Source organism: Clytia hemisphaerica, unplaced genomic scaffold (genome assembly GCF_902728285.1).
Source record: "Clytia hemisphaerica strain Z4C2 unplaced genomic scaffold, Clytia hemisphaerica genome assembly, whole genome shotgun sequence".
Taxonomy (NCBI): domain Eukaryota; kingdom Metazoa; phylum Cnidaria; class Hydrozoa; order Leptothecata; family Clytiidae; genus Clytia; species Clytia hemisphaerica.
The window spans coordinates 2,998,246-3,070,334 of record NW_027103286.1 but is presented as its reverse complement, the minus strand read 5'-3'; the positions used below and the strand labels follow the sequence as shown (position 1 = coordinate 3,070,334).

The 72,089-nt window shown below is 35.9% G+C and overlaps 1 protein-coding gene and 1 long non-coding RNA gene across 2 annotated transcripts; one reads left to right on the top strand and one right to left on the bottom strand.

Annotated features, from left to right (window-relative positions):
- Nucleotides 1-14,718: 14,718 nt before the first annotated feature.
- On the bottom strand, nt 14,719-15,490 carry LOC136805783 (uncharacterized). Its single transcript, XR_010846449.1, has 3 exons — nt 15,372-15,490; nt 15,063-15,181; nt 14,719-14,921 (listed from the first exon to the last, which is right to left on the bottom strand). It is a non-coding gene; the product is annotated as an uncharacterized lncRNA (long non-coding RNA).
- A 23,061-nt stretch (nt 15,491-38,551) lies between these two features.
- LOC136807347 (uncharacterized) lies at nt 38,552-46,768 on the top strand. Its single transcript, XM_067063931.1, has 3 exons — nt 38,552-38,653; nt 38,990-39,358; nt 46,574-46,768. Exons 1-3 carry the CDS (start codon nt 38,578-38,580, stop codon nt 46,702-46,704), a joined length of 576 nt encoding a protein of 191 aa, XP_066920032.1. The 5' UTR covers nt 38,552-38,577; the 3' UTR covers nt 46,705-46,768.
- Nucleotides 46,769-72,089: the final 25,321 nt, after the last annotated feature.

The following is a 72,089-nucleotide window of genomic DNA, read 5'->3' as shown; positions in this document are numbered from 1 at the left end:
TGTGCAATTTAAAGCTCGATTTATTGATACAGTCCCTTGTCTTTTCTTTGTGATCTGCTTTTGATACTTTGAATCCCAACGCCTCCAAAAAGATTTGCTAAGCTTTTTTGTTGTGAGTGCTCGTAGTGCATTTGGGGATAGTTTCTTGATGTTACGTCCGCGAAGGTTTTTGTAGGCATGCTTTCTTACTTCCAGAACATTGAGCATTGTCCTTGTCAACTCTGTTTTGTTCAGTCCTTGGAGGCATCTAAAATATATGAAGTTTAATTATAGAGGATTTCAATGTTTCTTGGAACAAGAAGAGGAACTACAGGAACTTAGGAAAGATTTTCCTTAATTCAGCAGAAATGAAGAGAAAAAGGGATAACTTTCCAAGTCCAGTGTATGTTGACGTTTTCGTTTTACATTTAATTATTTCCAAGCTTTAAGAAATATTGCCAATATTGAATCTTACCTATTTTTGTTCTTTATATATTGAACTAGCGACTCTTCTTCCTCTGTGGTGAATATTGAGCAATACTCCTTCTCTTTTCCAGTCTCAATGATACCATCAAGCCGTGCATTTATTGTTCTTAGATCTTTGACTAGTGGAAATTTTCCTGAATTAACTGCAGCCCAGCCACGTTTTTTGTTAACTCTACACCATTCAACTGCCTCCTCAATCTGCTTACTTTTCATGTTTATGTTATCTCTTAAAACACTGCATCTTGATTTGCTGGTGGGTTTCACTCTCAGATTGAAAGGCTTACCCATTTCTTATCTATATTTTCTCAATTCTTTACTCTAGAGGAAGATCAAAACTGCAGTAAGTTAATATATTAAGCTAGATATCCATCTGTCATGCATATTTCTTTACTAAATAGCTAAAAGCAAAGAGAAGAAGGAGAACTCTGATTTCTATTATTCTATTTCAAAGAACTTTCTTAATTTCTATAAACCAAAGTTGGGCAAACATAACCCATAAAACAAAATATAGAAGAAATAATTCATAAAAACACCTGAATTAAACAGCCTATTAAAAAGGCTGAAATAAATTGAAAGAGGGAAATTGATAGTTGAATTGTGACAAGAATATCCATGTCATTATGTGAAAAAGAAATTGAAAAAAAGATATTCTTATAAAAAAATGTATATTTAGTTTTATTTACCTAGCATTCTGAGGTTCCTTGACCTAGCATTTTGTGGTGAAATAGAGAAAATTTTTAGGCATAAAAGAACCAAACATTTAAAATATACTCAACATTGAAAAAAAAGGTGTTATGCAAAAAATTGTCATTATCTAAGCAAAATTGGCAACATTATTGACTAATATGTGACCTAGCGTTTTGAGGTCCCTAAAGAAAAAAGTATATATTAGAATATTAATTCAAAATGTATGAAAACTGTATCCAAAAAGTTTTCAACCTTTTTGGCATTCAAGCAGGTATATTTTCCAAACACTTTAAAGTGAAAACCAAGTGTCTGGCTAAATTTATCAACTTTGATGGGATCTCAAAAAACACCTAGCATTCTGAGGTCCCTTCACCTGTACTAAAATACTTTTCCGCACTTTCCCTTTTAATAAAAAAATACTAGGAAGAAATTTTGGCGGGAATTTAATTTGGCGATTGCTGGAAAATTTAACCTTTAAGGTATGTGTTCACCTTTCTTGACACATTCTTTTTAAATGATCATATCTTTAGAACAACAAATTTTTATACATCAAAAGTATATATTTTCTTAAAGCCAATAATATTCTCATTCTAATGGTAAAAGTTTCAGCTGAATTTAAAATACTGGGCAGGATATAATTAAATTCTTAAGAATTTTAACCTTACCTACTTCAAAGAAGTTAAAGTCACCCATAGCTTTTGAATTTTGAAAAAATAATTGCGATACTATGTTCCCAATAGATTGAACTAAAAAAGTGTCTTAGGATTTTTTTGGGGATTGATTCTAACTCTTTAAATCCTAAATTCTGTAAAAATATCGATAAAAAAGTAAATTTAAATGTGATTTTTTCAGTTATCTGTAAATTAAGGAAAAACGACTCAGTTAGAAATAAAATCCTATGACACTTTTTAAGTTTGATCTTTTGGGAATCTCATAAAAAAAGAATGAAGTCGATATCTAAATGCTATGGGTGACTTTAACTTCGTTAAAAGTAGTATGGTGTGGTAAAATTTCGTTTTTTTCTACATCAATTTGAAATTTTTAACGAGATAATTGCTGTTTATTTGAGTAATCACTGAAATGTGTCAAAACTATTACTATTCAATAGAGGTGAGAATAAACATCAGCTAAATTCTCTCTTTTGTCTTTATTGTTTCCGAAAGAGACAATTATTTGAGTAAATAATCCATCATAAGACGAACTTTGTTTTGATATTTAAATGGTTATAACTCTGGATCAAAAAAAGATTTTAAGATCGCCATTTTACCAAAATGAAATCCGGTAACTTTTCTTCCACTTTGACTGAAACAAAAAATTGGAAAAAAGGTGTACACATACCTTAAATGGCGTAAATTGTCGTTTTATTTTAACATTTTTAGTTTGAAAATTGTGAATGTCTCGTTTGAACTTATTAGAAAGTCTATCGGTTGGTAGCGCTCCACTTGTTTGCAGGATATATATGAATCTCTTTTATCACCAGTAGAATGGTATATAAACAAAAATATGTACAGGTTAAAAAGAAGAAAATAAAAACAAGACTACGTTAAATAGAATATATGAACAGTCAACATGCGAGAACAGGGATTTGAACAGGATAAAAGAAAGAAATATGTAATATGTAAATTAGCGACTCACATTAGTAAAAAAATTGGTTAAAGAAGTTCATGCGTATTGATATAAATTTGTGTGTTTTTTGTCCTCATTTCCTTCTTCTTTTTCTATCGAACGGCCACTCGGATACGGCACGCCGAACCGGGCTCTGGGCCAACTTTTCAAACTTCGATTATGCGTCTTTCTTTCTAAATCTTTTCTTTTCTAGATTGTGCTTGATCAACACTTTCTTACCTTTGGTTAGATGACGGGTGACTCTAGAGTAGCAGAGCAAGCTTATTCATGGCCACACGCTTTGGTTTTCATCTATCCGCAATGCATTTATATCTCAACTTTCTTTAAATTCACTTACCGGTTTCTCTACGCTAAATTTGTACATTTATATTTATTGTTTGTCTATTGTAAGATTGTTTATTTGTGGGTTGTTACTTTTTGGTTCTTTGCTTTTATTTTGTTATTGTTGTTGTTGTTGTTTTTAATGTTTGTTGCTGTTTTGTTTTGTTGGTTTTCAACTTTTGTCCTTGTTGCGTTTTAAGTTGTGAAAATGATTTCTCGCTCAGTTTGAATGTTTTTGATTTTTAGTTTGACATGCGTTTTCTCAATTTTAATTAGCTTTTTCAGATAAAAACAGCTAAAAAATAACAAAAACCACCTTTAAAGGGAATACATTTTCAAAAAGTTTAATTTGGCGGATGGCATGAAATTGAAATTTTGGCGGCAACTTAATTTGGCAGATTTCGGCCAAATCCGCAAAAAAAATTTGCTTTAAGGTACGTTTTTTTGGTAAATCCACTATCTGCATTTCTCTGGGGGCCATTCCTCTCCGCCCCTCTCAACGACGAACGTACTTTTTGAATGCCTCCTAATAAGCTACACTACTTTAATCCGATCAAATTTTGCGTACTAAGAGAGTCGCTATTTTTATAGATTAAATCTACACCGTTGATTTAATCACGGACTTGTGAATTTAAATGAACGTTCAATGTATTTTGCTTCTTTAGAAGCCATCCGCATTGCCTCAAAAGAGTAAGAATAACTACGACATAGTTACAAAAGATCCGTCCAAATTCCGTCAAATGATATTTCAATGGGTTTTGAATGCCAAAAAAGTGGAAAAAGGTAGTGCTGAGGAAGGAAATTATCTTAAAAACTTCTAAATACTTTTTGGCCTGCAAAATCCGATATAATAGCAGTTGGAAAACAAAAAATTGCACTTTATTAACATTTTCAAATCGTCTTCCTGACCTGAAATGAATTTTTTGTTGCTTAGAAAAATATACTTGTTGGAGTTCAAAGATTGGATAATAAAGCAATGAAACTTAGAATTCTGCACTCTCAGAAAACGATCTGCACGTTCAGGTTAAACTTTTAAACTTTTCAGTCGGATTTTCTTCTTAATTTCGGAAAAATTGTCTCAGTAAATAACCTCATATAGTATTGCAGCCATCTATTAAATATAGAACAGTTGAGACTTTTGACGTTAGTTTTGTAGTCCTGAACAAATTAATCCCAAGTGACATCTCGCTTAATTTCATTGTTTCTTTATATGACCCATACATACTTAATACCAATACGATTGGTTGAAAGAAACACACATTCAACAAAAGACATTGAACGTCCATTTAAATTCACAAGTACGTGATTTAATTGAAAGAGGCAGTCGTTTGAAAGATTTAAGAATTTTTACCAATTTTTTGAAAAATGGGGAAACAGATCCGATTTTTCTTTTCCTTAAAGCTATCTGTTTCCCCGCTCCAGCTGATGACGTCATCAGAGAGAAACAGATCAATATTTCTAGATGACATAATGAATTGGTAAACAGATCTCTGTTTCCAAAAAGATGATATTGCATTTGAAACAGATGAAAATTTCCAGGAGAGGGTAAACAGATATCCTATTCCTTATAAGTTTGGGAGAACATATCAAAATTTTAATTCTGAAAATTGTGAAAACGAATTTTCTAGGGAAGATACTTTGTGATCAAAAGTTTAGGTTTTGAGGAGAAACTAGACTAGAGTCTACTTCTGGCTGAACTTTGCTTTTTGATAATTTTGGATGACGCGGTATCCAGTGTATACTAGGAGCGTTTGGCAAGGTCGCCATTTTGAAAAAGAATGTTTAAAATCCAAATAACAAAGAAACTACTTGGAGTTGAAAGATATAATCAAAAATCAGAAACAAACATCAATAACAGATTTGCAATCCCTTATTCTCAAATAAAAACATTGCTTCGTACTGTTTTTACCTTCCAAAAACAACAAAAATCTGCCGGACTGTTTTACAGTCCGCCTAAGCAAAAGCATATTACCATATACTACCTACACTCAATCACGCCATCCAGTCTAAGGAGAAACAGATATTCATTTCTAGGAATAAGATTTTTGAAACTTTTGGCCAACAGATCAAAATTTCCAGGAGGGCTATGTCTGGGAAACAGATGTTTAAAAAAGGAACTCGCTGGATGCTTTCGAGGGTTAGAGTCATACTTGGAAGATATATTTTTATTCATTTGATCGTTTATTTAAACCAGCTTCAACATCCAAAGGACTTTTAGTACGTTCAGCTACAGCTTAACCGGCGTGCGACGCCGGATACCGGCTAGTCATTACTATTTCTAAGTTCTTGTTTGATCTGTCTGTTTAATTCTGCTTTTCTGTTTCTCAAAAATATGTTATTTTTATTTTTTCTTAACAAGTTGATTATACTTCTTCTTCCTTTTATCAATTTTCTGGTTTTAATAGACATACCCTGGTTTTTACTTGGTATCAACTTAGTTGGTACATGTTTATCTCTTTCTTGGAGAATGGAGATTAGTTTATTTGTTTTTTCTTCGACATTTTTTATTCCAAAGGTTTTGTCACAAGAAAATTGATTTATAATCCTAGCAGCAGTCTCAAGGTTAAGTTTAACAAACTTTGATTTTTTGGGTGATGTAGGATCAAAGAAAGAATAAGAGACAGGTAGATGGTCAGAACCAATGGATTTAAGTGAAGTTATGTGCTCATTTTGAAAAAATCTAATAGGAGATGTTATAACTTGTGGTATAACTTCTTTAAATTCACCTTTTTTGCTTTTAAAATTTGGTGGCATCACATATATTTCGAAGTTGTTATCATCGTACAATTTCCTAAAAGTAGTACCTCTATGATTGTCTTTTATGCTGCCCCAAGAATGGTGTTTAGAATTTAGGTCTCTAACTATGATTGCATTTGGAAGAAAAAAGTAGTTTTAAAACTTCAGTATCTGCTGTAAAAGTAGGTGGCAAATAGCAAAAATATAGATGAAAAGATTTAAACATATTTAGGAAAGATTTTGATTAAAAGCATTTTGTGTCCCTATTTGATATTTCCTTATCTCATCATGCGCAATATCCTCTCTAATTAAGATAGCTGTCCCTCCTCCACAAGATTTTAGAGTTTTTCTATTCATTCTATTGTTCATGTTAGCTGTATAGTGTTTAATTTTGAATGTCTCTTCGTTGATTAACTTCGTTTCATTTAAACAAACTATGTCAGGCTTTTCTTCAGCTAAGAGAGTTTGTAGATCTTGTTTTTCAGATTTAAATCCATTAAGGTTTAATTGGATTATTTTTAAACTCATCATTTTGAAGAAGAGGGGGACGCCGGTGGTTCTTCAAGAATTAAAGAGGTATTTCTGAGTTCATCTAAGGAGTTCAAAAAGTTTTCTTTATCAAATTTATTATAATGTCTTTTCAAAATGGATTGGAGATGGAAGCAGATATCAAGATGTGTTGTCATTTTCTGCTGTTCAATAGCATAGCAAGCTTCAAAAAGGATTAAAGATAAAGTTTCGAAGTCAACAGATCTTTCAGAGAGTGAAAGAATTTCTGATGAAAGTTCAGGAGAGAGATGTTCTTTAGTTACATAGTTTTCTTTGACATCAGACAAAGTATGACAAATGATTTTATTTTGTTGTTCTAGTTTGTCGATTTTAGATGTGATGGAAGAGATGCTTTTGCTCATTTTTCTCCAAAATGCTGACATTTGTAAAAAGGGTTTTGGTGTTGTCAGAGATTGTTCCTAGCAGTGTAGAAATTTCAGTAACTTGTGATTTTATTGAGTCCATGACAGATCCTTGACTAAAGTTTGCAACTTGTGCATATGTTTTTTCAAGAGTTTTTTACTTCTTTTACAGAGTTATTGATGGCAGATATCTTGGAAGACTTTTGTCTGTCACTACGTGTGACAGTAGCCTTTTCAACTAAACTTTTATATTACTATATCCTCTATAAACATTTTTGATTACATTTTCTTCTACAATTTTCTTTACCACACCAACTACACAGAGGATTCTTGGTCTTACAGATGGATTGAACATGACCAAATTTCAAACGTTTTTTAAATTGGATAATGTAGTTTTCAATAGTTTTCGTATTTCCTAACAAAGTGTTTACTAACAGAGTTGTTAGCTTTTATGGTAAGAGGAAAGTCGTCTTCTATATCACCTTTTAACACTTCAAAAACAACAAGATTTCTGTTTTTTTTTTTAAAAAGGAGTCTTTGACTCTAGGAGAGCAATCTCTTAAGAAAGTATTCACGAAGCAGTGTCCGCATCGTAATACAGTTGATCTTTTGTCATTTTGTAGATATATGTTTTTCCGTGTTAAATAAATTGACAGGGTGTCTACGGGACCTTGAAAACCTTGAAAACCTTGAAAATGAACCACCCAACCTTGAAAGCCTTGAAAACTATCAATTTTCTGGGAAAAACATTGAAAACTTTTCAAATAAAAAACAAGGCGTTTTTTAGCCATTTGAAAGAGTTAAAATCAAAATTTTCTCTCGTCGGCACAAACCATGGTTGCGCCTCCTTGGTCACTGTAAACAATTGTTTTTGCTTCTAATTCTTTATTTCTACAGTTGGAAGACTAGGGAGCTGGAGTATTTCTTTTTGTGGTATTGTTCTCGAGAGGGAGATAGGAGTTTAACTGTGGAAGTAATTCCCCGGGCACCAAAAGCGAATAAATTTTATTTGGTGTCCTCTATTTTTCTTCCCCCTACCACTCAGAAAAAAAATTCCTGTAAAGAGCCATATCAAGTGAGTATCAAAAAACCTTGAAAAATGCCAAAGTTTTTGCCAAAAAACCTTGAAAAAACCACTCTAAATGACCAAAAAAACCTTGAAAACCTTGAAAATCCCGAAAAAAAATCCGTAGACACTCTGATTGAAGATTGATGGAATAATTGATTAATGGGAGGTATTCTTGAGGTCATCATTGAGTGTTGAATGATGTCACTCGAACGAAGCACTCGGACCTTATTCAATAACTTCATCGCGACAGTGGGCCAAATTGTACAACCGGGTTGAACAAAGTCCTCAACTTCTCATTTTTGTAGTATGTATGTTATTCAGTAATTGTTTTGTTATAAGTGTTTGTGGTTTGTGTTAAAAGTAGTGGTGTATGTTGAGATATGAAATAAGGATGCTTAGGTAAAAAAAATAGAATAAGCATGGAAGAAAATTAGAAGATGTAAAAGGTAGATGTGATAAGAATGATAATAATCGAGAAAGTAAAAGTGGAACATGAAAATCAAAATTACCTTCGATAATTGGAGAGTTAGAGTAAATGTTGTTTGCCATGTTATCTCGAGTCGTGTTAGAGTTATAAAAGGTAACTTTCACTCACGTTTTTGATTTTGAAGGTGTAGGGCCGTCGGGAAAACGGCCGTAGTTTCTCATCTATTGTTATTTCTTTTCCTATGTTATTGAGTTTGATTGACGTTTTTTAGTGCGGGGCGAATTAATAGGTGCATGGCGTGCAGGTGTTAGAAGGGAGGGCGTAGTATATATTCCGTTTGATTGACGTATTATGTGAGGGTGGTGGTGTTCTGAAAGGCGTGCTAAATTGGTTTGGCGCATTCTAGATGTTAGTTAGAATATGGTTAACTTTTGAAATAGGGTGTTTTTGAAATGAGTTTGTTCGAAATAGGGTGTTGTTGAAATGATAGGTCATAGTTTGGTTCCTTTTTCTCCGTTCTGTTATTTTATTTTTTAAGTAGAATGTTTACAGTCTATTACAAAGCTAATTACAAAGGTAATATAAAGGTAGTATTAATATAAAACTAGAAGGTCTAAAATAATCAAAATAATCTAAAATAAAGTGAAAAAACGGTAAATTTTAAATTTATGCTCGTTTGTGTTCTGAATTTTGTTTATGATCTGAATTTTGCTCTCACTAAATGCTCTTTGATATTTTTGTGTCTTTTGTATATAACAAATGGTGTTCCTGGTAATATGTGTTTCAGTTCCGGATCCTCCTGTAGTACTCCACAATGCTTCCTTAATATGTTGTGCAATGGTATTACGTGTTCGTAATATTCCACAACGTATGGAAGTATGTTCTTTTTATGTAATGTTCGGGAACCAAATGTTTGTCTTTTGTACAGACATTTCTTTTGGGTTAATTCTCTGGTCTTTTTTATATTTTTATCGATGATTTTGCTTGAGTAACCTCGGGAGAGGAGGATCCTCTTCAAAAATTGTAATTCTTTCTTTAAGATAGTGTTGTCCGTTGTAAGTAGTCTGTATCTTAATACCTGGGTATATATAATGTTGGCATTGGTGTGGGGTGGGTGGTATGAAGAGTAGTGGAGGAGCATTTTTGCATCAGTTGGTTTTGTGTAAAGTTTACTTTTAAAGCCCCCCTCTTTGTCAATGTATATCGTAGTATCAAGGAAGTTTGCCTTTTGTTTTGAGCCAAGTGCCGTGGGATGAATCAACAATATCTTGAGTTATTCCAGTATTATACATTTATTTAAAAAGGAGAACATGGTCTAGTTCAAATATAACGACAAGTACTGTAAGTTTTATTGTTGAATGTATATTATTTAAATGATTAAGAAAGTATTTTAGGTGTTTTAAAGTGCCTTTCCACAAAAAGAAAATGTCGTCTAGGAATCTCTTGTAAAACATATGTTGTCATTGAAGAACCTCGTAAGTATATTTTCTTTTTCGAACTTACCCAGAAAGAGAGTTGCATATATCGGTGCTACCCTCGTTCCCATCGAAGTCCCGTGATTTTGTTTGTATAATTCCTCATGAACTCAAAATAATTGTTTTCGAGTACAAAGTGGAATAGTGTACGAAGTATTCTGTTGTTAGGTGTAAATGTTGGGAGTGTATCCCGGTGTTTATCAATATAGGATAAGCAAGCTTCTATGCCTTCTGCTTTGGGTATATTTGTATAAAGGGATTTTATGTCTACAGTTACTAAATAGTCAATGTTAGACGAGTCTTGTAAAAGGACAGTTTTCAAAAAATCCTTTGCATCTTTTATATAGGATTACAGTTGTTTAGTAAGAGGCTGTATACATTTTATGAGGAATTAAGATAAGTGTTCAGTGACCGAATTAACCGAGGAGACGATCGGTCTGCCAGGTATAAGGGGTTTGTGTATTTTTGGAAGAATGTAAAAAATTCTTGTTCGTGTTTTCTCAGGTGGTAGGAGAAAGTTAAAAGTATTCGTATCAATATGGGGGTGGTTGTGTATAGTTCCCAGGAATCCTATGATGTTTGTTTTTAAATTTTTAATTTCGTTGCGGTCTTCTATTTTTTCATATGATTTAGTGTCTGTCAGGTGGTCAAATATTTATTTCATATATTCTTCCGTATTTTTATTTTTAATTCAAAAACAACAAGATTTCCTTAACTCTTCTGAGATTGTAGACTTTATTAACATAGTATTCCAAGTGGTCCAAAACAAGTTGGAGGCTGACAGGTGGACCAGACTCTGGTTCTTTTGCTAGTTTATTTATGCAATAACTATCCAGAAGATTTGATTTTTTGTCAATGGAAAGTGATTTAACTTTTTCACTCCAATTGTCCTTGTCCAAAAGGAATTTTATTTCACTAATTTCTATTTCACAAATAAGAGTAGAAGATTTTTTGTGAGCTTCATTAGCAGAAAGAAAAGAAAAATTGTTGACGTGGGAGTTTAATTCCACTAGATTGTATGGTTTTTCAAAAGTGTGTTCGTGGAGAATGAATTTGATCTTTTTCTTCTTTGAAGAATAAGTGGATTGGACTTAGAAGGTCTGTTTGTTTCAAAGCCAGATTCCAGAAGATTCTTCTTTGGTGTTTTTAGAAGAAGAACTTTTTTCAGAGGTGGAAGATGATTGTGAATTTGAACGTGGTTTTTAAATTCTTGAAATACCAAAGTGCACTTTTTTTTCTGAGTAATGAAGTCAGTTCTTAGATTTTCAATACTCTGACTTACATCTTCAAGAGGTGGTTTGACAAATTTTTTAAGAGTACCGTAACCATAGCTCGGGCTGGAGGCCCCCAAAAGTACTGTAAGCCTTCCTTAACGTTGAAAACGGTCTGAGAGCAAAGAAGAAGGGTGCCTACGATCATTCCAGCCCGGATGGGCCTCCCGAAGGCCCGACGAAAGTCCGGTACGAATACGGAAAACTTTCTAAATCCCTGGTTTTAAGGCAATCTCTAAGCAGCTCTTCGTGCTCCACGCATTCCACGCACGCGCTCTAAAAGGAATGGTTCTGCAAGAAGACCTGCAAAGGTTCTCGGGTTTTCTTTGCTGGCCGACACTCTGAAATTTCAGAGTACTTTTCACGATTCAATCGCGGCCATTCGCATAAATTTTATCGATTTTCTCAGGCCGTCTTTGGATGCTCGGGCTAAAGAAAACCGATTCTACTGCGACCGTGGTTTTTTTGCTCCTAACCAAATCCAAGATGGCGCCTGAAATTCACGTTTTGGCTCTTTGTCAATGTTTTGATTTTTTTATGGATTTTGAGACTTATAAAGGAAAGTTCAATGTTTCAAATGATGTTTATTTAGTTTAGTGTAGCTTTGACATACACCCACAGAAGTGGCTGCTCATACTTATTGACCTAAAATCTTTGAAAGACTGTTTTGAAAGTTGTATTTTCTACACTGATTTTGCTTGGATGTTTTCTCATTTTTGTTCAAGATGAAGGCTCAAACACCAACCAAATTATTACAGGCATGTTCTCTTATGTAATGATTACTTCTCTCCTGCTATCTGCTTGATTATTAGGAGGAATGAAGCATTTTATCAGAATAATTATAACTTGACATGAGAAATGTCTGTCAGGCATTCAACCGACAAAAAAATTGATTCAAACACCAAGAGGTTGACTAGTTTAGGCTCTAATTGTATTGTTGGATATTTGGATACTCTTCTTGGATAAATTTTTGGTGAAAATTTCTGTTTGTTGAGCTTTTTTAAGCGGTTTTGATGATCAGTTTTTTGGGTTGCATACTTTTTGCAATCAGACTTCAAAAACCTTTCATGAGAACTATTTAATAGATTTGGAAGATAAACAAATACCAACTCTAAGTTCTGGAAAATATTTTTGTCTAAGGTTACTTTTTGGTTCTTTGGTTTCATTTTGTTATTGTTGTTGGTTTTAAGGTTTGTTGCTGTTTTGTTTTTTTGGTTTTCAACTTTTTTCCTTGTCGCGTTACGTTGTGAAAATGATTTCTCGCTCAGTTTGAATGTTTTTGATTTTTAGTTTGACACGCGTTTTCTGAATTTTAATTAGCTTTTTCAGATAAAAACTCCAAATTAAATGAAACTGTTTCCGTTTTGTAGCCATGATATTTTCAGGTGCTCAAAGGGCATTCCAGCAGCAAAAAAATTAGTACTTTTGGCAGGTGAAGATTCAGATTGTTCCATGTACAATTACCTTATATCATCTGAAAAAAATTCTTTGAAAATTTTCAATACTTCAAAAGATATAGAGGTTTTTGCTACTTTAGTTCTTACAAAAAGTTGTTTCCTATACAATAATAAATAAATTTTGAAAACTGCGGGCCAATCGGATACCGGTATCTGGTCACGTGTCATAGTTTTTCCCAGACCCCCAGCCGGTTTTGTAAAATTCCGCTGGATAAACTTTTCAGATCATCATATGCCTTAGCAATGGTGATCAGTTATGAGATTAGTTTTAAGGGCGCTCTTGAAGCTGGACGGCCTTCCTTAATGTCCTGATGGGCTGGGATGGACGCAGGGCATCGGTCCCGACCCGTACGACCCAGACAGGAGCGAGTCAAAATAGCGATTTTTGGGCATGCGAAAATCCCTTTAAAGTGAGACCCCCAGGACCCCACCCAGGTTCAGGAAGCCCAGTTCGCAGTCCGGGAGGCCCGAAATCGGTCCACGGAGCGAGTTAGAAAGATTTTTGCTGGCTTTTGACGATACTTTGAGGAATTTTGAGGGAACCACACCGGTGCAGGCGTGTACCCTCTTTTCACCCCTAACCAGTAGGCACCGGTTGGACCCCTTAGAACTCTGGCCGGGACCCCCAGGGGCCGTCCGCTGTAGTACCCAAAGAAAGTCATTTTTTTTCCAATTTTTACGAATTTTCAAATTTTTGCCTTGTTTTGACGACGCTTTGAGGAACTTTGAAGGACCCCCAACGGTGCAGGCGTGTACCCTCACATCCCCCTGACCAGTAGGCACCGATCAAACTCCCTGGAACCCCGGCCGGGACCTCCAGGGGCCCTCCACGGTGGTACCCAAAGGAGGTCATATTTTCTAATTTTGACCTATTTTACCCACCTGCTATATCTAGGCGGTCGAACAAAAACAACTTGACTTTGTTAGGGTTTAAATGTTAAAAAAAAAAGACAAATTAAATATGGTTTATAATGAATTTCACATTTTTCTTTTTATTTCAGGTGGTTGAAAATTCTTACAACCCGCGCAATAATATGCCGGTAAAGCAGCAACGTTATATTTTTGCACATTTGCACGCCAGATATTCAGCCCACTACATTCACGGTGTAAATGAAAAGGCTGTCCACAGACCTCGCACTCGATCCATTGATCTTCATCTTTCCAGGAACCACCACAAGCACCACACGGTTAGGAAGATTGTATTTCTTCGCCTTTCTCACCTTCGTTTAAAATGTTATCGTCGTCGGCGCTCTCAATCTCATCATCAACATCACTGAAATTTGTGGTGGAGATATTTAATGTCGAACTTGATGCTGGCGATGACGGGGTTAATGATGAACTTGATGAGGATGAGTTTAATGTCGAACTTGATGCCGACGATGACGGGGTTAATGAATGATGATCTTGACAGTGATGGTGACCGTGACGGGGTTAATGTCGAACTTGATGATGACAATAACAAATCCTTTGGTGAAATTGGTCTCCCAGGCACAATGTCCTTCTTGGAGGGTCTTTTTGGCCGTTCTTTTTCTGCCGCTCTCTTCGTTACTTCTTGCATACCAGCCAGATGCTGCACAGTGACTTCGTTTAAACAAGACGTTTGTTTCTTTTGATATTGTCTCTTCCTGGAAAAGAATTAATTAGTAACATTAACAAAACAAGGTAACATTAATTCGAAAGAAGTTCGGCTTTAAATAATTGATCTTTTTCAAACCACGGCGGTTTTATGATTTAGAGTTAAACATCTTTACTCATAATTCCAGAGGCAATTAATGCAGTAAACTCCAGGGAGAAATGTGAGGGGTGAGCATATAACATAAGACAATAATTTTTTGCTAAAGAAAATTTTAAAGTTAAAATTCCAAATTACCGCTGTTGGGATTTTCTTCAATAATGGTTCTGGATCTAGTGGATAGATGCCGAAAGTCTTGAAACCACTGACGAGTGAATCTGACTGGAGCGTCTCGTGCAGCTTGAATACCAACGGTGGAAACTCTGCCTTTGGAATCGTGCTACCAAAAACGATATAATAACTAGTGTCATCCAAACATACTTCAAGAACTAATTTTCACCAGCACTAATTTTGGTGGTCAAAATAAATTGGAGAAAACCGCGATTACTGGTCATTAACGCGGGTTTGAGCTCACAGATATTATTTGTGGGTAGAAAAAAGCGACAATTAATCACATATTAAAGAACACTTAATTTAGCATTTTCTAAATTCCATGAAACTAACTTTGTCCTTATTCAATCTTACCTCCATTCGCCAGTCGGTCAAAATTTTTCTCCATTTTGCCTTCAGCCCAAGGAACACGGCAACGTCTAGTGAATGTGTAAGGTGAGTTGCGTTTGGAGGAAGAATGAACCAAATTCTGTTCCTTCTGGAGCACATAACGTCCATTGAAATACATGTTCCGCCTTGTATACAATCATTGGTGGAAGATACGTGCCGGCTGCATTACCGACGTACATAATGCTAAAATCAGATAAAAAGGTAAGCATTCTTAAGTGATGAGGCGTAGGAAATAGAAGTAATTCCCCGTTACATAATAATTACAAAACAATAGAAAAACCGAAAAGAAATACTTGAAAGCTTCAGGAATGAACTCTCACACACCTGTAAGCTTGTTTTGAATGCTCCAATTTTTCTACTCTCTTTTGTTTCCCAGGATCGTCCTGTAAATTAGTTTCGTCATAATCGTCCTTTACAGCCGTTGACAATTCTTCGTGGTACTTCTGTGTAATAAAAAGTAGCCTTATTTCATTCAAACCCTATCGGCCTCTCTATATTTTACCCTTGTTATCAATTATGGTCGCTTATAACAAAGTTGATGACCTCAGCAAAAAGCAGTTCAAAAAATTTCCAAACCCGCTACAAGTTCCATCCGACCTTAGGCTCAAAACACAAAATTACACGTGCACTTACTTTCAGGTCGTTTCTTGTGACGTTGAAGCGTTTTCTGCTGACTGTGTCCGCACATCGCACAGTCACGTTATTTCTTTTTCTGAACCCACGCAACCATTTGTCTCCCGGTAAATTGTTTCTAAAACATTTCACATTTCTTCCCAATTTGTTAAAGTATTTTTGCACCATTTCACGTAGGGTCGTCCCATCAATTGGAAATTTCCATTGTGCAAACACGTTTAAAACCTGTTGGGAAAGAGAGGTGAAGTTATTTTCCAGAGGCAGAGGTTTTTATAAGCCTGCTTTTTGAAATTAAAATACCCCACAAATAATACCCAATAGTGATTATCACTGCTCTGATATTTTAAAACTGAACATTTATTCCGCCTTTAAGAAAGTTACTCACTACAACAAAGCGTTTTGCTTCATCTATTGCTAATGTGATGGGTGCGCCTGCATTCCTGATTTAGTTTTCCCATTGGTCCGACCCAACAAGGTGACTCTCGGAAGGTCGAACCTGATTGCAGCTTGCCTAACGGATTCGCCATCGCCAACTAACTGCCTTGATCGCCTTCTGAAATCTTTCCTCTCTTTCCAGCTTTGATGTATTGCCTTTAGGAGCCATATTCACTAAATATTACGAAAGAGATGAAACTTTGATAAAAGAATGGCAAAAGGAATCCTCAGAAAATTGGAGCATACAGTTCAGATATCACAGATAACTTAGAAAAGCTACCAAAAAACTCCAGTCGCAAATTAAGATTGTAAAAGAGTAATAGAGTGAAGTCTCTCTATGCAAAAAAGTTAACTAAAACAAATTTAAACAGCACTCACCTTTCTATTATTTTCTTTGTGTACGACACCCTCGCTGTCCTAATGAAGAGGACTTTGATGGCTGTGTGAGCTCTCTGATGCAGAATACCATTTTATACACTACAATATCCCAAGATGATCGTTCTCCTGGGAAATATTTGCTCCTTTAATTATGATGTTTCTATAAGTCTTTAGTTGAAAAAACCTCTCTATTTTATGAAAAATAGAGAGTGGTATGAGCGGATGTGCGGATGGAAGTTATCCCCCAGAGATTTATGCTTGATTACAATTTATTTATTAATAAAAGATAAAAAGAGCATTTCTCTACTCCGTTAAATCTTTTTATTTTTGTTAGTTTTCTTCTTCCCCACCCTGGCGGAGAGCACATAATAAATAACTTAAAAAGGGACCGGGTGTGCTAGGTGCGGCGCCTAGAAGTTTAACGCGCCCTCTTAGCGCCTTGAGCGTGTGCTTGCAATAAATAATAAGGTCGGGGAAACCAGGTCGACTAAGCGCGCGAATTGTTTTTATCACGTTACTTGAAGCTTAATAAAGTTGTAAAATTTTAATGATGGACACGAGAAAGTTACGAGGAAGCTTGCATGCGTTTCGTGTGTTGTGTGAAACTGCTTATAATTTGGCTGTTTTTTTATTGAAAGGATTGCAATGTTTACTGAACTTCTAGTTTGATGGATGAACTTGTTCGATAAGAATGATACCAAGAATTTCATTCAAGGTTTGTTTTGATTATTTTACAGATCCGGTGTCGACTTTAGAAGACGCATGTTGATATTAGACGATTCTACGGTAATGTATACTTGATTGTCAGCTTGTCTATATTGTTTGCATCTTTGCGTTCTTATTTGGTGATGAATACTATTTCATTGGGAATTGACGTTTACTTAAGATAGCATACATTTTAACAGTCTTGTGTTCTTTGATGGTGTCTTCGAAGTAAATAAGTCCAATTCTTCTTCGCCCTCGAAGGAAGCGAGGCTGTTGATATCTAGAAATAATAGGAGTTTGTTTACGATCAACATTTTGCTTACAAAAACATTTTTTCAAGCATGCTCAATGCGAAATTAGCATGCTAAAAATTTGGGTATGTTAGTAAGATCGACTGAATGACATAATTAATTGAGTCCATACAAGGTAATATTATACCATACGTAAAATCATCGTATTGTCTTATACAGTACCATCTATCATTATTGTTGCATGGTAAAGAATTATGATGCTGAAAAAGGGGTGTCAGAATTAAAAACATTATGTTGTACCTCGTCTGAAGAAATTCGCTTTTCTAAATGTGGACCGGATAAAGTCAATTTCTACAGTTTGGATTGTCTGCTTTTTGCCTGTGTTTTCATCACCACAAGACAAAATAAAAGTCTTGCGTAGCTAAAAGAGAAAATTTTTTGTTTTCAAATTAAATTTGTTTGTGCAAAGTTCTGTATTCAATACGAGCTCAAGCTACGGTTCAAGGATGAATAAGAGAAATGTTATGGTAGAATTATGGTAATGTATACATTTTTCATTTATTTAACGACGTAGGCGGTTGCATAAACAAGGCGAAAAGGGTGTATTTTATCAAGCTGATCAAAACTAGTTTGAGGAAGGAATAGGATATCAGCATCAGCTTATGCTTCCTTTTAATTTACTAGGAAAAGTTACAAACTGAAACTCAAGTGACGAGTGACAGCAACAACAACGCAAATGATCTAAGTAGTAGTATACCACCAATAAATATGGTAAAGGTACTTTATTAATTGTTTTAGTTACACGTCAAAAACTTCTTCTTTAGCACGGCCTACACAAAAAATAGATTGAACTACATTCAAACATTGATCAATACCTCATCACAGTTTCAGGTCCCAGAAAATCGAGGGCCGGTCAAGTGGCCAAAGAAGCTTTCGGTCAAAAATCCATCCAACTCAATGCCTCCAATACTGAAACTACCGAAGAAACGGGAAAGCAAAAAGCAACAGTTGTCAGTAGGTGAGCCACGCCCTCTTCAGAGCGGATGTGCCGTTTGTGAACTGGTCGCACACTCACCTGTGGATAACAGCAAAACTGTTGAATTTAAGATCAACAATAGGTTTATGGGATGCGAGAAGTGAATGAGTGTGACCATTGGGTCCACGTTCGGTGTGCGGGCCAACCATAACCTCAAAAGACGATATTTGACAAATCGAATACACTTGCATTGTACACGGTGGCAAAAATGTATGGAACAAAGGGGAAGGGCCAAAAAACTAACGCAGAACGAGCCACACATCAAAAACAGCTGACCCAAATACGGAAGAAAAAATAGGCCATTGAACTTGAATTTATATCTGGTCTTTATATTATTTCCATTTATTTTGATAACTGCCTTTTTATTGTGTTTCATCTTTTAAATATTTGTTTACCCGAGTTTTATGTGGTAAATATTGGTTTTGTTATCAAGTAAATAAACTTCATTTCGTTACCTCTTTTTTTCTAACAAACGAATAGCTTTCAACCATTCCTTCATGTCTGGCACCCCGTGTCTGGCAGCCAATACTTTAGTTTCTTGTTGATCTCTTCCAAACAGGCATCGCCTACAAAATGAAAGAGTGGTTCATTTGTGAATAATGGGACTCCTTTTTGCCCTTGATAACTTTTGTCTGAAAGTATTAATACCAATTAACGAAATTAGCACTACCCAATATGCAGTAAAAATTTGAAATTATAAATAGGTAGACCTCCTTGACAGCTGTCTTCATTACCAGTCATCAATGTTGCCACTGAGGGAAGCCAAATGGTTTTCACTCGTTGTGGGAGAACGTAGTTCAATTTGACGAAATTTGTATAAACTTATGATAGTAAATAAAACATGGTCCATATGAATGAAACAGTACAGTCAACCAAGTTACTCTTAGGAAATATAAAAGATGGTGCCAGCTTGTGGCCATGTGTTTAACCAATGTCAATTGAATTCTCTACCTGGTCAGGAAGTGGATGTTGTTGCTGTTGGAAGGATGGTAAGCTTTGACAGATAGTTGGAGGTTGAAGGATGGTCGGAGGTTGAAGGTTGAAGGTGGAAGGTTGATTGGTTGGAAAACTATTTACAAGGGTACGTCGGGCTGGGTAATGGCGGTGTAACGATTCTTTGTTCTGCTTTGCTGCTGTAAGGGTTTTGTAACGTTTTTGGTTTTGCTTGAAATTTTACCAGCTTTTTCCAGCTTTTACAATTTTTGTTTGTTTTAGTGTTCTTTGTTTCTGTGTCCTTCTTTTTGTCCTTGTCCGTTGTTTTGTTCTTTGTTTTGTCAGTGTCTTTATTCTCCTCGATGTCCATACTCACTTCTTTTTCCTTTAGGTTTGACGGGCTCAATTTTTCTAGTAAATCCTGGTTTGTTTGTTTTAAAAGTGCAATTTCTTGTTCATAAAGTTTTTTTTGTTTGTTCTGTCGTTGTCTTCGTTGCCGGTTTTTGCCTCTCTTTTTCCGTCCAATCTAAGACGGGCATCATTTTCTGCCAACTCAAGGTCAAAAGCACAATCTTTGTAATACAATTCGAGCATTTTATTTTTTTGCTGTAAAAAGAAAGTAACAGTATAGATACAGAAATTAAAGTAATTTAAAAGGTCAGAACATAGATATGAATTTGAAGATATCACTTGAGGAAGTCCATCCTGCTTTGTCACCACTCACCCTCTACCACCCCTACCAACTTTCGTAAAATCTAACTTAATTTGAAACTCCCCTTTTCTTGGCTACCATTGTTGGTTTTTGACTAGACTGAGTGACACTCCTAGACTTTGGACTAGGCAATGGTGAGTTATATCTATCAGGAGGTACACAAATAGTACTTTTAGGGAATACTCCCACTAAACTACACATTGTGATTTTTTTGTTGCAGACCCAAACACAGTCCATAAAAATTATTTCAAAACATTCAATATAAAATAACAATCAACTAGAAACGATATAATAGCAAACGTTCAAACTTGTACATCACAACAGTATATTTATATGAAGAACTTAATAAAACTAAACTGGGAGCTTTTAAACTGGCCATAAAAACTATGTTCAACTATCCTCTATTCAAATCTATTCCTCATTTGCATCTTCTCCATTTGCACCAATCTGGTTTGTTCGCCTTTTTTTCAGTGGTCGGCTGTCAACAACTGTCCAAGACGGCATCCTTTTTCCTCTGTGAACACCTTTGGTATTGCCAGTTCGAGTGGGTGTTATGAATCTTTGAACACGGAGAGCATTTGCATTGTACCCAAACTGAAAAACGCTAGGTGTTGTATTGAAGCCAGAAATGCATCTTTGACGACCAAAATATTCTTCTAAAACATCTTGACAAAACCTCTCTGTCAGTACAAATTCAGCACCACTTTTTAAGAGGAATTTAACTCATTCAACAAGTGAGCTAACATTTATACATATACCTTCATCGGTTTGATAGGGAATAAACATTCTCTCCTTTTCCTTATCAGTCTTATCTGTTATCGAGTAGACCTTTCTCTTCCAACTATCAAAATAACCCAAAAAAACGTTTTGGAGCCAATCAAGTCTCCAGTCATTTTGATCTCGGAATGGTTCTAAAAAGATTTTTCTTTTCAATTTTCCTTCCTCCTGAGACCTGACGTTAAAACAATCGAAAAAACAATCCATGTATTGACAGAGGTCGGCTGGGGTTTTGTACTCAGGGTAGTAGCGATAGATGACACTTGACATTTTTGAGCTCAAAACCTGTGTTGCAAGACTGACAGTCATTGAAGAGTATGAAGTTAGGTTGATGTGTGCCAGAGATAATTTTGGCAGCAACTTCAAACTGCGATACATGTCATCTTGAACCACATGTACAATTTGATTCCATAAAATTGGATTTCCGTTCCACAAATCTCTTGTCCCTATGCCATCCCTGCGAGAGTGATAGATAGCATTTCGCATAGTTTTCATAAGATGTGGAGCATCTGAGAAAAAGAAAATGAACCTTCTTTCTTGGGGAAACATATTTATTGTCCTATAAATTACACTGGAGAAAGACTGGGATAACTCTTTGTGGTATTTAAAAAAAGCCCTGTTAAATGAAGCCCCATATCAAACACAGTGACAATTACTCTTAACTTGCAAGTCAGCTCTAGTACGGAGACAGCTCTCCAAAAAAGTAACATCACTGAGAGCCCGTGGCACCCACAGTGGCAAAGTAAGCGAAGCTGAACTTAAGATCTGTTGATATACCGTAGTTGCAACAGTATCTGATTCTTTAAAAGTAGAAATCTAAAAGTTTTAAAAGAACCATTCCTATTTCATTGGAAAGAAGAAAGATAAACTTAAATTTTGGTGGGTCATTTATTGAATTCGATTCATTAGATCAAAAGTTATACTCAATTGAATAAAAAAGTTACTTTCAGAAAATGCTCAAAAACGTTAAAAATCGACCTATCAAATTAAACAGAAGCATAGTTTTATGATATATCAGTATTTCCGTTTCAGTCATTAAAAATGATAATTAGCTGTCTAAATGACCTTTTGTTATTTAAAGGAAGGTTGAAGTTTTTTAAAATAAGGTTGAATTTCAATGAAAGGAAGAAAATTCGTCGAAAAAGGCCAAACAATCTGGTAAAATTCATAAATCGAGGTAGATCCAGCCTTACATAGACTTTATCCAGTCTAAAACCAAAAATCTAAGAAAAATTCCAGTAAAACCAAATTAGATTAATGTTGATGAGGATTTTAAACCCTTTCGACCCTTTCGTTTCAAAATTTATGTGTTTTGTTACAGAAAAATGCTCTTAATTATGTAAAGGCTATTGCAATTGCCAAATTTAAAGTAAAACTTTGATAGGTCGATTTTTGACGTTTTCGAGCACTTTCTGAAAGTAACTTTTTTATTCAATTGAGCATAACTTTTGATCTAATGAATCGAATTAAATAAATGACCCATCAAAATCTAAGTCTATCTTTCTTCTTTCCAATGAAATAGGAGTGGTTCTTTTAAAAAATTTAGATTTTGAGAAAATTAGTTTCAAAGAGAGAAACCTTTTTGTGGCGCACCCGGTATAATAATTGAAATAATTACAAGTTTCAGTCCTAAAGTAGCACCTTCGTCTCCTCCTTCTCCGCCGACTTCTACCCATGCGTTTTGATCACGTGACCAAAATAGAAAAAATCTCAACCTCGGGCCTCGCGCGAACCCGATTTCCTGACCATCTATTTCTTCAATTGACATTGGTTTAACTGAAGTATACCAGGGCTTGTAAAAATATATACACGGTGATATAGTACACTTAATAGCAAAATAGATTTAGTATTTTAAGAAAAAAATAACATTTCTATGTACTTTTTGATATATTCTATGGTCTCTTCCAAAGAATAGCGTTGACACTTCTTCCATTGCACTTCCGATACCTGTAGGGATTTTACCAAAATGAAATCCAGTAACTTTTTTTCCACTTTGACTGAAACAATTTTTTTTGACAAAAAATCGGAAAAAAGGTGTACACATACCTTAAGTTTTTTATGAACGTACAAGGAAGGGAAAGACTTATTGACCACATCGGTTTTTTTAGTTTGGTGTTAGAGATTACATAAAGGTCGTTGGAAATCTGTATGTCCTAGATTTCTTGTATAACATTTTAGAGAAATAATTTGGGACAAATTACCTGCTCTGTGACCAAGATTGCAAAGGGTATCTGCAATGGTCTCATAACTGTTAGGGTTGGTCGTGTCAGGCTCACCACATACACATTCACATATTTTTGTTTGTATCTTTGGAATTGTCTTCACGTGCTCATACAAAGATTTTGTTCTATCCTTAGCACCCGGTTCTGGGAGTGAGTATTTCTTTGCAAGAGAGATGACCAACACAATTTTTGCACACGATCAGGTTTTTCGTTGATACACGGTTGCATTGGTCGCAAATCTTTTTCTCCTCGAATAGCTTCCTCTCCTCGAACATTGTGGTAACCTCTTGTCATCTTTAGATTTTAGCACAGTAATCCGCTGTTGAATAAACTCGTTACGGAACTGTGTTAAAATTTTCGCGTCTGCAGTTTCTTCAATCATGACCGGTACATCCTTCGAAAACTAGAAATGTTTCTGCTTACATTCTTTCTCCCACTGTAACATATCCTGTCCTACTGCAATTTGGGCGTGTACTGTAATTACACTCGAAGGCATTGTGGATAGGGGAGACAATTTCCAATTCTTGCCAATAACCTGACCATTATCGAAAACTGCTTTGAGGTCAACATTTGGGATATTTTTAGGGAATGCGGCCTCACGCATAACCCATTCTGTGATGGTTGGGTATGAGCCTGCTGGGGAAAGTTTGTAGGCCACTTCAACGGACTGTTTGGACCGTGTAACACGATGGAGCATCAGATTTTTCAAGAACGATATCGGAAGCACCATATTGGGACTCCAGCACCCATAAATTAGCTCGATTACCAGGGTCAGCTTGACAAAGCCATTGCCGCTCGAAACATCGGTTATGTTGCATAACTGTCTCATCATATTGACAAGTAACTTCGGTCGCCTCTGTAGCCATTCTTCAGCCTGATAGTGATGGAGATGCTCGAAGTCAAGACTTTCCTCTCGTGCACGTGGTAGGTCCCTTTTGATGTCTTCAAGTAAGAATCCAGTCTTACAACCGTCGGTGTATCATCTATGCCCACGCGTTCCTCCCTGACAAAAATGTCACTTAGCCCAGCCTCACAGCAACGCTTGCAAATGTTTGTTGTTTGTTCTGTTATCACATTTCGTTCTTTAAATTGCTTCCTCTGTTGAGCATTTAGATTTGGCCCATAAACCTTAAGAAGTTGCTCCTCACATGTATTTGAGCCTTCACTTGCCCCACAATATTAAACTGTTAAGTTAGTTATTATACGGATTAATTTTCACGAGATACTAATAAATGAAATAGAAATAGGAAAATTAAATTCCCGTCGAAATTACTTCCTTTAAGGGTACCGTATTACTTTGAATAAACACCCCCTTCTTTTAAACGCCCCCCTCGAATAAACGCCCTTCCTAAAATCCGAAAAATTAAAAAGACGCCCGTGGTAATACGGTATTCTGTTTTGATAGAACGAGATTGAAACAGCCAAAACAATCCTGAAAAAGTCTTTACCAAAAACGAAGGAAATTTCAGAGTGGTTTTAGAGACGCGTATATGACTTTGACAATTTTTAATATACCAAAAGTAAAGTTTGTCTCAATATACTTTGCACTAGGGATGAAAAGGGCTGCAACTTTCATAGTATTGGATTCAATAGCAGTTTCAGGCTCGTTGCAAAGATAATAAGTAGTGGAAGATTGCAAAATAGAAAAAAATTAAACAGATTGAAAAAAGAAGAAGATGAAAAATGAAAAATATTGATTTCGTGAATTAATTCGTAACTGCCATTTTCCCAACAGTGATTCTTTGATCTTAGAATATCATCACTGGTAAAAAACTATTCTGCTGACAAGTATTATAGTGCACAGTTTATCATTGACCGACTTTAAGTGTCAACCAGAAACAAACTAAAAAGACCCCGTTTTAGAGTCAACCAGACAGAAATATCGTTGACTAAATAAATGTTTCTTTCAAACTTTTTCACAGCGACATCGCTTTTAAGTTTCTAATCAGGGGGGGGTCAGTGTACTAGAAGGCGGCATGTATGTGTACTACAAGGTATTTTTCAAAACTTGACACCCACCCACCCCTGAAGTACACCATACTACATGGAAAAATCCCAAAACCACCCCATACCCCCTATTTACTACCGGGTAGTACCTGGATAAAAACCAAAACCACCCCATACCCCCCATTTTCTAACCGGTTACTACCTGTAAAAATCCGGAAAATAGAGAAACTTTTTTCCAAAAATCGGAAAATCGGGTAAACATTTTTCCAAAAATCGGAAAAACAGGAAAAATTTTCTCAAAAATTCAAAATGCGTGAGAAATCAAACTTTTCAAAAATTACGTGAGACCATGTGGAAATGTATGAGTCTCACAGCCAATGCGTGAGAGTTGGCACCTCTAATGTACGAATGTTGAATGTTTGAATTCAAATGTTCGAATGTTTACTTTGACTCGATCAGGAGAAGGTCAGTGTACTAGAAGGCGGCATGTATGTGTACTACTCGATAAACCTTCATTTCAGTGGGATCTGGTAGTGGTAGGATTTCAATTCATTCCAAGAAGTTTGGAAGAATGATCTTGGACAAACTTGGCTTGATCAATTTATAATAGAACAACTTTACATTTCTATTTTAGCAGATAATTTCTGAAACTTTTTGTTTCCACACTGTTAACATCGATTTTGGACCCAACACCTCTATTTTAGTACACAGGTAGTAAAAATGAAACCCGGGGGGGGGTACTACCCTTGTCGACCGACGGGGGTGCTCCGCTGAGGTTCGAAAAATGGACCCTACGTGGGACTCGAAATTTGCGAAAAAAGTGACCCTGAATGGGACTGAAATTCCAAAATTTTCTCAAATTTTCTACTTTTTCCCCAAATTTTCCAAAAATAGGCACCCTACGAGGGACTGATTTTTCTATTTTGGTGTTTTTGCGACCCTACCTGGGACTCGTGGAGGTCAAAAAAGGTACCCTGACCAGCGGAGCATCCCCGTAACCCATCTTGCCCTAGTACCCCCCCCCCCGGGAAATGAAAATCGATTTTGGACCCAACACCCCAATTATAGTACACAGGTAGTATATGACAAATTTTTTTCTCAAACACCCACCCCAGGATATATGCCACCTTCTGGTACACTGACCCTCCCCTGTTCTAATATTAAAATGAAGAGCATAAGACGATTCTAAAGAAAGTTTAGATTTTTCTTTTTCACTTTTCTTCTTCATTTTCCAAATGTTTTTGATTATTTTTCTATTTTGCGATCTTCCACTCCTATCTTTAGGACAAGCTCAAAACCACCACGTCAGTCAAATTCTGTCTCTTTTAGTGTATATTGATTATCGCATGGGCCTGGTTATTCAAACAAAGTATTATTAACCCTATTAGCCCCAAGAGCTTTTTTATTTTTTTGGGGGGGGGGTAGAATCTACCACCCTCGATTATTTTTTATCTAGAAGAGCTATGGCCATGAAATTTGGTACAGATGTTCTCCATCATGACACAAATTTCCAGGAAGAACAAAAAATTTGACGACGTCATTCAAAAACCGATGACGTCATCCCAAAATTTCCACCTGTCGGAAAAAGGCCCAAATATATGGTTTACAAGATTGTATATTACAGGCGAACTAATAAGGGTATCTAGATTTTGTTTGAAGATTCTGAAAGATAAAAGGCTGCCCTTTTACATAATTCGAAAATGATTGAATTGAAATAGTTCAGAACTCTAAAATTTCGAGCTTTAAGCGATTTTAGCTGGGTTTTATGTAGCTGGGAGACCCGACTTCTCTGTCTATGTGGTTTCAAAAAAATATCAAAGTATAGACAGTAGTAGCCGGGAATTATACAAGATGCAAGAATTAATCGCAGAATTTGATTGGCTTATATCTTATTGTTATGATTTGATAAACAAAAGTATGACGTCAAACAGCTCTATTGTTTCAAGAAGTAGCGAGCTTTTGAATTGTTTTGAAAAAATAAAGATTTTTTCTTTTGTGATTTGAAGTGATTTGAATCGAGTCAATAATTCCATACTCTGTATTTCAGTGAAGTTGTTGGGATTTTAACAGGATAGAAATATTTTTGTAACAGAGTATGGTCTCCAGACTAGGTTTTATGTCATGTTTCACAATAAAGTCATAAAACCTGATCTGGCTGAGATTGTACGTCTTCCTTTTTGCACTAGTAATTTACCTTCAACTATGTTTTATTCTTGTTTTGGTGCTGAAATCATCCGGATAGCACGGGTTAGTTCATCTTTGGAAAATTTTAGCTTGGCGGGTAGAGTTTTAATGGACTGCGCTTTGAAACTTCGTTTACAAAAGACATTGAAAAAAATATATGGACGCCAGCAGGTATTCCATTCCCTTGCTAGCAATATAACACTATTTTTAGAAAGTCTTCTCAAATTTTATTTAATCATCATCTAAAACATTTATCGGATTTGTCGTTTTATTTTAACATTTTTAGTTTGAAAATTGTGAATGTCTCGTTTGAACTTATTAGAAAGTCTAGTGGTTGGTAGCGCTCCACTTGTTTGCAGGATATGTGAATTAGCGACTCACATTAGTAAAAAATTTTGGTTAAAGAAGTTCACACGTATTGATATAAATTTGAGTGTTTTTTGTTTGAAGTCCTCATTTCCTTTTTCTTTTTCTAACGTACGGCCACTCGGATACGGCACGCCGAACCGGGCTCTGGGCCAACTTTTCAAACTTCGATTATGCGTCTTTCTTTCTAAATCTTTTCTTTTCTAGATTGTGCTTGATCAACACTTTCTTACCTTTGGTTAGATGACGGGTGACTCTAGAGTAGCAGGGCAAGCTTACTCATGGCCTCACCTGATGACAGACTTTGGTCTCCATCTATCCGCACTCCATTTATTTCTCAACTTTCTTTAAATTCACTTACCGGTTTTCTCTACGCTAAATTTGTACATTTATATTTATTGTTTGCCTATTGTAAGATTGTTTATTTGTGGGTTGTTACTTTTTGGTTCTTTGGTTTTATTTTGTTATTGTTGTTGGTTTTAAGGTTTGTTGCTGTTTTGTTTTGTTGGTTTTCAACTTTTGTCCTTGTCGCGTTAAGTTGTGAAAATGATTTCTCGCTCAGTTTGAATATTTTTGATTTTTAGTTTGACACGCGCTTTCTGAATTTTAATTAGCTTTTTCAGATAATAACCCTAACATTTTGCACAAGTACTCTTAATAAGATTTTGTTAAAAGTCAGAAAGTTTCAGATATCTCTGAGATATACACAAAAGAACTCCAGTGTGGTAGATTCTACCCCCCCCCCCCGGGCTAATAGGGTGAAAATAGAAATCTAAGAAATCTAATTTTTTCTTCAACCTACGTATGCTCAGGAAGATACTCCCTCAGCTGATGGAAATTGCTAAGATTCCCTCTATACACCCCTGTCTAACAGCCCCGATGAAACTTTTTTCTTCAGCGGTGATAAAAATTCCTTTTGAAATCCCAATGTATACTAAAAAGTTTTCATTTTTCATATAATATTCTTTATCTTAAATTTGGCGGGTGATCTGTTTTTGAATTTTTTTGGCGGGGATTAAATTTATCCACTTAAGGTGAATGTATTTTCTTTTGCATTCTTTTCCCGTGCGGACGGCTGCACGGCAATTCGGACTTTAGGTGTCGAACCGGGCTCTGGGCCTACTTTTTGAAAATTTGTGTTTTTTGATAGTTATCTTTTGTCGTTTGTCTTGTTCTTGTCTCTTTGAACTTGTTTGTTTTGTCTGTTGTTTNCCAAAACTGAAAACGTATTATATGAATGTCGGCCGTGAAGTCAAAAGACTAGATGCTGTCGATAAGTTTCCCGATTTCCCGATAATGTTTGTTTTATTTCCCCGGTTTTTGGACCTACCCCGGTGGAGGTCCTATAAATTAACCTTTGTCCGTTCGTCTGTTCGTTCGTTCGTTCGTTCGTTCGTTCGTTATTAGCTTTCCTCATGATTGGCTCGTTAGTTTTTTCTGATTTTTTGCACAAAGATGCATAACTATAAACCCTCGAATGTGACGGAGCCCGATTTTCAAAAAAAAAAATTTTGGGGCAAATTTGGGCCAAAAAACGGCTAAAAAACGGGTTTTTTGGACTTTGTGAAAAATTAGGTCGTTAATTTTTTCTGATTTTTTGCATGAAAGTAGGGTACTATCGTAGGTAAAAGATGGCTTAAGCGAATTTTTACAAAAAAATTTTATTGGCTCAAAAAACGCATGTTTATCTATAAGAATCACTATTAATAAGCATACATCAATGTTCTTAGTCAAATTACTCAAATTTTTTATGAGATTTTTGCTCAGGAGGGCTTACTTTTAAAGAATATGTGTGTTTCGACATGAAATTTTGGTTGCTTGGCGTGTTATAGAATAACTGGCCAAATTCGATATTTTTTTATAAGCACATTATCAATTACTTAGGTATTAGCTTTTCTCGAGATTGGCTCTTTCATTCTTTACGATTTTTTGAACAAAGATGCATAACTATAAACCCTCGAATGTGACGGAGCCCGATTTTCAAAAAAAAACTTTGGGCAAATTTGGGCCAAAAAACGGCTAAAAAATGGGTTTTTTGGACTTTGTGAAAAATTGGATCATTAATTTTTTCTGATTTTTTGCAGGAAAGTAAGGTACCATCATAGGTAAAAGATGGCTTAAGCGAATTTTTGCAAAAAAATTTTATTGGCTCAAAAAACGCATGTTTATCTATAAGAATCACTATTAATAAGCATACATCAATGTTCTTAGTCAAATTACTCAATTTTTTTATGAGATTTTTGCTCAGGAGGGCTTACTTTTAAAGAATATGTGTGTTTCGACATGAAATTTTGGTTGCTTGGCGTGTTTTTATAGAATAACTGGCCAAATTCGATATTTTTTTATAAGCACATTATCAACATTTCATTCGTCATTCGGCGTGCGTAGAGGAAGGAGTGGCAAAATGGCTGCTGAGACAAGTTTTGAAGAAAACTTAAACAATGTCACTTGTAGATTAACTCATGTAAATATACGTGAGGAGGAAATTGGCTGTGATAGTGAGAATGTTCTCTCATTAATCAAGGAGAGAAAGAACAAGAAACAGGGTTGTGATTACGAAGTACTACAAAAGGAATGTCTCAAGAAGTTTGAACTTGACGAAGTGCGTTTCAAATCATCAATTACAAATCTGATCAACCTTGGATGCATAAGAGAATCAAAAAGATTGGGTAGAGTAATTTTCACTTTATTACAATCTGAAATACCGACGCCTACTTTGCATGATAATCAAGATGAAATGTTTTCTGATTTTTTGGATTTCAAACTTTATGTTACAGAAACACTCTCTTCCTTGAATGAAAGGGTTGAGAAACAGAATTCCAGCTTAGAAATGAAGGATGTTGTGATAAAATTGCTGCAACAAGAACTCAATAAAACGCAAGAAAGTTTGAAAATTGCTCTTGTACACAACACAGAACTTATCAAAAATATATCAAAAAATCCAACATCGAACGAGGAAACTGTTATTAAAAATCACAAAAACGATGATGCTATATACAATAAAATTCTTGATGACATCCCATTAGACACTACAGTTGATAGTATTCCCAATTCGCGTGATGAGCACTTTACAATTCAAAACCAATTAACAAGGTTTAGAGAGAAAATGAGACATGATTTTGCTTCTAAAAAACTATCGAAAGAAAAATCTGTCAATAAGGGAAAGGGGAAGTCTGAGAAAGTAGTTGAGAAAGTAATTGAGAAAACTGCGGATAAAAGTAACAAGAGTGACAGAAGAGAAGAGGTGATTGTTTGCGGAGACAGCATGTTGAATAATATTGTTGGAAATGGACTCTCCAACAAAAATGTTAAAGTTACAGTGAGGAATTTCCCAGGAGCAAATAGTGACGACATGATCCACCATATTCGACCGCTGGTGAAAAGGAAACCTAAACGTATCATACTTCATGTGGGGACGAACGACCTGACCAGTGGATGCAATACGAAAGAGAACCTTGACACAATTCGTAATTTGATAAATGATCATAGTCCGTCAACTGAATTGGTTATGTCACAAGTCTTGGTGAGAGAAGATAAACCAGGGATGAAGAGTATGGTAAAAGGTATAAATACTGTTATTGATAAGTTTTGTGAGGAAAATAACCTCTATATGATCGACCATAAAAACATTATTCCTAAGATGCTCTCCAAGAGAAAATTGCATCTCAATGGGTCAGGAATATCTTGCTTTGCGCAAAATCTAAAATGTTTTATTTTGGAAAATTGTTGATACGATAAAGCTGACGGTGATGACCAGTTTGTTGTTGTTAATGATGTTGTTGATGAAGATTTGAATGAATTGAATGGTTTGAACGCTGTAGTTAATCTTAAGCTCAAAAACTCTAACAATATTCTTCTTGCCTATTTGAATATAAACTCGATAAGATATAAGTTCTCTGGTCTAAAAGTTTTTGCTGGGAATACGTTTGATGTTCTCACCATCGCAGAAACCAAACTAGATGAGTCTTTTCCGAGTTCAGATTTCAAGTTTGAGGGTTATCACTTTCCTCCCTTTCGTATCGATTGTAGCTCAGACAGTGGGGGTTTGTTAACTTATGTAAAAAACGACATTCCTGTGCGTCAATTAACTAAGTTTGAAATAGACCCTGCCCTACATATCTTGCCCTTGGAACTAAGGCTCAGATCTAAAAAAATTTTAGTCATCAATATTTACAGACCAGATAGAATAAAAGTTGATTTATTTTTTACTACTTTATCTGAAGTTATTCATTATTATGAACCAAATTATAACAACATCTATATCTCTGGAGATTTCAATCTTGAACCTACTGATTTGAAACTAAAAAACTTCCTTGAATTTTATGAATTAGCCAATGTAATAAAATCTAAAACATGCTTTAAATCGGTCAATGGCAGATGCATTGATTTGATTTTAACAAATAATTCAAATTCTATCAAAAAATCAGGGACAGTAGAGACAGGATTGAGTGATTTCCACCATTTGATTTATGCTATGCTTAAGACTAAGTATGTAAAATTACCACCTAGAATTATAAAATATCGAGATTATAAAAATTTTAACGAAGATCAATTTCTTTACGAGCTTAACACGTGTATTTTCAACAATGCTTTGAGTAATTATGATGAATTTGAAAATATTTTTACAAATATTATAAATAGACATGCACCTTTGAAAACCAAGTATCTTAGAGCCAATAGCAAACCCCATGTGACCAAGAACCTCAGAAAAGCTATCATGATGAGATCACATCTCAAAACTTTGGCTGATAGATCTAAAAAACCTGAGGACCGGGATCGCTATCGGCGTCAGAGAAATTTGGTTGTCAAAATGAATAAAAAAGCAAAGAAGTCTTACTTCATGAACACAGCTAAAAAGCCAAAACACTTTTGGGATGCAATCAAACCTAAATTCTCTGATAAAAGTTGTGTAAATGATGGAAGAATTCAATTGCTTGAAAATGATATTTTATATACATCTGATAATCAAGTTGCAGATGTTTTCAATTCCTATTTTAATAGGATCACCGAAAATCTTGATATTCCAAGTTGGGACTGCGATAGCTTGCCTTTGAATTCTGATAATTCCTTAATTTCAAAATTTGAAAATCATCCTAGCATCAGGGAAATCATTACACACAGAAATTCTGAGGCTAAGTTTGAGTTTTCCCAAATTGGAGAGCAAGACATTCTCAAAGCTATTTTGAGCCTTAAACCAAAAAAATCTGTAAGTGGAAATATACCGACTCGAGTGCTTAGAATTGCTGCCAGGTCGTGTGTTCCATTTCTAACATTTTGCTTCAATGACTGTCTTTTGTCAGGAACATTTCCTGATAGGCTTAAACTCGCTGACATTATTCCAAGTTTTAAAAAAGGCTCCTTGACTGATAAGTCAAATTACAGACCCATTAGTTTACTTCCTGTCGTCTCCAAGATTTTTGAACGTATCTTAGCAGATCAGCTTAACGAGCATTTGGAATCTTCGTTTTCAAAGCTCCTTTGTGGATTTCGGAAGGGGCATAGCACGCAGCATGCCGTATTAAATCTATTAAGAAATTGGCAAAATGCTCTTGCTGATAACAAAAAAGTGGGTGCTGTTCTAATTGACTTATCGAAAGCCTTTGACTGCTTACCTCATGACCTTTTGTTAGCCAAACTTTCAGCGTATGGCCTCGGAAATGACAGTCTAAAACTCATGCATAGTTACCTCAGCAATAGAAAGCATCGTGTTCGTATAGGTTCACATCTTAGTTCTTGGCTCGACATTTTCTTAGGCGTTCCCCAGGGATCTATTTTAGGTCCTTTACTATTCAACATATTCATTAATGATTTATTTTATATTATTCAAGAAATCTCAAACTTTGCTGATGACAATACTTTATCCGCTACTGGTTCGAGTATTGACGATGTAAATAGAAATTTATTAAATCATTTGAATATTTTATTAGAGTGGTTTGAGCATAACTATATGGTTGCTAACCCATCAAAATTTCAGCTGATATACCCGGGAACATTCAATCAAAATCTCTCTTTGAAAATCAAGGATATTGTTCTAAATAATGTTGAGGTTGTTAAACTTCTAGGGCTCAAAATCGATGATAGAATTTCTCTTGTCCCTCACGTGACTGAGCTTTGTAAACGATCCAACCAAAAATTAAGGGCCCTTCGTAGGTTGAGGAACTTTCTGTCTGATGATCAAACTAAGATTCTTGTTAACTCTTATATCTTGTCACCTTTTAATTACTGCCCACTGGTTTGGATGTTTTGTGGTAAAGGGGGAAGCAACCTTATAGACAAATGCCACTACAGAGCACTCCGTGCTATTAAAAACAGTAGTGGTGTTAGTTATGAGGACTTACTAGCAGATTGTAATGTAGAAACTATTCATGCACGTAATCTAAAACTTTTGTCTGTTGAGGTTTTCAAGTCAATCCAGCACATCGGACCTAGCATTATGCATGATATTTTCAATACAGGACAATCTGCTTATACCCTCCGTTCTGGTCACACCTTAGCTTTACCATTGTATAAAAAATATGATAGTGTTTTTGCTGTAAATACCTTTGACTTCAGAGCAGTCTCCACCTGGAACAAATTACCATCCAATATTAAAAATCTTGACTCACTAAATTCATTTAAGGCTGCTCTGAAATCTGTTTCCCCGATATGCACCTGCAAAGGTTGCATTTAAAGTTATAGTTTATTTTACTTTTAACGTGTTTTTTTTAACTTTATTACTTCTTTTTTTAATTTTTACTAAGTTGGATTTAATTAGAGTTTACTTTCATTTGTAAAATCTATATTTTAATACCCAACTCTAAATAAAGAATAAATAAAAAAAAAAAAATAAAAAAAAAAGCCAAAGATTTTGCATTTTTTGTGGAACCTTTTATCATTGCTTGATAATGATTTGCCAATTTCCATAATGATGGTGGTATTTTTACTGTATTCTTAATTTTTGGCCAATTTCATCATGAATATTCTTACTAGCTATAGTAAGCAATAAAACTACCCCTGCTTAATTGATATTCTTGATTTGATATGCGTTAGTCAAGATTACATTTTCTCTTTGAAAACTTGACCTCTGGATACTCAGGGTAGTGAAGGAGAGGTACGGCCCCAAAGAGCCGAGGTGCCAGGCGCATGTAAATTTACTTATCTTCCAGGGTTACGATTAAATTCAAAATGGTAGCTGCTTGTAGTGAGGAGGAGAACTTGGGTAATCTCTAACCTTGCTTGAAGTGGTATTGGATGAGTGTCCATGTCAAGATTACCTTCCCAGTCGGCACACAACGTCAAAGTAACGTCCATGTGACATTCATAACGTCCAAATAACGTTATTTGAACGTTAAAACAACGTTGTGTGCCAGCTGGGTTATTTTTCCTTTTCGAGCGAAAAACCGGATTTGATCCCTAGTGTTACTAATAATTAGACTGATTATAAATTTTTTAATTTATAGATCAACAAAGTATTTCTCAAAAAGAAAAAAATGATAGCATAAAATCTAGTCTGGTTGTTATCAGCCATTGACAAAGAAACAACAGATTCTGAGACCATGCTGAGACTAAGAGAATAGGGAATAGTAATGAGGTTTAAAAAATAGTGTGCGGAGGGACGTCATTAAATCCCAACTTCCAATTGTATGGATAGCGAGTTTTATACGCTTTTGGGGAAGTTAATATTTCTCAATCTTTCAAAACTTTTAATCTTTTAGATTATTCAACTCTCATATATCTTTCAAACGATGAATGATTTTTAATTAAGCATAAAATGGGTCCTGAGAAATTGTTTGAAAAGTAAAGTGTCTATATATTTTTGAGACAGACTTGACATTCGAATGACATTCGATGGCATTTAATTTGGGAATTTAATATGTTTTAGGCAAAATATTGCTATTAGATAAGAAAAATGACTGTTTTTAAGCTCAAAAATGCACAAATTTTGAAAAATACATGAAATATTTTAAATTGGCTGAATAGGGTGGGAAGTTGGAATTTCAGGACAATTTTAAGTTTAATTTTCTTGCTGCATAAAAATGTCTTCCCTTAAAGCTAAAACTATTTTAGTGCTGTTGTTTGCCCTGGATCCATACCGTGGTTTTTTATAAGATTCTCATTTCCGCACTATGCTTCTTGTCATTTTTCCAGAATTTTTAATGACTGAACTGAACCTGCATTGCAGGAAAAATCTCTCTGCAGGCGAGTTACCCGCACCAAGCGTTAAACAAGAAGCAAAAATATCATAAGCTAGACCGTGAACAAAATTTAACGCTTGGATTCCCAGTTTATTCCACACCGCCGCCGCGAAAGCCTATTGTAATACTTTCACTATGCGAAAGTAATAACAAACGTCCGCCGCGCTTGCCAAAACAGACGAGCTATTGACAATGAAATATAACCGGGCTGCCTCCTCGTTCGCCCTGAGGGTCGCTGCGGGGACAATAAAGTATATTCTTATAAAAAAGTGGGTATTCTTTCGGCTTATGGTCATTTCCCTATGACTTATCTGAAGTTTCCGAAAGCTCCCATTTTTGTAGGTTATAAGTAATCCTGAGAAACGGTACAGTTTCATCAGAGGAATGTAAAGAGATGGAAAAACAGCTTCTTCAGAACAATACACGAACGGCTCGTCATATACCAGGTCCTTTGTCCTTAAGGGAGTTTGTTTCGAGCTAATGGATTTCTTTTGTTGTTGCTTTAAAAAAGTTGTATAATTAGCGTGGTATGATGAAATTCTTTTGTTTCAGGTCAAATTATGCGTAAACTTTAGGGGCTGATATTTTGGGGAGACCTCTTTTATAAATACCAAAATATGCCTATATTTTCTTGCTCAGAATTTTCTAGCGATTCTAATGATATAACGACATCATGACCGCATAATTAGATTAAAGTGCACGAAAATAAGAAATCTGTCTTTGATGAATTTCTATCAATTGTTTTAGAAATAATTTGGCATCATTGTGATAAGAATTTTTCAGACTACAAGTTAGTGTAAAATTCTGTAAAATTTGTTACTGGCACTGAAAGTTTAAATGTAATGGATCACAAACGAAAAACATAAAACCACTTTTATAAACATAGCATATAGAAACCAGCCCTCTTCGCCTGGCGAGCCGATCAGAACACTTCGGGTAATCAGAGAAGCACTTTTTCTATTCCATCCCATTTCTCTGGTTTCATAAATAAGTCTATGATTGCATATCATCGATCTTGTGAATTAATTACCTAGACTAGAAAACTAGTCTGTTAATTAATCATGTCAGAGGGCGGAAACATAAAGGCAGCGGGTGTTTGCTAGAATAGGAGATGCGTAGGAGAACGAGCAAAAGTTGGTGAAAGGCTGCTGATTAACAGCCCTTGCCGCCGACAAAATTTCTTCCTACGCTTACCTAACTCCTACGCTCACATTTCCCGCGTGATACCGTTTCAGCCCGACTGGCGTGCCAGTCTACTCATTACCTCATGACAAAGCTACTAAACAGGAAGTTGATTCAATTAAGTTTGATTTGATTAGCTTTAATTAGGTTTTTATTTATTTTTTATTTTGTTAGGGGTAATTGCTCTCCATCTTGCACCTTTGTTGTCGCTCTTTTATTACCCTCCTTTGCATCATGCTAGGACTTTTTCTTTTATAGGTATTACTCTCTTTTATTACTCTCTTTTATACTTAATTTTTGTCTATTTTAACTATTTACAACGTTTCTTTTAGAATTTTATGGCTCTAATAATGATGTATGTATTCACAATTTTATGGATTCTGTAGGTAGACTTGTTTGTATGAGTTTCCATTTTCTATATTGGTGATATACTTTTTTACTGATGATGGTGCTTGGATGAGGCCGAAACGGTTATGAATAAATTTTTTAAGTTAACACAAATCAAGAATGAAGTTTGAATTTTCTTTTAAAAACCTTCGGTGGGATAAACCTGAATGAAGAAGTTAATTACTTAGCTAGACTAGGTCATGAAGCTGTAGCAATCGTCGGTATTTCGTCGTATTATCGTTAAGTATTGCCGACACCGATAAGGTGGATGAACATTTTTTCTTAGATGGCGTATTTCTTTGGCGCCCCTTTTCCCTTTTTTCACCGTAGCAGGATAAATGAAATAATCAAGGTCAAAGTCTCTTTAGATCCTGCCTTTAAATTAGGCTGGTCAACAGTCAACCTGCTCCTTGATCAAAGGGCGTGTCCTGTGTTCGAAGGGCGGACTCCGCCCATCCTCTGATCGAAGGGTGGGTTGGCTCTGCGAGAAGAAACTTAAGTACTGTTCACATGCAAGATGCCCCTATTGGCTTTCTTATGAGAAAAGTTGTCGCTTACGAGGATTTCAGGCTTTAAAAACTCAAAAATGGATTTCAATGAGGCAAAGAATGTAGCCTGGAAGCCACTTGATCCCTCCAAAATCGACTTCATCATGGATATTCTTAACTTTTTGGGAAAATCATCCTAAAATAGTCTTACAGCATTCTTAGGTTAGGATACTTATTCAGACTACATTAAACATTTAGTACATACGTCTCAAGCATAAAATGTCATTTTTGTGAAAGGGGTGAGCCTTACTTGGGGGTGATTGACAATTTAAAATTGAAAATGCTCTTAAAATGGCATTCTTAGCTTGAGCAGCAAAATTCCATGATGGTGATATTTTTAGCATCATTCTTAATTTTTGGCCATTTTCATCACGGACATTCTTATAAAGTGTATTCTTATAAAAAAATAGCGTGTAAATCAGATTTTTTAGTTGATGAAAATTTTGTCAATATTAAAAATAAGTTCTTCCTGTTTAGCTCATTTACTGCGCCCTTTGAAAAGCTGATAGAAATATTCTGACCTATCGAAAACCGACTCAAGAGTTATCATCTTCAATTACTTTCATTGGGCTTTTCCAAAAATAGTCCGTGTCCCCCCCCCTGTTGAGGATGTTGGATATCCAGGGGGTTAACGATTTTTGTTCAAAAGTGGATATAAGTGAGCGGATATCCTCAGGGGGTAAAGTGTCTTTTCAAGTAAAAAATACAATATCCAGGGGGTAAGCATCTTCATAAGAGAGTATATTCCGGGGGTTGAGCATATTTTTAAGAGTGGATATCTATGGGGTCTTTACTAATAAAGTAGGATATCCAGGGGGTCCAATACTTCGAACAATCAATATCCTCAACAGTAAGGGTAAAAAGCCCATTTCAAGATTTCTAGAACTTTAAGGAAATAAAGTTATGAAGACATTTGTAATGGCAATTACTTTCGTTTTAAGATTTTTAGAACTTTAAAGAAAGAAAATTATGAAGATTTTTGTAATGAAAGGTCCATGTTATTTGGTTGCCGCCGCCATTTGTTCATTTTTACAATTCAATGAAGGTATTTTATGTGTTTTTTTTGTTTTCTTGAAATATTTTGATTAAAAAAACCCCTGTGTCAGTGACCTTTAGGGGAATTATTTTTCCCGTTTAGAAAAGGAAGATGTCAATGGGGGTTGTTTAAAATGTCTCACTTTTGGGTGAGGGTATTAATTCTCTTATCCAATCAGTTTTGCGTTATACAAGATCTATATCACCACAACAAATTACCGTGTTTTGTTAATGAAGTTTTAGAATCACTTTTTTTAAACGCTTACTTGGGTAATTTTCAAAGCTGTTTATACTAAAGCCTCCCTGTGTGGTTTCTATAATTTCTGATCTTTCTCTGACCTTTTAGCTCTTACAATCGAGACATCATCACCAGAAAAATACGAATCTGGAAAACCAGCCACTCTGCTATGGAATGTCACATACATAGGAGATAAAAATCTCCACTCAATGAGACTAGATGTTTACCTTCAAGACAATGGTACGCGAATACTTGTGGGTACCCACGCTGGTGTGGAAAAAGACTTCCCCGATTTTGATACTGAAATCAGTCCAGCACCAAATTCAATATCAGTCAACGTGACCATTAAAAAACTCAAGTCTGGTGATTTTTACAACTTCACTTTGGAGGCCGTCGAACAAAAGAAAACACCGTCAGTTGAGATCATCGGCCGACAGGAAAAGGCGATTGTCGTATCTGTCGTATCTGACGTCAAAAGTAAGAATATCTGAAACACAACAATTTGACTGCAAGCACTGACCTTTATATACCCTGGACCAAGTTTCTCAATCCCGGCAAAGCAAAATCTTTGATCGGAGTTTTTTGAAAAGTGGTACCCTAATGGTAGCGAGCACCTCACTAAAAACCGGGATTTTTCATCTCGTTTCTTAGTGAGTTCCACTTTGACGATTTTCGAAAAAAAGAAGCCTTTCAAGTGCTTTGACGCAAATTCGATTGTTTTGCTACTGCAGGAGCTTCAAAAGTTAAAAGTGACGTCAAAAAATCGAATGTCTAGAGCCCGAAAACCTGGGCTCAAAACATTCGAAAAAGTCGCAAAGTGGAATAGACGTTAATTGCGTAAAAAAACGCGGGTGACGTCTAGTATAGGCTACCCTAATGGTGGCACTACTCATTAGCGGTGTAAATGCATCGAGGGCGCTACATCTACTTTCCCTCGAAAACTTTTGATGATGTAGCGCAGTTAGACGTTAATTTTTAACATTGCAATGGCTTCTTTACGTGTATCAATTCAAAAAAAAACTTCGATGAAAGATGGCGGATATAGCTTGGTCCAGGGTATATAAAGGTCAGTGACTGCAAGTTATAATTTTTACGTTGCTGTTTTAAGTCAATTATCTTAAATAATATTTTTCTCAATCATCAGCCACGGATCTTTTTCTCGGTAGTATTGGAGGCGGAAATCGACTAAGTCAATAACAGTTCATTTATTTGCTTGATCTTGATCTGAACTTACCCTCTAGTACTATCGATATATTGTATATTAAAAAGAAGGAAAGGAAAGCAGGAAGAAAACTTTTACCTCCGTAATATTTGAAATATGGTATACATCCTCTACACTAAAAACCAATTTCCCAAATTGCTTTCACTGCAACGACTTCTCAACGGTTAGACGTTTTTTTTGAAAACTAACGTCAAAAGAGTGAAAATAAAATAGTTTTTCTTAAAATTCTCACTCAAATTAAAAAGAAGTGAGCTGATTTTTGCTAAAGAAGATGAAGGAAGCTGCGCTCGTCGTAATGGTGTATCTCTTTCTACATCAAATGGGAAGAAGCCACGAGAAATCGAAATTTAAAGTTCAAAACAAAGACTTTTTGACTCGACGTCAAAATCACAACAACAAACGGAGGTTTTGTGCACCGATCCATCTGTACGCAAATCATTCGGCAACATTTCGACTCCTCATCTCTGGTGACATCGAAACTAATCCGGGTCCGCTCGCTTGTCCTGTTTGTGCCAAAACTGTCCGTAAGAATTCGTACCACTTGGAATGCAAGGTTTGTCTCAACTCGACTCACGTAAAATGTATTTATAAAACTGTAAAAACTTCTCAGACAAACACAATTTATGGACATGTCACGACTGTCTGCTTACTGAATTACCGTTCAACAATGTCGATATAGACTTTCTACTATCAGACCCCTCGACCGTGAATGATATCCCAGCGCAACAAGATACTCAAATCCAGTTGGATCTTCTAAATGCCAACCGAAACAACTACAGCATTGCGCACCTTAACATTCAATCTATCAAAATAAGACTGCCCAACTTGAAGCCATGCTCCTAAAACACAAGTTCGATATCCTAACAATCTCTGAGACATGGCTCGTTGACAATCCTGCACTCATCCGACAACTCAACTTCTCCGGTTATCATCCTTTCAGATACAATAACAGAAATGGTAAACGTGGCGGTGGCGTGGGAGCCTACTTCAAAGACGGCATTAAACATCGCCCAAGAACTGACATCGACAAGAAAGATACAACGATCGAACACCAGTGGTTTGAAGTGAAGGGAAAGAAAAGTCCCTTTCTTATAGCCGTTTTCTATCAACCAAGTTCCGAAGACGTTGACAAACGTGCTTGGCTTCAAAAATTCGAAACATTAATATCGTACGTTCACACCATCTGGTCTGATCCAATCGTGATTACTGGTGATACAAATATCGATCTCCTGAAAGAGAACTACAACGTTGCTGACGAATATAAAGATACCCTCGATCGTCTCGGTTTACGTCAACAAGTGAAGAAGCCAACCCGGAAGGGAAAAACCTGCATTGACCATATCGTTACCTCATTCTCAAAAGTCATCCACGATGATGTTATCCCATGCGACGAAATGAGCGATCATGATGCTGCCTTCGTCATATGTAATCTACGCAAGCCACGGTTTGAACCCAGATATAAATTTATTCGAAATGAGAAAAACTTTAATTTAGCAGCATTTAAAACAGATATCAGACAAATACCGTTCAATCTTGTTTACGCTTTTGATACCGCTGAAGAAAAACTAGACATATTTAACAAACTTTTTACCGATTGTCTAGACCGACACGCACCCCTCATCAGGCAGAAATTAACGCGCCCACCAGCTCCGTGGTTAAAAGATCTCAACATCAGCGAGAAGCAAAAGGAAAGAGACTATTTACGAACCAAATGTCATTCCCCGCAGTCCGAGCAAAAAGATTGGGATCTGTTTCGTAAAATCCGAAACGAATTAAAAACTCTTATTCGAGTAACAAAATCCAGTTTTTACCGACGCGCACTATCCTCCAAAAGACCGAAAGAAGTATGGTCAACCATCCATCGCATCCTGAAACCATCACCACAAAAGATATCCGCTGACCCCGACACACTCAATGTCCACTTCAACACAACAGCCGGGAGACTTCTTAACTCAAAACCTAAATCAGAGCAAATCCTACATCAACTCATCAACGAATTACCTGCACAAGACAATCCATTCGACATAAACGAAGTTTCCTACGCTGACGTTCGTAAAGCCTTATGTAATCTTCGAAACGACTGCTCAACCGGCCATGACCAGATACCGTCGAAATACATTAAACTCGCCATCGATGAAATCTGTAGTCCCATTTGCCATATTATCAACTCTTCCATTCGACAATCCGTCTTTCCTAGCCAGTGGAAGATCTCGAAAATCAGCCCTATTCCTAAAATTGAGTCACCCGCTGATCCGAGCGACTACCGTCCAATCTCCATATTACCGATCCTTTCAAAAGTATACGAGAGACTGATTATGACACAAATGACAAACTATCTAGAAAGTGAAGAACTACTATCAATACATCAATCTGGTTTTCGAAAGGGTCACTGCACAATAACCACCTGCATCAAAATCAAAAACGACATCCTGAAAGCGATGAATCGAGGCGAAATCACTCTTGCAGTTCTCGCTGACTTTTCAAAAGCATTTGATACAGTTGATTTTGAAACTCTTATCAAAAAACTTCACACACTACGATTCTCAAAAAAGTCACTCTATGTTATCTCCAACTATCTGAGCAATCGACTTCAGTACGTACAGATCAACGACAAGAAGTCATCCATTCTCACAGTTACTAATGGCGTCCCCCAAGGAAGCATACTTGGACCCATTCTCTTCAACATTTACGTGTACGACATGGCAACAAAAACCACCGCAAAATGTGTTCAATATGCTGATGACACGACTATATATCGCCACACCAAACCAAACGAGCTTGAAAATTGTGTCACTGAAATGAACTCTGATATTAGCGTAATTGAGAAATGGTCGCTGGATTCGAACTTGATATTTAACGCCAGAAAAACTAAATCGATGCTCTTTGCCACATCTCAAATGGCAAGGAGGCATAATTTTGAATTCGAAATCAAGTCAAATAACGAAAATGTGATTGAGCGTGTTCCCCTATTCAAGCTGTTAGGAATCATCTTCACCGAAAACCTAACATGGAATGAACATGTCAAAAAAATCGTCACTAAAGCATATGGCACGCTGAAGAGTCTATCCCTCATCAAACGATATTTACCATACCGTGTACGACGCCAATTGGCAGAATCTCTTGTATTGAGTAAAATAGACTATGGTAATACCGTAATTCACAACGCACCACAATATCTATTCAACCAATTACAACGAGTCCAAAATGCCACAGCTAGCTTCGTCCGGAAGAGCTACTCTCGCAAGTCTGACGTAATAGATATGAAATGGCTACCTGTCAAAGAACGGACCGAATACAGTTTGGCTAAACTTGCGTGGAAATCAGTGAATATGAATGACTGGCCCAAATTCCTCCCTATGGAGAAATATGTGCAAGCCAAGACTCGAACGGATGTAATTGGTGGAACTAAATTGCGTGAAACCTGTAATGTTAGTGGTTCCTTTGAATCTGAAGCTTCTAAAATTTTTAATGAACTACCTGTTAACTGTCGTGACTCAGAAACTTACAAAGCCTTTTGTCAAGAAACAAAAAATATTTTTTCGACAAAGCCCTAGCTAGGAGCTTGCAGTAGTACCTCTTCTACCAACTGTAGTCCCTGCGTCGCTACTCGCTATTTCCTAGCTGGTGCTTTCTATGTTATATTATTTCTTATACCTAGTTTTAGTCTAATTCTCGATTTGATTCACGCGCCATTTTAGTTTTAAATTAATTCTGACTTCAATTCTTCTAATATCCCTACTCGTAGCCTTGGTTCCCTAGTCTCCATTCTGATTTTTAGATTTAGCCCATCTGTTCTTAGGTTTACTTAGTCTGTATTTTCTTCAGTGCATATATATGACTTTATTATATTCTAGTTCTATGAAGTTTTTTTTTTCCATTTGATGTTTAATTATTTTCAATTAATTTAATTTAGATAGTTGATAGCTCACTTATTTATGTCAAAATACTGGTCGTGTTTTGCAAGGTCCAGTACACTTTTACACAGCCTTCGGTGTTGCAATCTATGCAAGTTTTACTCATTCTATCTTACGCTCTGTCGTGATTCTATCTCACCGAGTTCTTAGATCTATTTTGTCGCTTACTTTACCTCTAGCCACCAATAGTACTTGAACCTTAGTCTAGTCTAGCTTATAACATTATGTTAGTATTTTTTTTTTTAATATATTCGTTAATTTTTTATAATAGCACACATTGCGATGGCCTCAGCTAGCATACTCAGATACTCGGATTTGTTTAGGTTTTAGTCTAGCTCTATCACTATTCACATTTTACCCCTTATACTTCTTAATCCTAATCATTTTATTCGTCATACTAGCCCACCGCTTCGTCCCTATCTGCTTGTCCGCATACGGCCCCAATTTTTCTTCAGTATACTACCAGGTTATTTTACAATTTTTTTCTAGACATTGCACATATATTATATACAGAATTTTCAGGTGAAGAGCCAAATGTAAATTTTGGAAATGCCAGAAATATATCATTATTATTATTATTATTATTATTATTAAATTACGGAAGCGACGGAAAGCAATGTATGAGAAAATACCGTCTGACATATTGAGATGATATGCTCGGTACCGTAAAAACACACACAGACACACATCAAGTTTTCCTAAGATTTAAAGGTATATACACGATCCAAATAGGCAATGAATTGATAAAAATGATCGAAATGAACGTATTGCCAAGGAAAAGTATATAACAGTGCGGGCAAGATTGATTTTTATGTTGTTTTTTCTCGAAAGCATTTTGTTTTGAGTGCATTTTCAAGCAATCTAGAGCTCAAATTTTCAAAATTCCTTCCCTCGGGCCAAACCATGGTTTGCCCTCGCGGTGTCACTAAACTTCAGCCCCCCCCCCCTAGATATGAAAGTGCTTCCTACGGCACTGTAATGATGGATTTTTTTTATAAGAACATCCAAAATTTAAAAAAATCATCTAAAATCAGTTTTAAGCTTAAAAATGTTCTTAAGTGCCAATGTCGAGTATATTTGACATGGGCTATGATGGGGGTGAAGCCCTCCTGTAATGCCCAGTTTGAGTTACAAATCGTCATTTTTGGTCTAACTCATAGGAATTGGATTGTGCTTTATGTTCAAGCAAAATAAATTCAAAAGTGAGTCTTTCCAGTGAGATTTCAAGCCAAAAAGTGCAAAAATTTGACAAACATCCACTTTTTTGAGATTTTGATCATTTTTAGTCAACGAAATTATCCAACAAAATTATCCGAGAACTTCCAAATTTGGTTCTGTTTTACTTTATTTTTTCCTTTAGCAAATTGATTTGAAGTTTTACCACTGGGCACCTTTCCATCATTCAGTCAGGTCCACGCAACGAGCCTGACTGCTTTAATTCCCCTGACCTTACCCCCCTTACTTTAAAAACTTAGAAAAAAAGGACCGTGGCACTTAAAGGGTTAAAATGTTCTTATTTTGACCATTTTGTGGGTATCTTGGGCGATTTTCCCAAGAAATCGGATAATTTAGAGTTCCCAAAGCCTGAAAATTGTTCTTAACTTGTTCTTAATATTTTGGTCGTCTAAGTCTTATGTTCTGATATAGTTTGATTCTTATAAAAAACGTGTAAGTAAACAATAGAAATTTTTTACTAAGTAGAAAAAAATCTTCACTCTTTATCTTCATTTTTCATTTCTTTTTAAATTATCCAAAGCTTACATTAAAACACTTGAAATTATCTTTTCAACGAGGTATTAAGTTTAATTATATATTTTCTCCATCTCAAGAGTAATGACTTCCAATTATTCTATGAACGTTTTTATATAAGAATATACTTTTTCCGAATATACTTTATAAAAGAATATTGGCAAATAATTTAATTTGCAAGATGAGCACTCGGCCAAAAAAGTTTTTTCAGAGGGAATTTAATTTGGCGGTTAACTTAAATTGAATTTGGCTAGTCTAGAATTTGGCAGGAATTTATTTTGGCAGACGAAGGACATTTTTGTCCAAAAATAGCCATTAAAAAAGGCAAAACCTGTTTTAAAGCCTGAAATAGCACACATTTGGGTGAATAAATAGAGCAACTTAAATTTGGCGGATGCCGGAAAAAATTAAATTTGGCTGGAACTTAATTTGGCAGATTTTGACCAAATTCGCCAAATCCGCCAAAATTTCTTCCTTTAATGTATTATGGATTGGCTGTAACCGATGCGTGCGTAACCGACCTCTAAGACCATGTTCAGACGTTTAACGGTTCCGTTCCGAAACAAGTGTGAACGTCAAAATTCGAGACGTCAAAATTCGAGACGTCAAAAAAGAAGCCGTTACAAAACAAAACAGATAAAAACGGTTTCGCTCCACTTTTTTCATCGGAACGGAACTGCTCCGAAACCTTCCGAAACCAATATGAACACACTCGATCCGTAACGAAAATCATACCAGAACGAAACTGAACAGTAACGTGTGAACATGATCTAATCGACGTCATTTTTTTCGTTCTTTTATTTTTAGACCAGACAAAGACCAAGGATGAAGGAAAGGATGAAGAGGGAAGTAATTCCACCGCTATTATCCTGTATGAGAAGAATGTGCTTTCTGTGCTCTTACTCTGCACATTTTTTTGTTTATGTTTTTGCTTTTAGCCAATGGGATGGTTTGTTTACTCGAAATTTTGGTGACTTTTTATAAGAAATGGCCAACCGTAAAAAGGTGTATTGATATCTGATACATCTTTTGGTGGCGAGCGTAACCGATCGGCTATTTTGGCGGGGAAAGGTTATAATGTATTTTGTTAATATGTTGGTGTTGTTTTTGTGATATTTCAATCGCTGGGGGAAGCTTCCTCCCTGCCACCACGCTACTCTCAGCTTATCTAATGGCGGATTGGCGGCCACCCATGCTAAAGCTCTAAAGGAGCGGGCCAATTTCCCATCGGAGAGGAATGATAGTCGGCCTTTGATGTACCGTATCCCCAGTCAGGTTCAACTACCATTGCACCTGAAGGTAAAAATATTTCGGTTGGACCTGCCAATCCACAAAAACGAGGGCTGGGTTTTTGCCGACCTTTAAAGCTTAAGCGTGTCGGATGGAAATTTCTGCATCTAGGTGCCAGATGAACTGCCAGTATGCATTCTTGAATTGTTTTTATTTATTATAATAATTGTAAGGCGAAAATAAACAAATGTAGTATTTCCGGAATGCGGGTGAAGGTCAAAAGGCTCTCATGCGGCCGGCCGGAGAAAAAATTATTTTTACTATTTTTGTTTACTAAAGATCATTGAAATAGAACTTTAAAAATAACTTATATATACAAACAGTATGAAGTAAGCCAAAAGTACTAATGTATCAACTACTAACGAGTTTGCGGCCGGGTCAGAAAAAAATTTACTTTTACTTTCACCCGGCCGGTTTCCGGAAACACTACATTTTTTTATTTTCGCCTCAGTATTTTTGTACGGAATATCTTTTATCATGCATTTATTTATAGATTTTTTGGGGAAGAAATACCTACTTTTATATTTTTGAAAAAAAATCCACGGCGATCTTAAATCGGATTCAAAAATGTTCAATTTTGGTCATAAAGAAAAATCGATGATGTCTAAAGACGTGATTTTTCCTTTATCTGATGAAGAACTAAAAAGCAAATATTCAGTGAAAATTTCAAATTTCTACTCGTTTCCAATCCGGAATAAATCCAATTCCGATTTTAAGGGAGCTTACGCGGGATGTGACGGGATATTGAGGGAGCTGAAAGTAAAGATTTCCAAAATTATCCGATTTTGAAAAACTATCTTAAAAAAAAAGTTTTGTGTTAAAATTGTACATACTAGGGCTTTATTCACTCAAAGAATTGGGTCCTTTTAAGAACTTTTACAGCATTTTTTCAAAAATAGACTTTCGATTTCCCCGATTTATAAACATTACTCTAAAGATCGCAGTGATCCTATCTTTCCATTGAATGCTGTCTTTGAAAAATCATCATGGAACGTCATTCTGCATTAATTTATTCTAAATTTTTTCAAATGCTATTAGGGAAAACGACTATCGTTGCACATCCCCTGTCTCACAGTCCCACTGGAACTTTTTCCTCAGTGGGGATAGACATTCCTATTGAATTTCCGATAGGGATAGAAATTCTATTGTTTCAAGGTTAAAAAATTTAGTGGGGATGGTTTTGGAGTACAATATTTGGACCTACCTTGAGGTCCTATAAATTAACCTTTGTTCGTCCGTCCGTCTGTCCGTCCGTCCGTCTGTTACCAGCTTTTCTCGAGATTGGCTCATTAATTTTTTCTGATTCTTAGCACAAAGATGCAAAATGGCAATGCCCAAAATGTGACGGAGCCCGATTTTCGAGAAAAAAAAATTTTCCGACCGAAAATGCCGGAAATATGCCGGAAATCATCGTTTTTCTGAATTTTCATTTGACTTTTTCCTTATAATTCAATTGGTTGTTTTTTCATTCAAATCATTAAAACATGACAGAGTTCGATTTTTTGAGAAAATTTTTTTTCCGGCCGAAAATGCCGGAAATCGCCGTTTTTGCAGATTTTCATTGGGCTTTTTCCTAACATTTCTTTGTTTTTTCTCCAAAAAAAAACATCATTGATAGCAATTCCCACCATCAATCATGATTCGATTGTCAATAAAACTGATTTCTGCAACCGGAACTTTCTATATCTTTTTTCCCTTCTCCCCTTCCCTCTCCCCATCAAGAATCAATGATGAAATTTAACGCGTTTAACCTTTTCGCTAAATATTATATTCTCTAACGGATTGTTTCCGTTTTTCTCCTTATTGCTATCTAACTTACATCATCAGGTAGGTTGAAAAACGAATCTTTATCTATAAGAATCACTATATATAAGCTTAGATCAATATTATTATTATTTTTTTCTAAAAGAAGAAAATGTCACGGTAGAGCGCGATGGTTTGAGTTTTCTAGAAACCTTCTTTATTAAGCTGTGCGTTTTTCTGATAGTGTATTGTTTCTATAAAGAAAAGCGTTTAATAACTTTTTTACTTTTTTTTCATAAGTCCTTTTCAATAGTGTTGATAATTTCTACCAATAGATATGTTTTCATTATATAATTTTGGACCTACCGGGAGGTCCTTTAATTTGACCGTTGTCCGTTCGTCTGTTACAAGCTTTTCTCAGGATTGGCTCATTATTATTATTTCATTTTTTTTTGCACAATGATACAAAATAGCAATGCCTGAAAAGTGCCGGAGCCCGATTTTTGAAAAAAATTTTGGGTGGCAAATTTGGGCCAAAAACTACCTAAAAATAAGGTTTTTTGGACTTGGTGCAAAATTTCTTCATTAGTTTTTCCTGAAACTTATTGCGTTTGCTCAATACCAATAGTAAAATGTAGAACACCTACTTTTATCTGATTTTGATCAACATGTAGGTCCATTCAGCATGTTGCTTGTTAAACATTGAATTTCGAATGAGATGAAATCAAAGTCATTTTCCCAGTGGGGCTGAAATTCCAGAGTATTTTCCCACTGGGGACGAAATTTTTGCCAGATTTTCCAGTGGGGCTAGGGTCCAAGTGGGTCTGTGACACAGGGGTGTGATTGTCTGAATCAGCATCCAAGATTAAATATTCCAGATAGTAGAGGGCATTTTGTAAAATCGCTCGACTGTTTTGTTAGAAGCACTTGTTATACATTTTTGGAAAGCTAAGGGGTAGGGGAATCGAAATTACTATGTTTCCAATTTTTTTCGGACACTTTGGTGTGATTTTCGGACAAATATGACGGATTAGAGATATATTGCAAGTATAGGTGATTTCAGTACCTAACTCGAGATATTGAGCTTCAAAAAGCGCAAAAACTGGACAAAATAGCTGTTTCTGGCTGAAAAACACGGTTTTCAAGGGTTAATATCTCGAGTTAGGTACAGAAATCACCTATACTTGCGATATATCTCTAATCTTAATTTTTTGAGAGCTTTCCAAAAATATACAACAGGTCTCTGTTTTCTCGAGCTAAAATTTTCATTAATTTTTAACCCTATGATTTTTGCCTGAGACCGTCATATTTGTCCGAAAATCACACCAAAGTGTCCGAAAAAAATTGGAAACATAGTAATTTCGATTCCCCTACCCCTTAGCTTTCCAAAAATGTATAACAAGTGCTTCTAACAAAACAGTCAAGCGATTCCAAAAAATCGAACAAAATCCCCCCTACTAAGATAGAAAATCCATTTCCTTGACTATATTTTGAGCAGAAAAATTTATAGCATCAGTAAACAGGGTTGAATCATTGGATAAAATACTTAAAAGTTCTCTGTATGTAATGACTGAAATATAATCTGAGCAAAGCCTTTTGGCGCATTAAAGTGTTAGAAGGAATCTAAGTTCCTTTCAAAAATATCAATTTTAGTATATTTTTTGAATTAGAAACCTCATAAAACCATTCTTGAAAAGTCGAACATTCCGCAGAAAGCGGGTCAAGGTAGAGAGTTGATATGAAAAACTTCAAAATGGAAAATCTCTTAGCGGTTTTTGGCAGTTTTTATAACAAAGGCTCTCTCAGCCGTCCAGCGCTGAGAGATATGGAAAGAACGGATGTCAAATTCGTTTTTATTTAAGGGCTCTGACCATAGTGAATTTTCATAATTGCCGTGTTTAAAATGTGTTTTCTGACTGATGTAACCAACAAAACTATGGCATGTTATACATTTTATGTTAGATAAACTATTCCTGAATCTGAAAATTCAAAAATTGCATTGAAAAAATTTGATGAAGAAGAAAATGAAGACTTTTGCGAGGAAGAGTATTTCAACTTTGAAGAGCTTAGTTTCGGCGAAGAAAAAACATTTTGATGGTGTATCTTTTATAAACTTTTTTGCGGAAAATTTTTGTAAAAGCTTCTTTCATCTCGAAATCTTCAAAATAGTGGTTTTTCATCAATTTTTCATCTGGATTTTGCTTAAAAAACAGTCATAACTTTTGACACATCTTTTTAGAAAAATTTTCTGCAAAATTTAAAATAGTTCAATTCTTTGCGGACAGTTTGAAAAAAGTTCGAAACAAAAAGGTTAATAAACCAGCCGAGGCTGGAAGGTCAGCCAATACAAGCCAATAGAGCTTACTGTAGCTAGATAGCTTTAATAAGTGGGTTAACAGATGTAAGAGATGCACTGAAACAGAGTAGAATAAATATGTTGAATAATGCACAAAAAGTAAACATTTGATAACTTGATTTAAAATTATGTAAAACAAGCCTGAGAGCTCCTCCAACCTCCCCCCCCCCCCACGAGAAGCTCAAGTATACTTCTCTTTAGCATTGTCCATATAGTACTTACGCAAAGATTTTCCAAATATTTGACACCCCCTCCCCCCTTGTACGCAGAGAACAATAGAAATGACTTTGTTTAAACAATAGATGTACGCTTTTGCTGAACCCCCTCTCCCCCCTCTCCCCCCTTCACTGTGTACGTACTATATGGATGGCCCCTCCAGTCTGGGTAATAGTGTGGTCGTGTTACAAAAATACAGGCTGTTTGTAGGAAAAGAATAAGATCCAGCTGAAACTTTCTCCAGACCTTCTCTATAGGATGGTTATGCCTCAGGAAAAATTCCCCTAAAATCCCACTGGTGGAACATCCTTTTTTTGGGACATTTCTTTTTTCCCCAGGCAAAACCCTAAGGGCGAAATTTTTTGAAAATTTCAAACTCATTTTCAGACATTATCAAGTATACCATTCGAAAGCTCTCGAAAAACTATATAGAAGACTTTTAAACGGGTATAGCCGATTCCCTTACCTAACTCGAGATATTTCATGCGCAAGTTCCACTTTTCGCCACATTTTGGTTATTTTAGTCTAAAATTTACCATATATAGCATCTTCTGCGTGAATTATCTTAACCATCCTATAGAGAAGGTCTGGAGAAAGTTTCAGCTGGATCTTTTTTTTTCCCTTAAATTATGCTAGACAACCCCACTATAAATATAAAATTTTGTAGTTTAGTAACCGTCAAGATACACAACATGCACACAACCATCTTGAAGACTTTGCTGATCGCAAATGATAATCGAAAGCAAAACTTAAAATTCATAACTATGCGGGGAAGCTCATTTTTCCCCCGTTTTGCTTTAAACTCGCTTTTGATTGGTCTATGAATTTGGGCGATAGATTTACCGCCTTGGCGGAATAAACACACAACCATAATAAATAAATTCAACAGGGCAGCGGTGTAGCAATTAATTACAACTGGGAGCCCGCTCTTCTGTGCCAAGCACTGGCAGTGTTTTTTAAACTTTAAAACAATGTTAAATGAAGACCAGATTGATCTGTTTGTTATGGCTGTGCAAGTTGTGACGAGAGTGTGCATGTTGTGTAACTTGAGGGCAGCCCGCTTTCGGCAAGTCTGATAAGAGATATCTATAAACTGTTATCGCCATTCATTCCATTCCATCATTCAGTCAAAATGTGCGCCAAGGTTAGAAAAGGTTAGAAAAACACAATCTACGTCCGGAATTGCGTGAAAAATAGTTTGATCAATTTCAACAAGAACTGTATATATTAATATTAATATAAATGATCCAATTCCAAAGACCATTTGTCATAATTTTGCAAGTCCAATAATAGGAGATGTGACGTCATCATTTGGTTCCCGTCATCTGATTTACGGTCATCAGGTAGAGCTGGAGAGTCGGAAAGCTTTTCCGCTGCTTTGCTGGATTTCTGCACGCTCTGTGTTTGAAAGTTTTCAAATCGAAGTAGAGAGCCGCATTCTAATGGAGAGTAAACCGAAAACACCAGTTTATCCATGGTTTCTCAATTTTAAAGTAGAAATGACGGGAACCAAACAGTTTTTTTGCGATTCGCCTTTATGACAAACACGTCCAAGTCCAAAAAAGCACGATTGCATCCAGTCTTTATATCAAATTTATACAGTAGCTGTACTTTTGTAGACTTTATCAAATCCCAATAACATTATAACACCATCAATTCCCCTAGAGGCAAACAAGAAAAATATGTTTTTATTGCAAAATTATTAAAAGCAGCAATTAAAAAATATAATCAGAAAATTCAACATAAACAAAAACTTGAGCAAACGGCTTTAAACCTTCAAAGGATGTAGAAAAAGAATCCCTTAGATGAAAATCATGTGTTTGATTTGCCGAGTTAAAAAAATAAATAACAGAAATTGAAGCTTGCAACAGATTTACACTGGAAATACTTTGGTACAACACTGACTTATCACATCTGGCTATCGCTTGAGCCGCCATCTTGAAACTACATTATGATCTGTAAAAACAACGCACGCTAAAAGTACCCAAAAAGTTAACCCGATCGGAAGAAAGTTTAGAAATCAAAGTGAGATCGGAAAATCGGATTTTTTTTTTGCCGTCTTATGATGGAAGAACCGAATTTTACCTATTTGAATGCTCAGCTTAGGCTGACCAATTACCCATTAAAACTTAGCACTTTTTATAAAGAAGGTGATGTAACATATTATTAAAATCTTTTTAAAGTTCATAACGTCATTTTTGCAATTAAGTTCTTAATTACTCTTAAGGGGTTTGATTAAAAAGCAATTTATAAAGGCAATTCTTTGTTAAAAGTGTTAAAGAACCTAAAACATAACTTTTATGTTCAGATACTAAAATCAATCTTCTGACTATGGTCAGAGCCCTTAATCCATTTTCCTGACGATCGCGTAAGCATGAAAGCAGTTTGTTTTGATTTACAAAAGAGAGTAAATTTTGTTAAACCTAAACTATAATTTTGGTGAATTTGGGCTAAGGTTCCCTTAAGTTATTTAAAGATTTACTATTAAGGGGCTTTGAATAAATCGATAACAGTCAGCCAATTCTTCAAATTAAAATTGATGTGATCATAAATATCTTCACCATAAATATTTTAATATTGATTAATAAGTTTATGAATTAATCAAATTTTTCGGTGCAAGAAAATTCTGGTTGTCCGCTTACTTAAAACCACAGATATCTATCATATTCTTTTACACACTAGATAGGCTGACTACAGATTTCTAATGGAAGGCTGCCAAGTTTAAAAGTCCCCTATGTTGTTTTCTGTTTACGTTAGATTTTCGAACGTTTCTACTTCAAAACATTCGATTCGAATCCCACTGTTGAACACCGGTGTTAAAACTGGACACACTTCCTATATATGAGAAGCCCGATCCAGTCAACTAGTTAGAGATCAGTGCTTAAAACCACACACTTCAATACGGCGACAATATTATATGGTTACGATTTTTTTCTTCGAGGAAATATTAACAGTACAGGGGAAGTTTGAAAAATCTAACCAATCAAGAAGACTTTCTAGAATAATTCAACCAATTATGATACATGTTGCGACCAGAGGAAAATATGATGGCTGGTTGACATTTTTCTTCATTCAAAGTTTGTGAATATACTGAAAATATGGGAGCACAAACCAAAAGGATTGTTAACAAATATTTTTAAGAAGTTGAAAATCACTAAAAGCAAAATATTGTGAACCAAGTCAACAGTGTGCTCAATATCTTCTTTAGAAATATAGAATTACACGAGTCACGCTCTCAGTAGTTATACTGTACACAGGATAAATTAACTGTTACAGTCGACTCTCTATAATTCGATTTTTGAAGGACTTTCGTCGAATTAGAGAAATATTCGAATTATAGAGAGTATTTTATGAAGATTTTCCTATAGACGGGAACTGAGGATTTTTTCGAATTGATCAAAGAATTGGATGTATTAACCACCATTATTATCATGGCTAAAGATGTATGTGGGCGTTTGTGTGTGTTATGGGCGATTTATTTTCTTTCCCCGCCCACCCAAGGTATGACATTTTGTTCGTGATTGTGTTAATCTTTTTATCGTTTATTTGACTTTTGAAATATCAACTTATATTTTTTCTAGCCCTCATTTTCCCTTGCACTTTTGCTTATGGCTTCATGTTTTTTCTTCAAAACAAATTCTCCGGGCGACCTAATTCACTTAATTTTAAAATATCATACACTCATTTTGTTTATAAGCATAAGGGAAAATCGGCTGCTTAGAAAAATTACATTTCAGCCTTAATTTATGCTTATTGATATGCTTAGACTTCGATTTGTTGATTTTCTTTGGGTAAATGAAAATCTCGAATTTTTAAGTCGGAACATTGATTCAGCTCAAAGAATGACGTGTGTAATAATGATGTAATTTGAAATTCGAAAATCGAAAATCTTTGACAGTTTTTGGTATAAGAAAGCTCAAACAACTTTAAAAGTGACACTAAAAAAGTCACAAAAGAAGGGCTAGAAAAGCTGCACGAACTTTTTCGCATTTCAGCTTTGAGGTATGCTTAGCATTATATGTTTATTTTTTACCAAATTTGAGCCTAAGAATGCTTCTAAATATTATGCTTATAAAAGAAATGAGTGTTAATTGCAAACTATTAATGAGTTTAAATGGCAAACTAATCCGGGAGCCAAACCCACAAAATGGCATTTTGCTTAACCCAAGATTCTACAGGATAAACTATACATTTTTGGAATCCTCAACTATCCTAGTTTTGGAAATGGTCGGTCCCCAAAGCTAACTCCTGGTCAATTTTTCATACTGGGCCCGAGTTTAGGGGGTACTTTTTACCCTTTGTAAGGATTTGTTAAGGAAAATGCCATTCCAGGGATGATATAATTTGCTGTATCTAGTCAATCAGTTGACCAATTGCTTTGAAACTTTGCAAAAAGTTTCAAGGTAGGCTGATGATTATTTTCGGCAAAAAATATTTGTGAAAAATTATTTTTATAGGTTTGCCTGGGGAAAAAAAGGGAAAATTTGGGGTATTTTAACTAAATTTTGACCCTTTTTAAGTCTGGGACCTACCCAAACAACTTTTAATGAGACACAAACTAGGTGTTATGGATAGACTTTGATGCAATACATCAGAAAAATTTCAAACAGACAGTATTTAGTATTATTTCAGGGCTGCAGGGGGTAAAATTGCCCATTTTTATGGGTTTTTACCTTATTTGAGCAATTTTCACCACTAATCTTGGTTAAAACGTCATCAAAAATAGTTTTAACTTGATTTTCGTGTAATATATCCTGAAAGATTACAATGCTGATTTAAAACTAGCAAAAGCAGGGTGCAAATGGACAAACCAGGGGGTAAAAATGCCCATTTTAGGCGATTTTTATCGTTTTTGGACCTATTTCACCCATAAAGCGGTTTTATGGTGTACCAATTTCATTTCTGACCACTGAAACAACAATAATTTTGTAGTAGGAGCAATGGGAAAGTTATTTGTGGTTTTCATTGTCTGTAATCAGGGTCACTGTGGGCAAATCAGGGGGTAAATACACCACTTCTTGGTAGTTGTTGCCTGAATTTGGATGTTTTTATTGTATGGTAGCCTCAAATTTATGAAATTTTGAGATGGAAACCAGTTATATACCCTTCAGTCATTTCTGAGTACTTCAGTTGACAACCTACACAAAATAATGACGGATTTAACTTAAGTTATGCCCAAATGATAACATTTATTTGACGTAATTTTGTCAGTTTTTGCTTTGAGATTCCACTATATTGCAATTTATACCTTCCCAAAATGGTCCCAGCTACTTGTAGAATTATTATCTTGAGACTAGCTACTAATAAAAGGTCAGTAAAACGGCAAAAATGATCAGTCAAATTATGAGTATGTAGTACATTATGAGTATGCAGAGGACCGTTAGTTTTATTTTCACAAAACGATTAGAAAATCTTTCATCAAAGCAGGCCTTAACAATGACACAGCACTTTTATTTCTACCCAAGTTAACAATATTATATAAATTATTAGGCTCCAAATAACTATTCTACTTACAAACCAGTACACAGGGACCATTTTTGGAAGCTCTGAATAGCAATATAGTGGAATTTCAAAGCAAAAACTGACAAAATTACGTCAAAAAATGTTATAATTTGGCCATAACTTAAGTTAAATCCGTCATTATTTTGTGTAGGTTGTCAACAAAAGTACTCAGAAATGACTGAAGGGTATATAACTGGTTTCCATCTCAAAATTTCATAAATTTGAGGCTACCATACAATAAAAACATCCAAATTCAGGCAACAACTACCAAGAAGTGGTGTATTTACCCCCTGATTTGCCCACAGTGACCCTGATTACAGACAATGAAAACCACAAATAACTTTCCCATTGCTCCTACTACAAAATGATCCTTGTTTCAGTGGTCAGAAATAAAATTGGTACACCATAAAACCGCTTTATGGGTGAAATAGGTCCAAACACGATAAAAATCGCCTAAAATGGGCATTTTTACCCCCTGGTTTGTCCATTTGCACCCTGGTTTTGTTAGTTTTAAGTCAACATTGGAATTTTTCAGGATATATTACACACAAAAATCAAGTTAAAACTATTTTTGATAACGTTTTAACCAAGATTAGTGGTGAAAATTGCTCAAATAAGGTAAAAACCCATAAAAATGAGCAATTTTACCCCCTGCAGCCCTGAAATAATACTAAATACTGTCTGTTTGAAATTTTTCTGATGTATTGCATCAAAGTCTATCATAACACCTAGTTTGTGTCTCATTAAAAGTTGTTTGGGTAGGTCCCAGACTTAAAAAGGGTCAAAATTTAGTTAAAATACCCAAATTTTCCCTTTTTTTCCCCAGGCAAACCTATAAAAATAATTTTTCACAAAAATTTTTTGCCGAAAATAATCATCAGCCTACCTTGAAACTTTTTGCAAAGTTTCAAAGCAATTGGTCAACTGATTGACTAGATACAGCAAATTATATCATCCCTGGAATGGCATTTTCCTTAACAAATCCTTACAAAGGGTAAAAAGTACCCCCTAAACTCGGGCCCAGTATGAAAAATTGACCAGGAGTTAGCTTTGGGGACCGACCATTTCCAAAACTAGGATAGTTGAGGATTCCAAAAATGTATATTTTATCCTGTAGAATCTTGGGTTAAGCAAAAGTGCTTATTTAAGGAGATATAGGATTTGGCTCCCGGACTAAACATGCTTCTTGAACATTAAGCTACGTAGATTAGTTGTTTTTTTTTTATTAGAACTGCATTTACATCAGGCCAAAACTGGTGAAAATCGCGAAAATTGATGCGCCTAAAGTATGTTCTTTTTAAATACTGTATCTTTAAATTTTAGCTTTGGAAATCCACACATCATATCCTGAAGTTTACGAAGCTGGAAAGCCAATTATTCTGCAATGGAATGTGACGTTTTCCTCCAGACTAGATAACATCAATGTCCTTCACTCAACTAAATTAAACCTTTACCTCAGCCGCAGAAATGGAACGAAAATCCATGTTGGAACGCAAAGCGAGGTTGATGAAAACTTCAACGTCTTAACCAAAGATGAAGTACAAATCTACATCGATGCATCTTCAGTTATTGTGATTATCCATAAACTGAAATTCAGTGATTTTTACAACTTCACTTTGGAGGCAGTCGAACGAAAGAAAAGACCGCCATTTGAGATCGTCCGCCGACAGGAGAAGGCGATCGTCGTATCTGACGTCAAAAGTAATTTTATAATTTCACCTTTTTTTTGCTGATCTATCCAGTAAGCATGTTACAACAATATAGGTAGTTCTCGGGAAATTTGCGTCCTTCTGTCTGTCTGTCTGTCTGTCTGTCTGTCTGTCTGTCTGTCTGTCTGTCTGTCTGTCTGTCTGTCTGTCTGTGTCTGTCTGGTCTGTCTGTCTGTCTGTCTGTCTGTCTGTCTGTCTGTCTGTCTGTCTGTCTGTCTGTCTTCTGTCTGTCTGTCTGTCTGTCTGTCTGTCTGTCTGTCTGTCTGTCTGTCTGTCTGTCTGTCTGTCTGTCTGTCTGTCTGTCTCGTCTGTCTGTCTGTCTGTCTGTCTGTCTGTCCTGTCTGTCTGTCTGTCTGTCTGTCTGTCTGTCTGTCTGTCTGTCTGTCTGTCTGTCTGTCTGTCTGTCTGTCTGTCTGTCTGTCTGTCTGTCTGTCTGTTCCTGTCTGTCTGTCTGTCTGTCTGTCTGTCTGTGTCTGTCTGTCTCATGTCTGTCTGTCTGTCTGTCTGTCTGTCTGGTCTGTCTGTCTGTCTGTCTGTCTGTCTTCTGTCTGTCGTCTGTCTGTCTGTCTGTCTGTCTGTCTGTCTGTCTGTCTGTCTGTCTGTCTGTCTGTGTCTGTCTGTCTGTCTGTCTGTCTGTCTGTCTGTCTGTCTGTCTGTCTGTCTGTCTGTCTGTCTGTCTGTCTGTCTGTCTGTCTGTCTGTCTGTCTGTCTGTCTGTCTGTCTGTCTGTCTGTCTGTCTGTCTGTCTGTCTGTCTGTCTGTCTGTCTGTCTGTCTGTCTGTCTGTCTGTCTGTCTGTCTGTCTGTCTGTCTGTCTGTGTCTGTCTGTCTGTCTGTCTGTCTGTCTGTCTGTCTGTCTGTCTGTCTGTCTGTCTGTCTGTCTGTCTGTCTGTCTGTCTGTCTGTCTGTCTGTCTGTCTGTCTGTCTGTCTGTGTCTGTCTGTCTGTCTGTCTGTCTGTCTGTCTGTCTGTCTGTCTGTCTGTCTGTCTGTCTGTCTGTCTGTCTGTCTGTCTGTCTGTCTGTCTGTCTGTCTGTCTGTCTGTCTGTCTGTCTGTCTGTCTGTCTGTCTGTCTGTCTGTCTGTCTGTCTGTCTGTCTGTCTGTCTGTCTGTCTGTCTGTCTGTCTGTCTGTCTGTCTGTCTGTCTGTCTGTCTGTCTGTCTGTCTGTCTGTCTGTCTGTCTGTCTGTCTGTCTGTCTGTCTGTCTAGTAAACGATATATCACCAATTTCAAAGGTTCACCGTTATCACCTTACCTCTCAATCATAAATAAAATAAACAAAACTTTATCATTCAAAAGACTCTCTCTACTCAAACCAGATATATTTCCCCCTAAATGGTTAAGCAAGGTGTTTTGTAGTCTGAATCGCAGACCTCTACAAAACCCCTGGTAGTATAGGAGCACGAATCCGTTAGTGGATGCCAGCAGCCTAGGTGTTTTGCTAGTGGTCCCCAAGAAGGTAAATATATTGATACAGTTGATGCTCTCTTACTGGCATTTTGTTTAATACGCTGCATTATTCGATAATATTGAAACGACAACGCCAACAAGAAACACCCAAAAACAACGCTCTACTATTCAATATGTCTGAGATACGGAATGTTACCTAACCGTAACAGACCGAACTTTGCGTTATCTTTTCATCAGCAAAGAAGAGTTTGGTACAGGCTAGCTTGGCCCAGACGACTACAACGTTTTTATACGCCCGTTTTTAAAGCAAAGAAGAGTTTTGTACAGGCTAAGTGTTTCTATTCTAGTTTTTACACTAGGCTCGGATAGTGGCAGTATTCGAATATTTGTTTTGGACTACACGTTTTTTTTTTTAAGAAACTAGTTTTACCAAGCAGCCTCAATGTTTCTTAAGAAATCGGCCTTTTGAGCCTTAAATGTTTCTTACATGTTTCTAAACTTTTTGACATAATCAGCCTCATGGAAGGCTGGATTGGAAAGTTCTTAAAAAAAACGAATTTAAAAATGTTATTTTCTCATTCTCAGCCTCAGCATGTTTCTTAGATGTTTCTTAGTTTTTAGGCATTCTGAGCCTCATGTTTCTTAAAAGTGTGTTTTTCAAAAAAAATTTGATTTTTACCATTGGTTTTGCCGTATTTTTTTATTCATTTTTTCTCCTTGGATTGTTTTTGCTAGTTTTATTTTGGGTTCAATTGTCATACATTTTCTTTAGGAAAAGTGGAATTTGGACTTGATCAACAGATCTGTATTACTTTTTTCTTATTCTTCATTTCTTAGAGTTGACATGCGCAGAAGGGTTCAAACTCATATCAAGTGGAAAATTCTGTGAAAAGATGGTTGATTATTCGGAAATGACAACTCTAATATTTATCATTGTGCCAACGTCAGCAGCTCTTTTGGTCATTACCTGCGGTTTTTGTTATTGGAAAAGTAGACAATTAGATCGTCTTGAAGCGTATGCGCTAAAAAGGTAAATATTTTGATCGTATAAATTTTCGTGAGGTTTTATTTCGCGAATGTTTGCCTTTTTCACGAATAGACGATATTGGCTTAACGTGAAAACTCAGATTTGACCTCCGAGAATTCCCCACAATGCTTTGTGCGGAAAAAAATTCACGGTGAACTTTTTTCCGCGCAAAGCATTGTGGGCAATTCTCGGAGGTCAAATCTGAGTTTTTACGTTAAGCCGATATCGTCTATTTAATATAATCTTTAAGATCAGATTTTCGGCTTTCAATACCCTGTAAATTTGCTTTTTGTGACAAGTGTATGTTTTTTTATAAGCATAACGTTTATAAGCCTACTGAGACCTGAATTTGTCTAAAAAGTAAGCATATTACAAGAATATTACTGAACTTGCTTTTGAGGTGTGTTATTTTCCTATCCTCGTGTATAGCAAGGACAGATTTTGGAAAAATTGGAGACTGAATTTTTTCGAAAAATAAGCCTACGATAAACAATTTGAGCCTGAGTCTATAAAATCTCTAAGCATAACTGAGCTTGTTTCCTAAAAAAACATATGCTTATAAAAAGAACATGTGTGGGTGATTTCAGGACCATAGTTATCCAGCTGTTTCGCAAAAAACGCAAGAAAACGCTGCGCGGACCTGCCTGAATGATGGAAAGTTCAACCCTAAGGGGGGGGGGCTTAGCTTTCTAAAAATGTATATAACAAGTGCTTTGACCAAAACAATATCGCGCGATTTTACAAAATGCCCTCTACTATTAGTCCACTTCCGTTTATTAAACTGCAAAAAAAATTTGGAGCTCCTTTTTGTTCGGAGCCCCGACTTTTGGGGACTTTAGAGTAAGTCTTTTTAGGGGTGACCAACCAAGCGCACTCGTCCGGCTCTCCGGAACGACTCAGCTTTTTCTCGCGTAAGTTAGATGAATTTGTATATTAAGTTTTTAAGAAAAGGGTAGATTTATAAAGGTCTTGAAGGAAACAAAAAAACTCTCTGCTCGATATAATTTAACTTCTTTTTCGTCCTTTGTTTTCAGGTATAACGGTGAAAATGTAAATATGGTGCATATCTGAAATTTGGAGACTGACTGGTGGCAACCCGATTCTGAGAAAGCACCTCGTGGGCGAGCGGTCACGGCACACACGGGGTTCTCACCCTCTATGACGTGCCGTTCCAAGCAATTTTACCGCGACCACTTCGCTGTGACAGTACTTCTCGAGACTACAATTCGCTGACCGTAATATCAACGCTTTTCAAGCCATTGGATGTATACGAGCGTGTTTTTGAAAGCCGAGGGCGGACAAGCCACTGTGATTGGTTGAAAAACTCATTTTTGCTGAAACTTGATTTGAAAATATTCCCTTTACAGAAAAAGGTCTGCGTGGTTGGCATATGTATACAAGCGTGTGTTTGAAAGCCGAGGGTGGACAAGCCACTGTGATTGGTTGAAAAACTCATTTTGGTTGAAACTTGATTTGAAAATTTTTCCTTTACAGAAAAAAGTCTGCGTGGTTGGCATATGTATACAAGCGTGTGTTTGAAAGCCGAGGGTGGACAAGCCACTGTGATTGGTTGAAAAACTCATTTTGGTTGAAACTTGATTTGAAAATTTTTCCTTTACAGAAAAAAGTCTGCGTGGTTGGCATATGTATACAAGCGTGTGTTTGAAAGCCGAGGGCGGACAAGCCACTGTGATTGGTTGAAAAACTTTGAAACTTGATTTCAGAATTATTCCATTATTGAAAAAAGTCTGCGTGGCTGGCATATGTATAGGGGCAAGCAAGCGCCAATGTGGGCCATCAATACTTATAAAGATTTCTAAATTGCTTTCAAAGTAGTCAAGATTAACTGACATTTGCATGATCTGATTAATAAATGGTGGAAAAGTCCATCGAAAATCTATATTTTTTGTGAAATTTAGATAGAAACGCCGCTTTTAGGTTAAAAACCCAGTAGGTAGGTAGGGTCGTTTTTTTATAAGAGCCAGTATATTTTGTCAGGAAATTATACTGTGAGTCACTGTGATCACCACAACTTAGTTTTCTCTGAAATTTAACCTGTGGAGACGGACTGTACGAAATTCATCGCGCATGTCTCAATCACATTACTTATGGATTATTAACCGAAAAGCCGGTCTCTCTGAGGAAATATTGACCGAGGGCACGTGTGCCCGAGGTCAATATTTTCCAGAGAGACAGGCTTACTGAGGTTAATAATCCATTTATAGCCATGCAAAATAAAGTTATAATAAAGTAATAAAAGTAATTAACAAGTGTATTCTATTGTTCTACATCGTAAAAATTAACATTCTAAAGATGTCAATTTCCAACTGGTCACTATGGGGAAATATTAACCGGTCACGTGACATCAATTATCCAATCAGTTTTCTCAAAAATGATTGACAGTTGTATTGCAGGGCTATAAATATTATTAGTTTTTTTACAATCCTCCTGACACTTAATATTACTTAATGGGATAAATTTTCGCCAGGATTAAATATCATGAATTTGGTTGTCTTCCGTGAAAATTTTTTGAATTTAGTTCCAAAAAATGTCAAAAGACACTTTTAACATGTTTATCGACATCAAAGAAGCGCTTTAATGCGTCACAGTCAAAATGCATAGTTTGCCAGTAAAATAGCAAAAATATCCCAATTTCGACTGCGAGATTGAGTCCCCGTGGAAATCAATCCCATTAAAGTATCTGTGAAATGGGCTTCCCTCAAAAGAACTCTTTTATCATTGACTTCAAAGTATCGAGCTTAAAGTCCCTGAAAGAGGCTAAAGAAGAAACTCTTGAATGGGAAACGAAGCGGCTTATTTCTCATCTGAAACGCGTTACCTCCATGGTTTTCATTGAAAGTAAAATCCATCGCCATATTTTGAAAAATATTATTATTATAATATCAGAGGGCGTCAGAGAACCGGATCTTGATTACAATTGTCTTGTCTCGAATCTTTTCGGATGTTTTCCCCAAGCTTCGTTGAGTCTTTCTTTGAAGATGTTGACAATTTTTGCCTCTACAACATATCTTAGTAATCTATACACCTTTTCGACCGTAGCCGCCAATTGCCGCGCGAGCATTTTTTTGTCCACTTTATCCCACCAACCTGAAACGCTTTCTCGTGTCTCCACTCCATTTTTCTTTTAATAACATTTGTGCTTCTCTCACTTTTGTCCTGGGACAAATCAGCTGTCTTTTGGTTATTTCCTCACTTTTTGTCTCATGAAACAAAAGAAACACTTTTTTTTTACAAGGAACCTTAAACTTTGTCTGAGCCTGGAGTTCCTTTTTTTTACTTTTTACAGAGATGTCACCCAAAGTTCCTTATAGGTTCCTCATTACATAGCTGCTCAGTTTGGATTCGCAAGAATTGGATTCCTTAAAACTTGTTTTCTTATTCTCAGCCTGAGCAGTTCCTTAACAATTTCTTATTTTTTGGACCATTTTCAGCCTCGAGTTCCTTATAAACGTGTTCCTTATATAAAAAAAACGTGAACCACAAGACACGCACTTTTTTCTTGTGTTGGTGGGATGGAGCATTGCACCAACGCGAAAAAAACTTCTCGTGTTCCCAAGCCTTTAGTTAAAAATTAACTTTTTTGAGAGGTAGCTTCAAAAACACCGACTTGATTTTGTCTAAGCCATATTCTTGTTTTTTTGAGGATTACCAGCCTCAATATTTGTCTAAAGTCTATTCACGATAAGTGTGCACTCTTTTTTCTTTTACCTATAACTTTTGAAGGAATTCTTCAATCTTTATAAATTTGGTATCGTTGGAGAGATATTTGAGAGTGGAACAATTTGAAATAAAAAAATCTTCAAAAGAATTCTAAAAATGAAGATGAAAATGAAGAAGAAAAAAATGAAGATCTTGTAGAAAAGTGCTATAACTTTCATTTTCACTTGAGAGATTCTTTGATCTTTGGAAGTCATCACTGTGAAGAAATTTCACTAAAATATTTATTCAATACAAAGTTATGATACAAAGTTAATAAGTGATTGACCCCAAAAAACAGCAGAAAACAGCAGAAAACAGCGTTCTTAGACGTCAATTAGCTTATAACTTTGTTTGATATCTTTTGACTGAATGATTATTTTTGAGAAATTTTTTCACAGTGATGACGTTCGATAATCAAGGTTTCACTTCAGTGAAAATGATAGTTATAGCACTTTCTACAAGATCTTTATTTTTTTCTTCTTCATTTTCATCTTCATTTTTAAAATTTTTTATCGATTTTTTTATTTCAAATTGTTCCACTCTCAAATATCTCTCCAACGATACCAAATTTATAAAGATTGAAGAATTCCTTCAAAAGTTATAGGTAAATGAAAAAAGAGTGCACGCTTATCGTGAATAGACTTTAAGTATGCTCAATTTAAACGTGGCATTTTGATAGGAAGTTAATTTGGCTAAAAAATCATTACTAAAAAAACTGTTTTTATTATAAGCCCTGAAATGGCACAAATTTGGAAAAAATGGTATGAAAATTATGTGACGGATTTCGGGCAAATCCGTAAAAATTTGCTAAAACACGCTTTTTCTTTTATAAAAATATACTTAATAAGAATATTGATGATAAAATTAGTCAAAAATTTGAGAATATACCAAGAATACACAAACATCATGGAATTCGGCAACTGAATCTAACAATGCCAATTTCAAAGCAATTTATCTGTGAATTACCAATTATTCCCCAGCTATACTTAAAGATTTGAAAATGCCAAATTTTAGCTTGAGGTGTGTATTGCATGCTAGATTCAGGCTCGGTTTGGATTCTAACCTAAGAATATCGTAAGAGTATTTCAGAATGATTTTTCTCCAAAACTTAAGAATATTCATGATGAAATGGAAAAACACAATTCTTATAAAAAAAAAGCATGAATTTCTCCCTTAAAAAAAACTTTGTTCATATAACCTTTTCTGATTAGAGTTGTTGAAGTTGTGTTTTGTCATTTCAGGAAATCGAGACAAAATCAAGACTAAGACGAGAACACAAAAAAATCAAACAATGAGAAGTGCACGTTTTATGTGTGGACATTTCATACAACTTGGTCTCAAGAGAAATTGCATTTTGGGATTATGTAAGTAAGAATAGTTTCACCAAGTTGTATTCTTAAGTGCCAAATAAACGCCCCCAACCCGCTTGTTAAATTTTCGAAATTTTTCCATCCCCCCCGGACTTTATTAGGACGGACCTGTTTGTTAATTTTTAAGAATATTTTTAGCTATCAAAGAGAAGACCCATTTTTGACTCCTGATTTTAGCCTATTTAACCTTATTTTTGGGGGGTTTCAGAAGTACAATTTCCAACCCCCCCCCCCCGGCGCAATTAGGCCCCCCCCGTTTATTTGGCACCTAAGAGTACACTTTATTTACAAGAACACCCTGGTACTAGCTCAGGTTTTTTCAGACGCATGGGCATACGAGCACGTGTTCACAACCGTGACAGGCGTAATAAGTCTCAAATTCAAATTACAAACCTNTCACCTAACGACTATCATAAAGGTTGATGAGTCCAGTCTAAACGCAGATTTGATCTGTAGCATCACGCTTCACCTTGTCTTGATAATTTTCAGATAAATTGAAACAAACAATTGCCAAAAAACTCTGGTACTTTTTCTTGATTTCAGAAGAAATACACGTAGATTTGGTCAAGCAACATATAGTAAGAAAAAAAAAGAAGAATAGTTTACTGTATTATCAGAGATATCAAACTATCAGTTTTTGGCAATAAAAATCTTTTATATTTCGAAGTCAAAACAATTTGAATTGAGACAAAAGTGAAACATTTAAAGACATAAAAAATCAGGAAACAGCTCACAAAATTTTTACGAGTAATCTCTTGTTCATTTTTCTTATCTAATTATCTAAACTTATTCTCAGTCCCCGCAAGGAATTTGACAGTAATATTGTGTTTGTTAGACCATGACTTCAATGGTCTACCAGCTCTTTTACCTTTAGAACCAGAAAATTGATCACACAATTCACAATTATCTTCATGCTCTTTGAGAGTTGCAAAGTTCAATTGAGGATGATACACACGGTATATGTTTTATTAATTTTAGACAACACTTTCCTGCAACGTACACGGTTTAGGTGGATATTTTCTTTATCCTCATCAATATGAACATCAAAGTATTTGAATAAAATATCTTTGTAGTGAACAGCTTTTTTACATTCTCTGCCTTTATCTAATTTCCGAGAACAGATTCGACAAAGTCCTTCCAAGATTTTTGAATGTGAGGCATAATCCATTTCTCTGGTGAAACTAGAGTCTCGACAGGGTTAACAGTTCATTTTCAGTACCAAATCATCAACAAATAACAAATAAGTTATAAAACAACAACACACAGGAGGAATGAGGAAGGAAAACAGTATCCGTTTGCCCATTTATTTTCTAAATTTAAACTCAGCTCTCTACACAACAAAGATGTTGTGAAAGACTTTGGAATCCTGATGGATTAAAAACTTAATATCTTGGATCCTGAGAACTTTTTCTTCACGATCTTTAAATTGTATGATCGTACTATATAAATCATTGGTGATAACAATATTAGAATGTTGCTCCGTTCTGTGGGCCCAAATGCAGTTGGTCTCATTCAGAGACTTGAAGAAATTCATAAGTCCTTCTTACGAAAGATAAATTGCACCCCAAACAATTATTGGGAGTGTCTAAAACAGACAAAAATTTACTCACTTCAAAGGCGAAGAGAACGTTACAGAATAATGTATGTCTGGAAGGTGATGGAAAAGATTGTACCTACTGTAAATGGTATCAAAACCACTGAAAACCCCTGGCTGGGCCGGATGTGAACACTGCCAATTCCAAAGAACCAAACATCAATATTTAGAGACAGCACACTTGCAGTGCAAGGTGCAAAACTTTTTAATGCTATGCCGAAGAGCATCAGAAACATCAAAAACATTTCTATCGATAAATTCAAAAGAGCCCTGGACACACACCTTAAGTCTATCCCAGATGAACCCCAGATCCATGGATATACTGGGTGCAGGAGAGCTAATTCAAATTCAATAATTGACATGAAAAATATCTGCTGAGATTCTTTTTCTCTCGACAGATTGATCACACAGAGGCGTGGTTCACCAAGAACCTTACCTGAAGCAGGATGCTCAAACAACTACACAAGTAACACAAGTAAGTTCATTCCTATGTAGAATACTTTGAATTTTTGGCGCTCTACATGGTTTCAAATTAATTAGAATTTATTAGAAGAACAGGAAAGCATAGTTTATTAGGGTTCTTGTGGCTGCAGGGTGTATGGAATTCAATCTAGGGTGCCAAATTTTGAAGACGAGTGCCAAAACTGAAACTCTCTGAAAAGATTCTTTAATATTGTTAAAAATCAGGAAAATTAAAATCAATCATAAAAAAATTCAAAATTACCATGAATTTCACTCTTCTTTGCAGTAGGTTTCATGGAATCCATATCATACACCCCCATCATATTTTCCAAGATTTCTTGATTGAGCCATTAAAAACAACGATAAAATTATACTTTATAGCAACCCTAATTATGTGGCTTTACCATCCAATTAAAGAGCATGGCATAAAATATGTTTTTGCTTTCAATATCATAAAAATTATAGCATGAGTCTATACAAATTACAATTTGGCTCTTCGCTGCAGCCGCCATGTTGTTGTTCCTTCTCGTAGACACGCATCTTCAACAAAAGAAAACAAGAAGCCGTTGCGGCGTGAAGGCCCAGCTGACGTGACAACGGTCAAATGTCCATTCGTTACGCGTGCCCAGGCACCAGCTGTTTAGCTTTCAAAAAATACCTCTGACCAGGTCCCTTAAGTGGATTAGGTTTCGCGTGGATTAATTTTCGCGAAATTTTGTCCACGCGAAATTTTCAAAATTGCTATTTTTGCCAAAACCCCCAGGAAAATAGTCTGAATCGCAGACCTCTACAAAACCGCTGGTAGTATAGGTCTGCTTAATAAACTATCATCCGCTTCCCGATTCTGTTAATTTATTGTGCGTGTATTTCATGGAATGCTGGCGAGTTACAACAGAGAAGCGAGTTGTTCGAGTTGAAAACGTTACGTCATTTTTTATTTGCTCAGTACGTTTGAGGACTCAGTTTTAAAACGAGAGAGCAAGTTACAAACAAGATGGCGGAGCACTCGCCTGCCTGTGCCTGAGGTGGTGGAAGCAATAAAATGCTATTTATGTCTAAAACAGTCAAAAAACACTTGGGACAGAAATAAATTTACTAAAAGCCTTCAAGACACCATCAATCATACTAGGGCCAAATATTTTGTCAAGGTTGCTGAGGAAACTTTTATGCCAGTCATGTAAAAGAATGATAGAGAAACTCAAAAACCTTCTGAAGTTGAGGGATCATACCTATTGTTGACGGTTGACATGGTCATGGATGAGCACAAGGCTCTGGTATGAATAATAGGATATTATATCTCATTTAGTACCTGTTCTAAGTTTATTTTGCTGAAACTACTTTTTGACAACATGCTTTTGAGTTTTGGAGTTTTGGATGTGTATTGTCGAAAGTTCTAGCCTGCCCTTCATCTTATTATTGGCTCGGAAGTAGTTTCATCAGCTGATATAATAAAATAAGAATCTCAGTTCTTTAACCTATGGTAGTTGTCCCTATTCTAATGTAGACTAAGTCACGAGAAGGCACACAGAGAGACACAATAAACAGAACACAGTTTCTTGATTCTACAAGAATGAAACTTTACCCTATATTTTGGGCTTCTCTTAAAACAATCTAAAAATACACTTACATCGTTANAGGAATGTCCAAAGGCGGAGGTTCCTTAGGTAGAGAATTATTTTTAGAGAGAATTGGCTTTTTGCCAAGAAGATTTTTAAAATGATTGAGCCAATTATCTAGACGTTTCGCAGTGGATCCGCCTTTTAGTTGAATGGGGGGTTTCGAATTTTTTCCACTAAGCTCTCTGACTAGGCTCCAGGCATTACGATGAGAGTTATGCGAGAAATATTCAGACATGGAGTTTATCTGGTCATTTATAAAGGATACTTCGGTTCCTAGGTAGGCCTCGTCAAGTTTAGCTTTACAAGAGTCTAAATTTGCCTTTCACCTGCGCGTAGGGACATTCTTGTAAAGAGATGCTGCAAGTTTGAGATTTTCTCTTGCTGCAATGACAGACGGGATGTCTTTCGAGTTTGAGATGTTTTGTTTTCTTTTCCTAGGGAGCTGCTCGAGAGCTATTTTTTCAGTGGTTTCAATCAACCTGGAATAAGCATCTTCAATGTTGTCTTTATTTAGATCCTCAATGAAAAGATGAGAAAAGTGGTTATATACTTCAACAGCGGTAAATCTGTTGCAGATTTCGGGATTGAGAGAAGATTCCTTCCAATCGATTTTCTTCAGAGTGTGTGGCTTCGATTTTATTGATGCACGAAGGCTCAATTTGATATTTGAAGAAACAATACGGTGATCAGAGTGCTATAGAGTCTTTAATACTATTCCTCCATTTTTTACGAAAGAGAATATAGTCAATTTGAGCTTTATTGCCATTTGGGGCCATTTGGATGTCGGGATGTCCAAAGGTGATTGGCACATTTCATGAAATAGTTATTTGAGGAGAAAAGGCCGTATTCATCAATCAGATCTAAGAGGTATTCGCCATATTGCGATTAGTGTGCTTATTAAAGGAGAAAGAAACATCGGGACATGCAAGCTTCGCATTAAAATCACCAGCAATGCTTACAAAATTATGTCTTGGAATATCGTCGAGTACATTTTTAAGTTCCAAATAAAATTCCTCAACTTCCTCTTTTGGGGCGCTATTGTGTGGACTATAGACACAAACAACTGATAAAACTGGATTGCTTGAGAACTCAGCAATCAAAGTTCTAGGCGTGATAGATTCTACCTTAATCAAGTTATTTTTAGCTTTGGAAGAAAGAAGAAGACCTACTCCTCCAACCGTAGCATTAACAGAGTTTTTGGTTGCCGAAGATCTAATAAGTTGAAGAGAAGAGTTTGAATAATACATAAAGTTATCAGCAGGATGGAAAATGCGATGCTCTTGGATTGTAATCATGTCTATGGAATTTTCAGACGTTGAACGCACGATCGTTTAATTGTGTAGGTCCATTCAAGGTTCGAACATTGAAAGTACTAATTTTCAAGAGATTGGTACATCTCAGTAATTTGTTTTGTTTTGGGTGATCAGGTTCTTTCTTGTCAGAAGAAATCCTCCCCAAGGTACTGGGGGTGAAGATCTCTCCATCATTGGATCCCGTTATGGTATCAAAGAGAGAAAAATGATCGAAAAAATCAGGGTCTTTCCCGGGGATCAAGGGCGTGTCCTGAAGGACTACCGATTGATCCCGGACCCGGGTGCTGTTTGGTGAAGAATCCATTTTCTTTTCAATTGCTAAAATAGTATGTGTTGCGCAACGGCTACATACCCATTTTCCCATGGTTTGGGCAATACTCAACTAACTCGAGAGATATCTCCTTAATTCAAGAACTAAGCAGAAGAGTGTCAAAAACCAGATTAACTATTTGATGCTAACTGCCTAGTGGCCCCTATCACTCTACCTGCAACAGAGTGAGATTTGAAAACTGGTTTTCTCCAGCTGGTGTTATATCAGAGTTTTCCTTCTCTTATTTGGACTGCCTTAACTGGGCTATGAGATGCATAGATGCATGAGATGCATCCAACTACATCTATGAGAAAATGGGAAATAATTTGGTTAAAATATGATACATCATTTATAGATACAGTTCTCAGTTCATTCATATACAGGTAAAAAAAAAGTTTATGTACAGGTTGAAATTACGTTTTCACTAGTTTTATTAAACAGTACGATTTTCAGCACTAAAGTCATTAACATCGTAATTTCACTCTAAATTCATAAAAACCCTATAAAAAAGTACTGGCGAAAGAAGAGAGAAGAAAAAACCAATGTCAATAACAGCAGTGGAAAGGATGTTGGAACTGACTGTCTTATAAAACTATAAAGTGTGTTGGCTCTGCAAGGCAAGGGCGCCAGGCTTCAAAAGAGAAGCCTTCCTTGAGGAAGACTTACGTCATTCCCGCTTCTATCCA

What these genes read in the sequence shown, in the direction of transcription:
- LOC136807347 (XM_067063931.1), top strand. Translation starts at nt 38,578, where the DNA reads ATGAAGATTTTTGTAATGAAAGGTCCATGTTATTTGGTTGCCGCCGCC. An exon ending in ATTTTTACAATTCAATGAAG is followed by an intron (nt 38,654 to 38,989) that starts GTATTTTATGTG and finishes CTGACCTTTTAG; the next exon opens with CTCTTACAATCGAGACATCA. An exon ending in TGTCGTATCTGACGTCAAAA is followed by an intron (nt 39,359 to 46,573) that starts GTAAGAATATCT and finishes TTTTATTTTTAG; the next exon opens with ACCAGACAAAGACCAAGGAT.